General features: G+C 43.7%; 1 pseudogene; it reads right to left on the reverse strand.

The window, feature by feature from the left end:
- Positions 1-18,889: 18,889 nt before the first annotated feature.
- LOC741759 (keratin, type I cytoskeletal 18-like) lies at positions 18,890-50,175 on the reverse strand (annotated as a pseudogene).
- Positions 50,176-72,089: the final 21,914 nt, after the last annotated feature.

Here is a 72,089-nt window from a genome sequence, read left to right on the forward strand (position 1 = left end):
TTTTTACAGTTTTGGGTTTTACATTTAGGTTGTTATTTCATCTTGAGTTAATTTTTGTATAAGGTGTAATGAAAAGGTCCAAGTTCAATTTTCTGCATATGTTTAGCCAGTTTTCCCAGCACCATTTATTAAATAGGGAATTCTTTCTCCATTGCTTATTTTTGTCAGGTCTGTCAAAGATCAGATTGTTGTAGATGTGTAGTTTTATTTATGAGTTTTCTATTCTGCTCCATTGGTTTATGTGTCAGTTTTTGTACCAGTACAATGTTGTTTTGGTTACTGTAGCTTTGTAGTATAGTTTGAAATCTGGTAGTGTGATGCCTCCAGCTTTGTTCTTTTTGCTTAGGATTGTCTTGTCTATACAAGCTCTTCTTTGATTCCATAGGAATTTTAAAATAGTTTCTTCTAATTCTGTGAAGAATGTTAATGGTAGTTTGATGGGAATAGCATTGAATTTATACATTTCCTTGGGGAGTATGGCCATTTTTATGATATTGATTCTTCCTATCCATGAGCATGGAATATTTTTCTATTCTTTCATATTTTCTCTGATTTCTGTGAGCAATGATTTGGTTCTCCTTGAAGAAGTCCTTCACTTCCCTTGTTAGCTGTATTCCTAGGCATTTTATTCTCTTGGTAGCAATTGTGAATGGGAGTTCATTCATGATGTGGCTGTCTGCTTGCGTGTTGTTGGTGTATAGGCATGCTTGTGACTTTTGCACATTGATTTTGTATCCTTAGAGTTTGCTGACGTTGCTTATCAACTTAAGAAGCTTTTGGGCTGAGACAATGGGGTTTTCTAGATATTGGATGATGTCATTTGCAAACAAACACAATTTGGCTTCATCTCTTCCTATTTGAATACACTTTATTTCTTTCTGTTGCCTGATTGCCCTAACCAGAACTTCCAATACTATGTTGAATAGGAGTGTTGAGAGAGGGCATCCTTGTCTTGTGCCAGTTTTCAAGAGGAATGAAAGCCACAGCCTTTTTACAACCTACACTAGAAAGTGATGCCCTACCACTTCTGCCATATTCTGTTCATTCAAAGGAAGTGACTAGATCCAACACCCACTCACGGGAAGGAAATTACCTAGGGATGAGAATATCAGGAGGCAGACATCAGCAAGTGCCATTTTAGAGGCTACCTGCCACAATGACCATTTGTTTATTTTCCCAACACAGTCTCAATCTATGCCTTTAAATATTTGTCCCAGTTAGGTTTCTTCTTTCCGTGTTTCTCTTTTCTTCCTTTCCCTCTAATTTCTACACAATTAAAACTATAAGCTATAAGGTGGGGCCAAACACGCTTGAAAAAATAAAGAATATTTACATAGTCAAAAAATACACCCCTTAGTATACATATTTATTACAAAGGGGAAAAAGGTAGCTTTACAGTGGAGACATCAGCTTTACAATTCAGACATCACCTGAATTTGACGACAAAACCTAACTCACCAGCCACAGGACAAGTCGAAAGCATGTACAACTTGATAGGATGGAATAAGAAGAACACAGCATCGTGTATGTGATATTCCTGCTGGAGATGCATATCCTGCATTTAATCATGAGAGAACATTAGACTAATAAAATTAAGGGACATGCTATAGTCTGTACTCTTCAAAATGTTGGAGTCATGAAAGTCAAGGGGAGACCAAGGGACTCTTCCAGATTGTAGGCAATTAAAAACACATGTTGAATAAATGCAACCTGTGATTCTGAGCTGCATCATTCTTCTACAAAAAAATTACTGAAGTAATTGATAAAACCTGAATGAAATCTCAGGACTAGATGGGGTAATGCATCAGTGTTAATTTCCTGATTATGATGGTTCTATTTTGGTTATGTAGGAGAATGACCTTGTTTGTAGGAAATATATATTATCATAATCAGAAGTGATGGGACATTGCCTTAGCAACTTACTCTTAAATGGCTTCAAGGAAAAAAAAGTTCTGTACTTGTAAATTTTTATAACTTGTAGAAGTACTTACAGCTTTTCTGCAAGTTTAAAGTTGCTTCAAAATATAATTTTAAAATACCACAATTAGAGTAATAAGTTATATGATTACCTCACTTGTGGATATAGAGGCTCCCCTAAAAATTCTCTCTCCATACTTATTACTGCCCAAAATACTAATTCATTCTCATAGTTATGTCCTTTTCTCTAGAGAAAAATCTTGTGCAAAGCAATGTGGAGGACAAAACAAAGTTCTGTGGCAGAACTTTGGAATGTCAAATCTTATTAAACTCTCCTATGCAAAGGAATTAGAAGAACAAAAATAAATCCCAGGTTTGGAAACTAAATGTATATGAAGGAGAAGTTGAAAGATATTTCATTACCCAGCAAATTCTTAAAATGTCATTTCAGTCCAAAAGTGAAACTCTTGATCCACTATGAGGCCTTTACAAATTAAATTAGCCTCACTTATTTCCATATTTAGTCTATAAAATAGAAACAAAAAGGCATTTGTACATTCTACCAAACTATATGTCAATGATCGTAGCCCAAACTCTTTCTTTACATAGGTTGTCAAGGTTGTTACCACAAAAGCAGGTATCGTACACTCCCCAAGGTTCACAGGGCCTGGGTAAGAGAAGAGGAAAGGCAATGAAAGTATGAAGATCCTTGAAATAAAGATGATCTCCAATGGTAGTAACACCAGAATCCAGATACACAGAAACAGACTGAAGAAATGAGAGGAATAAAAGGGAATAAGTAGAAGTTGGAGTTTATAAGAAACTCCTGTAGAAACTATTCAATACCTGAATAACTGCAAATACTTTAGGCAAATGATTATGCGGAACTTAGAAGATATAAGTAGCTTTTGTAGTTTTTGCTTTGTGGAAGGAAGGAAGGCTGTGACTACTCCACTTGCCTTGGCTGGAGGCCATGTGCAGGTGGGTCCTTCAGCGGGCACTGTGTGGTTCCTGGCTTCCACCCCACCACATCATCACTGTGGCCTCTGACTGCTTGCTTCTCTTCCTCATTCTGCACTCTCCTCCAGCTGAGTTTCACTTAACAAAACAGACGATGTTCAGTCTTCACAGGTGGGAGTCATGAAGGTCAAACATTACATTCCCCAATTTGATCTAATCGAAGACATACCCTCCCCAAATCTAAAATATGTAACACACTCAACGGCCTCTGCTTTGTTGATTCTGGAAACTACACCAAACACAGTTTTGAGACACTTGCTCCTTTCCATCTAGAGCCACTCTTCACTCTCCTCATATTTTCCCCTGAAGCTGTTGGACTTATTTCTAAGCTCTGGAACCTTGAGTGGGATGATTCATATTCCAAGTATTTTTTCCTTTTTTATACATTTCTTAAGTTATATTTTTTCAAGGAATTTGTCCATATCATCTAAGCTGTGCAATTTATTGGCATCAAGCTGACCATAATGTACTCTGACCATTCTTTTGATGTCTCCAAAATCTACACTGTTTCTTCCTTTTCCACTCCTGATATTAGAAATAAGAGTTGTCTCCTTTTTCCTTGATCAGTTCAGCTAAAGTTTCATTATCTACATTTGAAATCCAGACTCTGTCCCTTTTCCTTGTCCTCAAATGCAATTCGGTCAGAAGCTGGAGGATTTACAGGACTGGGTGAAGTCAGCATTGGTTGAGGAGGGGAGGGTGCAGATGGGGTCAGGAGCAGAATTCTGAAGGTCAGGAGGCTGATAAGGAGGGAATTCAGTGACTCAGAACTGGGTGGATGCAGCGCTGAAGTGTAGAATAGCCATGGTTACACACCCTTCCGCAGCTGTTATAGGGATATTTCCTGGTAATGTATTGTAAAAGGACAATTTCCCAGTATATTTTGCTCAAGTCTGGAGAACTGAACATTTACGCTCTACAGCTATGTATTAAACTCACAGGCACTTCAGACAAGTTGAGATGTATAGTGTAGATCTCTCTCTCTAATATGGGGAAGAAGCGACACAGGACTTAAGACTCCAGAAAGGGCAGAAGAGCTGCTTCTTCAAAGCTCTGTCTGTGTAAACCATAGTTACCTCTGAGATGTTGGAATGATGGTGATTCTTAGTTTCCAGTGTTTTACCATGGCATGCGTTATTATTTCATAAGAAAACCAAATATTTTATTATTATGCATGCTACAATTTTGTGTACTAGAAAGTGTGCTAAACAGAAAGAAAAATACCAATAAAATGAGTTGTAAATGAGCTGTAAATAATATAAATGAATAAAATCAAATATATAAAATAAAATAATACAAATGTGAGGCCACGATGAAAAACAATGTATGTATATAAAGACTAAGCTTCTTTTTATAAGATACCAAGGCCTTCCCTTTGGTCTCAGATCAGACCAGAATAGAGCCCTCAGTCTGAACCTCGGGGCATTAATTTTTAAGACTTGGTTCTTTGTTTCAATGATGACATGCTTGCTTGGGTTACGCAGTAGACACTGCACCCGTGTAATCTGGAGTTGCTAGCTGACCTTCCCCTGAGATGCACAGTGGAACAAGGACAGTTCGTTCAACCTTCTGCAGAATCCTGAGTAGATGAGAGAGCCAAGTGGAATGATCTGCTGAATGTGAATCTTTAAAATTGCAAGCTCCTCCAGGTTGGCCACATGCGCGTGAAGGGTAGACCACCCTCTCTCTCTCTATGTGTTCTCGATTTAGCCACTTGCTTTTCAAGATTCCTTTGTGCCTGGATTTAAAATGGGAATTTTGTCTGTCTTATAATTTGTGAGGTAAGATCTTTAAAGTGAGAGACAACACTGAAAGATAAATGTATGAAGAGATGATATTATGCATTCAAATTTAACACTCATCAAGAACACATTAGACTGTCCCTTAGAAAAACCCACCAAGTGCAGTTGTTTTGGCTTCTTTCAGGGTCCGGGATCCCTTTGTGAGCCTCATGATGCAAGGACCCTTGCTTCATAAAGAAGGCACGAAATGTGACTTTAGAAAGCTCATGATTTCCAGAACCCAGAGTGGATCCTGGTTCAGAACAACTGCTCCAAGGGCCACACTTCTGGGCAGGTTTCCCCAAGAGTACATTTGGAGGAGGACTTGAGGGATGCTCCCTGGTGCTCCTCTGTCAATGCTTTCTTTGTTTTATTCTGCTTTACTCTAGGTCTTCTCAGAGCTCTCAATATGGTTACATGCATGGGGAATCTTGTTTCTCAAACTTGCTCTTGGAGCAGAGTTGCAGTGGGGGAAGTGTGGTCTATGGGCACAGCTCCCACTAGGGCCTGCAGCTTCCTGGTTCAAGCAGAAGCCTTGCAAACATATTCATCTGGAAAAAGCATAGCACAGAGGCCCCAGTTGCAGAGATGCTCCGGAAGCCTGGGATATGCACAGGGCTAGTGAGCTAAGAATATTCCTCTGTCGCCTTTTCAAGGACAAGGGAAGCCAGGGTGGAGACTGTGCTGAGCTAAGGTAAATATAAAACAATCCCAGGGCGGTCCCTCAGAGGAAGGCTTAGCTCCCCGGAGCCTTGGGTAGAGACGCTTCCTGCCTGCCTCAGGGAGTCCTCCTGCCAGGAAGAGGCCTCAGACTCTGCTATGTCTGGCCCTGTGGGGTGATCCCACGTGCTGGGAAGGAGGGAAAAGCAGGGTGGGGTGGGGCGCCCTGACATTGTTTCAGATCTCCTGCAGTACACCTCACTACATGATAAAGCAAAACCAGACTTTGTTTTAAAATAAAATTTTTATTTTAGATATTTTTTTCTCTTATGGCCTTCCCCAAAGACAGATTTAAAAGAAATTATTTTATTATGGAAAATTTCCTGCAAATGCATGCATCAACTTCCATGCACTCGTTGCTAAGGTACTCCTGACCCGTGTCCTCTGTAACATCCAGCCCTCCTGCAAGGCCCCACTGGACTATTTTGAGGCAAAGCCAAGTATCATATAATTGCATCCTTCAGCATGTATTCTAACAGATCAGGGAATATAAATGCATACTGTGATACCATAAGCATACAAAAATATCATCACTTCATGTTATATAGTAAGTTTCAATTGAGACTTGCCATTTACTCATTGTTTCATGAATGCTTTTTAACGGGATTTTGTACAAACAGAATCCAAACAAGTTCTGCATGTTATATTTAACTGATATGCCCTAAGTTTCTCTCTCTCTCCTTTTTAAAAAAACAACAACAACAACAACAACTGAGGCTTAAAATGCCTGTCATACTGTCCAATGATTTAATTGTGTAGCTTCATGAATGTTTAATACTCCTATCTAGAGTCACGTTGCACTGCTCAGATCAAGATGTGGACATTCCCAACTCCCCACTCCTCTGGCTCCTTCCGGTCATCACCCACCCCCTAGAGGGAATCTGTGTTCTGGCTTCCCCCAACACAAACCCTTTAGCCTGTTCTTTTTTAAAAAAACAACAACAACAACAAAAAAACCAAAAAAAAACTTTAATGTTAGTTTCAGGGGTACATGTGCAGGTTTGTCGTATAGGTAAATTACATGTCTTGGGGTTTTGGTGTACAGCTTATGTTGTCACCCGGCAGATAAGCATGGTACTCAGCAGGTAGTTTTTCAATCCTCACTCTCCTCCCACCCTCCACCCTCAAGGGGTCCCAGGTGTCTATCGTTTCCTTCTTTGTGTCCATGTGTACTCAATGTTTAGCTCCCACTTATAAGTGACAACATGTGGTATTTGGTTTTCTCTTCCTGTGTTAGTTCACTTAGGATAATGACCTCCAGCTCCATTCTTGTTGCTGCAAAGATCATGATCTTGTTCTTTTTTTCTGGCTGTGAAGTAGTCCACCTCTAGCCTGTTCTTAAAATTCATAGAATCTTACATACAGTGTGTGATCTTTCCTGTCTGATTTCTTTTGCTCAGATTCCTGCCTGTAGACTCTGCCATGATTTTGCAAATGTTGCAGTTGTCATTTTTTTTTTTTTGTAGTACTTCATTGGTGAATGTGGATTTATTTTGCTGTCTGTATTGATATGGATTTCTTCTATGCTTTGGCTAGTACTAATAATGCTGTTATGAACATTTCTGCCCATGTTTTCTGGTAACATAGCACTCCCCTATGAAATGTTTCGACCTCAGGGTAGGTACACTTTAGCTTTTGGAAATGTCCCCAAGTAATTTTCCAAAGTGTATGAATTCCACTCATCACACATCCTTATGAACACTGTTATCTTTTTTTTTTAAGCCCATTTTGATATAGAGTAAAAAGATTATCCCCTTGATTAAATTTAAGGTAGGCTCCTCTGAGTTCTCCTTTTTTTAAAATTTTTAATTATATTTTAAGTTCTAGGGTACATGTGCACAACGTGCAGGTTTGTTACATATGTATACATGTGCCATGTTGGTGTGCTGCACCCATTAACTCGTCATTTACATTAGGTATATCTCCTAATGCTATTGGGAAAACTGGCTAGCCATATGTAGAAAGCTGAAACTGGATCCCTTCCTTATGCCTTATACAAAAGTTAATTCAAGATGGATTAAAGACTTAAATGTTAGACCTAAAACCATAAAAACCCTAGAAGAAAACCTAGGCAATACCATTCAGGACATAGGCATGGGCAAGGACTTCATGTCTAAGACACCAAAAGCAATGGCAACAAAAGCCAAAATTGACAAATGGGATCTAATTAAACTAAAGAGCTTCTGCGCAGCAAAAGAAACTACCATCAGAGTGAACAGGCAACCTACAGAATGGGAGTTCTCCTTTTAATAGACCTCAATTTTGGTCAATAAATCCTTGAACAAGCACAAACAGAGTTTCTAACAGCACAAGACCACATCCCCAAGAGGATGCTAGCCCTCATTTAAATTGCCTGCCTGGGAAAACTTAAGGCTGTTAAAATAATTTACAGTTTGTTTCAGCCAATACCTGAGGATAGGGCTTCTGTCTTCCAGCCCCAGTCTCAGGAGGATGAGACCCTAACACTGAGGATTGTCAGCCTGGTCTCGTTTACACGGGCTGACGTTTCGTGAATTTTAACTTTTCTGTACGGCCTGCCCACTTCCTACTTCTTCATTCTCCCTTTAAAATGCCAGTTTACCTGCGTACAAATGGAAGTTGAGTTCCCTTCATGCAGGACTCTTTTCCCTATTTCACTAGCTATTACTAAAATCGGTCCTTACCCCTTTACCTAGTGTCGGGCTGTTTATCTTTGACAGTAACAATAGCTCATCATGGCTTCACTTTCCATTTTCCTGATGGCTGATTAGGTGGAACATCTTTTCACATGTATTTGGGTATCTTCTTCTGTGAAGTATCTATTCAGTTTCCTTTGCTCATTTTTTTTAAGTCGTCTGTTTCTTAAGTGTTTTTATATAACAGTTTTTTTTCCCTCCTAAAATGGCATGTGAAGAACAAATTATCCACAGAGGTTTAGAATAGAATAGATTAGACGTGGACAGTTTAAAGATGAAAGAATAGAGCCTAAGCACAATGAAAATGATAAAAGTGTTGGTCTCTTTCGAGGATTTAGAAAGAATGGGATTATGCAATGGATCTTTTGTTATCTTCCAAAAGAAATCCATTTCTTGGGAACAAGATGAGCATAAAAGTAATGAAACACAAATGACTTTGTGACTTATATGAATGATGGAAAATGATGATTATTGGAAAGACATTATACTAATGTATAATAATAGAAAGCAAATAAAAAGAGTAAAAGTTTGGAGAAGGAAGGTTATGAGTTCTATGTAAAACTCTTCATAGAATATTCTATTCTTTCTACACTATGATAAGGCTCACAAAAATACATGACATAAAAATAGTCATATTTTATCCAGTGGGTTTTAAATATTTATGGAAGTCCTCATGATTCTCTTTAATAATGACATTTTTGTATATAAAATATCAAGTGATCACTTCCTTAAGCTTATGTCTTCTTGGGCTGACATGGCCCATTACCACATGTTCCTGCTGCAATCCATCCCTGTCTCCTTTTGAGGCTGACAGCAGGGTCAAGGGCTCCCTGAAGGGCTTGTTCCATTGGGTGTGGGACTTCCTGCCCAAGGGCCTTGCCTTTCCTGAAGGAAAAGTGAGGCTGTCCCAAGGGGAAGGAAGAGGAGCTCAGAGCTAGTAGAGAGGCCCACTCCCAGGGACATCCATGCAGGGGATGAGGCACTGCTGGGATGGCTTCTGATGGGGACAGTCCAGCCACCATGCCATTGCAGCCACAGCCATCCCAGGGCAGTGCCAGTTGCAAAACTCAGTCCCCCCAGCAGCTGAGTACAGACGTCACCAATTGGTGGTCCACCAGCAGAGAAGGGCTGCCAGGGGCTTGGCCGTGGAGCCTACAGGGCACCTGCTCAGCCAGCCTGCTCCAGTCCCCCACGCTGGGGTGGGTGCTTCAGAGCTTTCAGAGCAGATTGAAGGGTGTGGAAAGAACAGAAGTGAGATAAGAAAGTAGAAAGTGTTCAGGACCCGAAAGAAAAGTCATGTGAACACAAAGAGAGTCCACAGCAATGTGTCCCATCCAACAATCCTTGGACCATGGGGAAGCAGCCTTTCCTCTGGGGTCATGGCTGGTGTGCTGGGTCCAGGGCTGCCTTGCTGAGATCTGCTGAAGCAGAACACAGGTGCCAGCAGAGCACGGGCTTTGGGATCAGATAGGCTCTTTACTGGGCCATGTGACCCTAGGCAAGATTTTTTTGTTTAAATCTTTCTTTATTTCAATAGCTTTGGGGATACAAGTGGTTTTTGCTTACATGGATGAATTGTATAGTGAGGAAGTCTGAGGGTGATGAGGCACCCATCACCCGAGTAGTATATATTGTACCCAATATATAGTATTTATCCCTCACTCCCTCCCACCTTTTCTCTTCTGAGTCTTCAAAGTCCATTACACCACTGTATACTTCTGTGTACTCAAAGCTTAGCTCCCACTGGTGGTGAGAACATGCGGTATTTGGTTTTCCATTCCAGAGTTACTTCACTTAGAGTAATGAAGGCAAGATGTTTAATGTGTCTGCAGATCAGCTTCCGTTTGTGCTGTGCTCATGAGCTGAATCATTGCAGGCTGAATCCCAGCTGCCCAGCTATAAATGTTTTCCTCAAAGAAGGTGCTCAGACCAGGTGCGGTGGCTCAAGCCTGTAATCCCAGCACTTTGGGAGGCTGAGGTGGGTGGATCATGAGGTCAGGAGATTGAGACCATCCTGGACAACATGGTGAAACCCCGTCTCTACTAAAAATACAAAAATTAGCTGGGGGTGGTGGTGCATGCCTGTAATCCCAGCTACTTGGGAGGCTGAGGCAGGAAAATCACTTGAACCTGGGAGTCGGAGGTTGCAGTAAGGCAAGATCATGCCACTGCACTCCAGCCTGGGCAACAGAGAGAGACTCTGTCTCCAAAAAAAAAAAAATGAAATAAAATAAAAAAAGATGCTCGGTGAATAGGAGACTCCATTGAGCGCTCGGTATGTAGGTAGGGCAGCAGCTAAAGAATGATGCAGATGCCTTCTTTATGGAGGATTTTGTTTTGGGCAAGCCCCTCTCACCTGTCTGACTTCCCTGTGGCAGAGGTCAAGTCCAGTTCTGAGAGCTCACACCTCTGTCCAGTCAGCCTGGCGGCCCCTCCCAGAGACACATCAGGGCAGGAGGTGAGGGTCAGTCCCGGTAGATCTGGAACCAGTACTGGCCTCTCGAAAGCACCGGTAGACAGTGATACCTGCCTGGGGCTTCACATCAACAAAGATAAGTGGGTAAACAATACTGGATAAAATGGATGAGCCACTATCTTTTTTAAAATATGATTTTTTTTTTTGAGATGGAGTTTCACTCTTTGTTGCCCAAGCTGGAGTGCAGTGGCTCGATCTCTGCTAACTGCAACCTCTGCCTCCTGGGTTCAAGCGATTCTCCTGTCTCAGCCTCCATAGCAGCTGGGATTACAGGTGCCAACCACCACACCTAGCAAATTTCTGTATTTTTAGTAGAGATGGGGTTTCACCATGTTGGCCAGGCTGGTCTTGAATTCCTGACCTCAGGTGATCCTCCCGCCTCAGCCTTCCAAAATGCTGGGATTACAGGCATGAGTCATTGCACCAGGTCATTTTAAATTTGATTTTTAAAACATCTGTGTCATCACTAAATTCATTTGGCAATCCAGCTGGTGGGGCTATTTGGTAATTTTTCCTCTATGATGTGTTAGAGCTATACTCGTAAGTTTACCATCTTTTCTTGTATCTTTTATCTTACTCTTTTTCCTGTTCCAGGGACTATGTAAATAAGAAAATAGCATTCACACCTTTTTATTGCTTACCTGAATTAGTTTAATGACCATTCCTTTATTTCATTGCTCATCATTGTTTTATCCCACAATCCTTACCGAATACTCCCATGGCCCACGTGCTGGGCTTAGAACTGTGGACTCACAACATGCAGGTCCCTAAAATCAAGGAGCCTGTGTTCATGTGAAGGAGATCATCAAACCAAGCATCGTATTAGGATTGGGGCGTGCTCTAGGGCATTCCCTGTAGCAGTTACAGTGAAGCTAGGAGCACTCAATGCTCAGCAATAGAAGAGCTGAATCAGTTGTGGGCTAGTTGTACTCTACCCTACTAAGAAGCAGTTAAAATGAGTGGAGAGGATTTAGATATAGTGACAGAGGAAGACTGAGACACACAGCATAATATACTCTTCAGTAAGAATATATCCTGTTCATGTGTGTATGTGCATTTCACATGTATGTCTTTGTTTGTGCTGCTATAACAGAATACCACCAACTAGGTAACTTATACCCAGAAATTTATTGGCTCACAGTTCTGGAGGCTGGGCAGTCCAACATAAAGGTGCTGGTTGGTTTGGCCATTTGGATTCCAAGATGGCACCTTGAACGCTGAGTTCTGCAGTGGGGAGGAAGTCTTTGTCTTCACTTGGCAAATGGTAAAAGGAGTCAAAACTTGCCCTTTAATAATAGCATTAATCCCATCGATAAGGGCAGTGCCTTCATGACCTAATCATCTCTTAAAGGTCACATCTCTAATACTATGATAAGAGCAATTTAATTTCAACATGAGTTTTGGAGAAGGCAAACATTCAAACATAGCAATGTATATAAGCATCTTGCAAAAATGTTTATTTTTAATGCTGTATATATTGTTTGGAAACACTTTTTATGTAGAAATAGATACAGATGCAGGTATAGGTGTAGGTAAGCACAGTGAAAAGTTCTGGAAGGGAAGGCTTGTTTGGGTTAAAGGAAGAGGATTGGGATTAGGTTTGTTTTCAGTGGGGAATTTAGCTGTGGCAAATGTTTAAATATTTGCAGGGAGAATGCATGCTTGTAATAATAATAATAATAATAATAATATTATTATTATTATTTTGAGGTGGAATTTCACTCTTGTCCCCCAGACTGGAGTGCATTGGCACAATCTCGGCTCACTGCAACCTCCGTCTCTTGGGTTCAAGCGGTTCTCCTGCCTCAGACTCCTGAGTAGCCAGGATTACAGCCATGCGCCACCACGGCCGACTAATTTTTGTTTTTTTAGTAGAGATGGGGTTTCACCATATTGGCCAGGCTGGTCACAACGTTTTGATCTTAGGTGATCCACCCACCTCGGCCTCCCAAAGCACTGGGATTATAGGCGTGAGCCACTGTGCCCGGCCTCATGCTTGTATTATTTATGTAACTAAAAATAAATTTTAATTATATATTTCCATTTTGGGAAAACAAAAAAGAATTAAAGAGACAGACTATTTTAAGAACATCAATGTCACTAACTGAATAAGGAAATTGTATAGATTTTGAAGATTTTGTGTGATTTCTTGGTTGTTTTGTAACTTCCCATTGACACACTCATTCATTCATTCATTCATTCAGTTTTATCAATCTCCCTTCTGCAAAATATTTGAAGTTGCTTACAAAATCATATACATATAGAACTTCATAATGTACCATCAAAATAAAACTATATTAAAATTATATCTATGTTATACCTGTATATGTGTGTGTGTGTGTGTGTATGTGTATATACGTTATACACATACATAGAAGGCAGATGTCATTGGACGCTGACTGAATCCTGAGTCTGGGTTTCCTGATAGTTAGAAGACAACCTTCTTACTGATACTACCAGAATGAACACATACACAATATGGTGTGCTTTTTCCAAAACACTGAAAACCTGTTGTTCATTCCCTGAAAGGAAACAATACCTTCTCCTCTCACTGCACAAAACTGGATATCCTAGAAAATTCAGTGCCAATCAAAACCATGACAAACACTTTGTTTTTCTTATGGAGTCAGATTTAGATTCTTAGGTGAAATAATTATCATTAATTTTTTACCTACAAAAACATGCAGTGGGCACCTCAAAAGTGTGTGGAGCAGGCGGGCATCTTTGTTGACATGGGAGCACCTTGTGCATTGAAGTGCATGTGACATTCCGTGTGATTCACTCTCTAAAGCCAGTATCACCCCAATCACTTTACAACCAAAAACACATCTAGAAATTTCCAAAACACCCCCTGGAGAGGCGTTTTCACCCCCTGATTTCACCAAGAACCATTGATTAGGGCATGCAGTAGCATTAACTCAGTGCCTTAGATTGAAGTTTCCCAGAAGCTGATGGGAGCATGGAGCTGTGTGCAGAGGTTTATATAGAGCGTGATTCCAGGAAGCAGGGGTGGAGGGAGAATGTCTTTTCATGATCACCACTGTGAGCCACTGGGGCTTGATTTCACTGGGATCTCCCAAGAGTAATGCAGAAAGTCGCCAGAATCTGATGGGAGGCAGGAGCATTTACCTACTAACTCCTGGCCCCAAGCGATTGAGAGTTACCTTAGGATAAGTTTGTCACAATTTTGAGCTCACCTGTGCACAGAGCCTGGCGCATTGAGACACTGTCAGCATGAAGTGAGTCCAAGTCCAAACATAATTGTGCACTCTGGCAGCAGGGGGCTGAGAGTATGTGGCTCCAGGAACAAGGCTCAGTGGCACCACTTCTAGGGAGAGGCATGATGATTATCTAAGAAGGCCTCAGATGTACTGGCCAACCAGCTTAAAACCAGCTCAGGGAGTCTTTGGAGAGACCATGTAGTTGGGCAAATGTGAAAACCCAGAACATTTTAGATCTGAATCAATACAAGGCCAAGACTGTAGCCACTGGGGTAAATCCTAGCCATGTCAGTCCATTTAATGAATCACCTTTCTACTCTCCACCTTCACGGTAAGCAGGCCTTTGTTTCCTGTCCCCTTGTCCATCCTTTGTTCCTGGAGAGAAATTCATTCCCCAAAATATTCCCAGGGCAACATCAACACTTGTACCAGAATACTACTTCTAACCTCCCAGTTCTGGGAGGATTCAGCTGGTCTGTGGTTGTAAAAGTCAAGGTGTGGCTTGATCTTTTCTCTCAACTCAATTGAAGTCTGAGATGCAGAAGCCAGGCTGCTCACATTTACAGTAGAAACTGTTCTTGTACCCACAGCACAGCCTCAAGCCCTGGCCATCACAGCAAGTTCCTGATTCTCCTGCCATGAAGCTGCTGTGAGAGTGAAAAGGCTGTGGGGCATCTCCAGGCTGAGTGTGAGACGATGCTCCCACAGACTTACTTCCTGCCAGCCACACCTTGGGGAGAAACAAAAGGATGCAATGCCAAGGCAAGGGAGGCTTCATGGGTGGTGATCTTTTAGTTTGCTCTGGGTTTGTGCTCAGTGCTCAGCAGATGAGGAAGTTGATGGCTGTCTCCAGGCCCCATCTGTCCAAATTGTGCGCATCCTCAGAGCAGGGAGCTGGCACTCACTTACCTCTAGACTCCCAAATCTCCCAGTTAAACTCAGTACACTTCTAATGGGCACCATCTTAGCTCCAGTCCCCTTGAAGCAGACCCTGGGAGTATTCTGGAAAGTGATGCTAGGGCTCTGGAGAGATGGAGGACTGGAAAGAGGAGGGGAAGAGGCCAGGAGCCCATGTAAGGAAGCCTTATGATCTCACACACTGTAGGAAGCTGGGCTCAGATCCCCAGGGACCCACCAAAAACTGGAGAGAACCTCCCACTGGAGACAGGCAGGAGGAGACTATTCATCCACTGGTCCCTTGGCCATGGGCCAAGGGTTGCCTGGTGGTGGTGAGGTGGGTATTAGTTCCCTCACAGGGCAGCCACCGGGATGGCAGGTGGCTCCACAGTCATGCAGTTGGTTCTTAGCAGAGCCGATGTGCACCGGAATTCTCCTGCATAGCCACAAAGTTGTAGCTGTGCATTTGCTCTTTAATGAGTGCATGGCTCATGCTAGGTTTATAGGACATGTGATTCTCATCACATCAATTTCTACAGAAAAGAAGATGCAGGTGGCCTGCCTTTTCAGCTGTATCCTCTGTAATGCAACAAGGAGGGTGACAGGGAGGTGCTGGAGACACTCTGAAGTTCCCTATAGTCTCCTGCTGCCAGAAGCCACAGCAGCCTTAGTCACAGGAAGAGTCAAAGGTCAGGGTGTGTGGTCCATGGGCACTTCCTGCTGCTCAGTCGTCTGCTCCTCTCAGGGCTGTCCCATGCCTGGGAAGTCCCCTCACATTAACCCTGAGGCAAGCAGGAACTTCCTTGATTCTCAGCATCCTTTCAACCAGAAAAGGGGCTCAGGTTCTTCTTCCACCCCCATCTCCCATATGCCAAAATTTAACTTGTCCTGAGACCCATTCCACATTTTCTTTGCGAGAAACACAGCCAGAGTAGATCATAATTAAAGAGCGTGGCCTGGTGTGGCAGTATTAGCCATAATTTCTGGCCTGGAAACAGACACTACAGGGAAGCAAGTCATGAAGGAGGGTTTAATGAAGGGGTATGGAGAGCTGTGGGTGGGGTGTGGGGAGTCATGGAGAAGAGTGTAATGAAGAGGTATAGAGAGCTGTGGGCAGGGTGCAGGAAGTCAAGGAGGGGAGTGTAATGAGGAGGTATAGAGAGCTGTGGGCAGGGTGCAGGAAGTCATAGAGAAGAGTGTAATGAGGAGGTGTAGAGAGCTGTGGGCGGGGTGTGGGGATTCATGGAGGAGAGTGTAATTAAGAGGCATAGAGAGCTGTGGGCAGGGTGTGGAAAGTCATGGAGGAGGGTCTACTGAAGAGATATAGAGAGTTGTGGGCGGGGTGTGGGGAGTCATGGAGGAGACTCTAATGAAGAGGTATTGAGATGGGCGGGGTGTGGGGAAGTCACTGAGGTGCAGTACCCTAGCGGCCAGCAGCAGTGGGGAGCTGCTACTGCCCGCAGCAGAACAGGGGGACTCCCAATCTCTGAGAGAGAAACCAGTATTAGGAAGAGGGACTTTCTGATGGGAGCTGCAGCCTTCAGTGGAGGAACAGATACATGGGCAAAGGGAGGGAGCCTGGGGAGTCCCTCCAGTCGTATAACATTTATTACTGTTTGTCTGCTCCTTCCTGGGCTTCCTTAAGGTCTGCCTTACCCTTTACCGAACCCCCATCTGTTTTCATTAGCTAGAGTGGATTTTTGTTGTCTGCTTCTGGAAATTCTGATGGAGATACTGTGTTTACATGTTTACATACATTATTCAATTTAATTCATGCAACAAACCCAGTGAAGTGAAAACCCCCTAAACGCTCACATGCACTCTGCCAATGAAGATGTGGGAGCTCAGAAAGGGTAAGTGCAGCAGACACTGTCAGTGGCGGGGCTAAATCCCCTCCATTATCAGTTCCACAGGCTAATCAATAGCTGCTTAGGGAGAACACCTCTGCCTGAGGGCATTACTGTTCTGGCTGCAGGATGATGGTGGACCTGAGTTCAGGGCAGGCCAGAGGTGCTGGAAACGCAGTGTCCAGGAAGCAGCCTTCAACCAATGGCAGCTGGGAGCTGGTAGATAAATGTCCTAGTTTCCTAGCTGCTGTGAAGAGAATCTCTCTGGGGTGTAGTCTGCAGTTGTTTCCAGAATTTCCCTGTGAGTTGAGTCCTGATTGCTCCCAGTGGTAAAGAGCTCAATGATACCTCCCATCTTAACTTTCTACCCTTTCCCGTCTCTCCCCAACTCCCCACTCCACTGAGTTTTCTTAGGATCACTTCTCAAAGAACGACTTGTACTTAATCCTTACCTAGGGGAGGTGGGAAACCAAATCTGAGACATCAAGTTTCTTACCCAAGATTGCCTATCAAGTGTTGGGGAGTTTCAAGCTCTCCAACACTTGATAAAATACAACTAAATGATACTGAGTACATGTGTGTAATGCATGGTACAAGGGCAGAAATTCATAGTTCTAGAGTGTTGGATTTCACGTGGAAATACAGTTTGTGGAATTTTGTATCTCAGAGTGCCAGTGGGAGACTTGTGCTTGTGGATTCCCTAAGCAGGCAAAGGCAGAGAGGAATTAACGAGAGAGATGATGGATGAGAGGGGAGTGATGATGAGAGCAAGCCTCAAGGTGGAGGAGGAAGATGGCATCACACTGGGAAAACTGTGGTAGAGTAGGGTATCTAGACAACAAATGGCCAGTCCTCTGGGCACTGGGTTAAGCGTTTGAAAAAAGAAAAAGAAACAGAGAAAAAGGGAAACACACAAAAAAGCCTATACACCTTCTGTTAATATTATGCGTGACTATTTATACACATGTTCTGGGTTCCTCTGAAAGTATGAAAACATCACGTATGGGTGGCAACTTCACAACAGCAGTTACCCAACAGGAAGAAAGAAAGGAAAAGAGAACAGATAGTTTGGAGCGACTCTGCATGGATGGGATCTGGGTTAATCGTCAATTTGTGTTGCTGCTGTTTTGTATCATTAAACTTTATATCTTTTAGTAGCTGAATCTTTATTAGAAACCATTGGGATTTTTGAGTGAATGCTGAACATGTTGAGAACAGGTGAATTCTATAGGGAAAAAACAAACAAACACAAAATACCAGCAACACAATCCTGCAATCTTGTTTTGTCTGTAGGGTGGAGCAAGGGCTTTAAATCCTGCCAGCAACAAAATCAATTACCAATCTTTTTTTAAAAATTATTGCAAAATAGAAATAATGTAAAATTTGTCATTTAACTATTTTTAAGTGTACGGTTCAGTGACATTAGGTACATTTACAATGTTGTGTAACCATCACCACGATCCATCTCTGGAACTTTCTCATCTTCTAAGACAGAGTACTCTGTACCTATTAAACAACTCCCCATTCTCCCTTCCTTCAGTTCCTGGAATCCACCGTTCTACTTTCTGTCTCTATGAAGTTGACTACCCTCAGTATCTCATATACATGGAATCATACAATATTTGTCTTCACCTATTATTTTTGACTTATGTAAAATTTCAGTATTTTACAGACTTTTTTGGTTTTATTTGTGAACTACAAGTAATCCTTTATTAGGATGTATTCATAACACGTTGGTGTTGTAATAAACCTTAAAAATAGCAGTTTGGAAATAAAAGGTATATAGATTAGGATGGAAGAAATAAAACTGTCTTTTTCTGCAGATGATATAATTGCCTATATAGAAAATATGAAAGAATCAACAGAATAACTGAAACTTTATAATAATTTTATAGCAAGCATGCAGGATACAAGGTTAGTATACAAAAGTCAATCACTTTCATATATGCCAGCAACCTATGAATGAGTGGAATTTAAAACGAAAACACATTACCATTTGCATTAGCAGCCCCAAATTGAAATATTTAGATACAGATCTAACAAAGTATGTAGAAGGTTTATATGAGGAAAATGACAAAACTTTGATAAAAAGGAATCAAAAGACTAGAAAAATAAAAAGTTATTCAATGTTTATAGACAGGACAACTCAATATTTTCAAAATGTCAGTTCTTTACCACTTGACTGGTAGATTCAGTGCAATCCCAATCAAAATCCCAGCAAGTTATTTTTGTTACATAAACTAATTGATTCTAAGTTGTTTTTTTTTTTTGACCTCTGAACTTTTTATTGGCCTCCTTCTCCCCAAAAGTCCCCTGCTTCTGCTGTCTTTATGTCTCAGAACTTGGTGTCATTGGTCTCAGACACCACTTTGCCATCCACTATTTGGTGGGTGGTGGTCTTTTGGATGGTTTACATGGAGCTGCTGCTGTCCAGGGCATCATCAATATTGAAGTCCTAGCCATCTTCCAGCAGGCGGCAGTAGGTGGAGATCTCAGCCTCCAGCTTGACCTTGATGTTCAGCAGGGCCTCCTACTCCTGGGCCTGGCGCTGTCCCTCTGCCTGGGTCTGTACCAGCTCCGACTTCAGGTGCAGCAGGATCCCATTGAGCTGCTCCATCTAAAGGGTGTAGGGGGCCTCCATCTCCCTCAGGCTGTTCTCCAAGCTAGCCTTCAGATTTCTTATGGAATCCAGGTTGATCTCCAATGACTGGACTGTATGTCTCAGCTCTGTGAGCATCATCTCAGCAGCTCCAACCTCGGTGGACTGTGTGGTGACCACTGTGGTGCTCTCCTTAATCTGCTGAGACCAGTACTTGTCCAGCTCATCTCGGTTCTTCTGAGCCAGCTCGTCATATTGGGCCTGGATGTCTGCCATGATCTAGTTGAGGTCCTGAGATTTGGGGGCATCTACCTCCATGGTCAACCCAGAGCTGGTAATCTGGGCTTGTAGGCCTTTTATTTCCTCTTTGTGGTTCTTCTTCATGAAGAGCAGCTCCTCCTTGAGAGCCTTGATCTGTCTCCAGCTGCAGCCGAGTGACATTCGTGTCATCAATGACCTTGCAGAGCCCATGGAGGTCGCTCTCTACAGATTGGAGCATGGCCAGCTCTGTCTCATACTTGACTCTAAAGTCATCAGCAGCAAGATGGGCATTGTCAATCTGCAGAACGATGTGGGCATTGTCCACAGTATTTGCAAAGATCTGAGCCCTCAGGTCCTCTATGGTCTTGAAGTAATGCCCCCAGTCTCTGACCTGGGGTCCCTTCTACTCCAATTGCTCACAGATTTTGCTCTCCAGCCTCTGGTTATTGGTCTCCAGGCTCCTCACTCTGTCCAGGTAGGAGATCAGGTGGTCATTCAGGCTTTGCCTGGTCTCCTTCTTGTTCTGGATGCCTTCCATTCCTGCCAGACTCCCAGCCATTCCCACAGCCAGGGCTCTGGACACCATGCCGCCCCCAAAGCTGGTGGAGTGGGACATGGAGATCAGGGAACCAGAGGCCCCAGCACCTTCATAGACGCTGGCCTAGCTGCTGATCAGCCGGGCACCATAGCTTGGCGTCTGGACAGAGCCCAGGGACCAGTAGTTGGTGGAGAAGGTGGAGCGAGTGGTGAAGCTCATGCTGTCCGAGGAGGAGAGCGAGAGGACAGGACTCAGGCTTTGCTGACGATCTTGATTTTACGTTTATATGGAAAAGCAAAAGACCGAGAATAGCCAACTCAACATTGAAAGAGAAGAAAGTCAGAATACTTACACTAACCAACTTCAGGGCTTACTGAAAGCTACAGTAATCAAGACGGTGAGGTATTGATGAAAGAATAAACAAATAGTTCAAAGTAATAGAACAGAGAGCTAAGGTATAGACCCACATTAATATGGTCAATTACTCTTTGATATAGGAGCAAAGGGGATGCAATGGAGAAATGTTGTCTTTTCCATAAATGGTGCTGAAACAACTGGACATTTCTGTGTAAAAAAAATGAATCTAGATCAAACCTTACATCCTTCACAAAAATTAATCCAATAGAGCATAGACCTAAATATAAAATGCAGAACTATTAACCTCCCAGCAAATAACAGGAGAAAATCAATGACTTGGATATGGCAATATAACGCCAGAGGCAAAACCCATAAAAATAATAAGCTTGATTAATTAAAATTAAAAATTTCTGCTTGGTAAAACACACAGTTAAGAAAATGGGGGGGCAGTTCCAAGATGGCCGAATAGGAACAGCTCCAGTCTACATCTCCCAGCATGAGTGATGCAGAAGACGGGTGATTTCTGCATTTTCAGCTGAGGTACTGGGTTCATCTCACTGGGGTTCGTCGGACAGTGGGGGCAGGAGAGTGGGTGCAGCCCACTGAATGTGAACTGAAGCAGAATAAGGCATCACCTCACCCCAGAAGCACAAGGGGTCAGGGAATTCCTTTTCCTAACAAAGGGAAGGGGTGACAGATGGCACCTGGAAAATAGGGTCACTCCCACCCTAATACTGTGCTTTTCCAATGGTCTTAGCAAATGGCACACCAGGAAATTATATCCCATGCCTGGCTCAGAGGGTCCCATGCTCACAGAGCCTCGCTTATTGCTAGTACAGCAGTCTGAGATTGAACTGCAAGGTGGCAGCGAGGCTGGGCGAGGGGCACCTGCAATTGCTGAGGCTTGAGTAGGTAAACAAAGCTCGAACTGGGTGGAGCCTACCACTGCTCAAGGAGGCCTGCCTGCCTCTGTAGACTCACCACTAGGGGCAGGGCATAGCCAAACAAAAGGCAGCAGAAACCTCTGCAGACTTAAACATCCCTGTCTGACAGCTTTGAAGAGAGTAGTGGTTCTCCCAGCACAGAGTTTGATATCTGAGAATGAACAGGCTGCCGCAAGTGGGTCCCTGACCCCCGAGTAGCCTAACTGGGAGGGACCCCCCAGTAGGGGCAGACTGATACCTCACATGGCTGGGTACCCCTCTGAGATGAAGCTTCCAGAGGAACAATCAGGCAGGAACATTTGCTGCTCAGCAATATTCGCTGTTCTGCAGCCTCCACTGCTGATACCCAGGCAAACAAGGTCTGGAGTGGACCTCCAGCAAACTCCAACAGACCTGCAGCTGAGGATTCTGACTGTTAGAAGGAAAACTAACAAACAGAAAGGACATCCACACCAAAACCCCATCTGTATGTCACCATCATCAAAGACCAAAGGTAGATAAAACCACAAAGATGGGGAAAAAACAGCAGAAAAGCTGAAAATTCTAAAAATCAGAGCACCTCTCCCCTTCAAAAGGAATGCAGCTCCTCGCCAGCAATGGGACAAAGCCGGATGGAGAATGACTTTGACGAGTTGAGAGAAGAAGGCTTCAGATGATCAAACTCCTCTGAGCTAAAGGAGGAAGTTTGAACCCAATGCAAAGAAGCTAAAAACCTTGAAAAAAGATTAGACAAATGGCTAACTAGAATTAGTGTAGAGAAGTCCTTAAATGACCTGATGGAGCTGAAAACCATGGCATGAGACTACATGAAGAATGCACAAGCTTCAGTAGCCAATTACATCAAATGGAAGAAAGGGTATCAGAGATGGAAGATCAAATGAATGAAATGAAGTGAGAAGAGAAGTTTAGAGAAAAAGGGTAAAAAGAAATGAACAAAGCCTCCAAGAAATATGAGACTATGTGAAAAGACCAAATCTATGTCTGATTGGTGTACCTGAAAGTGATAGGGAGAATGGAACCAAGTTGGAAAACACTCTGCAGGATATTATCCAGGAGAACTTCCCCAACCTAGCAAGGCAGGCCAACATTCAAATTCCAGAAATACAGAGAACACCACAAAGATACTCCTCGAGAAGAGCACCTCCAAGACACATAATTCTCAGATTCACCAAAGTTGAAATGAAGGAAAAAATGTTAAGGGCAGCCAGAGAGAAAGGTCGGGTTACTCACAAAGGGAAACCCATCAGACTAACAGCGAATCTCTCTGCAGAAACTCTGCAAGCCAGAAGGAAGTGGGGGCCAATATTCAACATTCTTAAAGAAAAGAATTTTCAACCCAGAATTTCATGTCCAACCAAACTAAGCTTCATAAGTGAAGGAGAAATAAAATCCTTTACAGACAAGCAAATGCTGAGAGATTTTGTCATCATCAGGCCTGCCCTAAAAGAGCCCCCGAAGGAAGCACTAAACATGGAAAGGAACAACCAGTACCAGTCACTGCAAAAACATGCCAAATTGTAAAGACCATCGATGCTCAGAAGAAACTGCATCAACTATCGAGCAAAATAAACAGCTAACATCATAAAGACAAGCTCAAATTCACACATAACAATATTAACCTTAAATGTAAATGGGATAAATGCTCCAATTGAAAGACACAGACTGGCAAATTGGATAAAGAGTCAAGACCCATCAGTGTGATGTATTCAGGAGACCCATCTCATGTGCAGAGACACACATGGACTCAAAATAAAGGGATGGAGGAATATCTACCAAGCAAATAAAAAAAAAGCAGGGGTTTCAATCCTAGTCTCTGATAAAACTGACTTTAAACCAACAAAGATCAAAAGAGACAAAGAAGGCCATTACATAATGGTAAAGGGATCAATTCAACAAGAAGAGCTAACTATCTTAAATATATATGCACCCAATACAAGAGCACCCAGATTCATAAAGCAAGTCCTTAGAGATCTACAAAGAGACTTAGACTCCCACACAATAATAATGGGAGACTTTAACACCCCACTGTCAACATTAGACAGATCAATGAGACACAAAGTTAACAAGGATATCCAGGAATTGAACTCAGCTCTGCACCCAGTGGACCTAATAGACATCTATAGAACTCTCCACCCCAAATCAACAGCATATACATTCTTCTCAGCACCACATCACACTTATTCCAAAATTGACCACATAGTTGGAAGTAAAGCACTCCTCAGCAAAAGTAAAAGAATACAAATTACAACAAACTGTCTCTCAGACCACAATGCAATTAAACTAGAACTCAGGATTAAGAAACTCACTCAAAACTGCTCAACTACATGGAAACTGAACAACCTGCTCCTGAATGACTACTGGGTACATAACGAAATGAAGGCAGAAATAAAGATGTTCTTTGAAACCCATGAGAACAAAGGCACCACATACCAGAATCTCTGGGACACATTTAAGGCAGTGTGTAGAGGGAAATTTATAGCACTAAATGCCCACAAGAGAAAGCAGGAAAGATCTAAAATTGACACCCTAACATCAAAATTAAAAGAATTACAGAAGCAAGAGCAAACAAATTCAAAAGCTAGCAGAAGGCAAGAAATAACTAAGATCAGAGCAGAAATGAAGGAGATGGAGACACAAAAAACCCTTCAAAAAATTAATGAATCCAGGAGCTGGTTTTTTGAAAAGATCAACAAAACTGATAGACCACTAGCAAGACTAATAAAGAATAAAAGAGAGAAGAATCAAATAGACACAATAAAAAATGATAAAGGGGATATCATCACCAATCCCACAGAAATACAAACTACCATCAGAGAATACTATAAACACCTCCACGCAAATAAACTAGAAAATCTAGAAGAAATGGATAAATTCCTGGACACATACACTCTCCCAAGACTAAATCAGGAAGAAGTTGAGTCTCTGAATAGACCAGTAACAGGTTCTGAAATTGAGACAATAATTAATAGCTTACCAACCAAAAAAAGTCCAGGACCAGATGGATTCACAGCCGAATTCTACCAGAGGTACAAGGAGGAGCTGGTACCATTCCTTCTGACTATTCCAATCAATAGAAAAAGAGGGAATCCTCCTAACTCATTTTATGAGGCCAGCATCATCCTGATACCAAAGCCTGGCACAGACACAGCCAAAAAAGGGAATTTTAGACCAATATCCCTGATGAACATTGATGCAAAAATCCTCAATAAAATACTGGCAAACAGAATCCAGCAGCACATCAAAAAGCTTATCCACCATGATCAAGTGGGCTTCATCCCTGGGATGCAAGGTTGGCTCAACATATGCAAATCAATAATCGTAATTCAGCATATAAACAGAACCACAGACAAAACCCACATGATTATCTCAATAGACGAGAAAAGGCCTTTGACAAAATTCAACAGCCCTTCATGTTAAAAACTCTCAATAAATTAGGTATTGATGGGACGTATCTCAAAATAATAAGAGCTATTTATGCTAAACCCACAGCCAATATCGTACTGAATGGGCAAAAACTAGAAGCATTCCCTTTGAAAACTGGCACAAGACTGGGATGCCCTCTCTCACCACTCCTATTCAACATAGTGTTGGAAATTCTCTCCAGGGCAATCAGGCAGGAGAAGGAAACAAAGGGTATTCCACTAGGAAAAGAGGAAGTCAAATTGTCCCTGTTTGCAGATGACATGATTGTATATTTAGAAAACCCCATCATCTCAGCCCAAAATCTCCTTAAGCTCATAAGCTACTTCAGCAAAGTCTCAGGATACACAATCAATGTGCAAAAATCACAAGCATTCTTATACACAAATAACAGACAGAGAGCCAAATCATGAGTGAACTCCCATTCACAATTGCTTCAAAGAGAATAAAATACCTAGGAATCCAACTTCCAAGGGATGTGAAGGGCCTCTTCAAGGAGAACTACAAACCACTGCTCAACGAAATAAAAGAGGACACAAACAAATGGAAGAATATTCCATGCTCATGGATAGGAAGAATCAGTGTTGTGAAAATGGCCATACTGCCCAAGGTAATTTATAGATTCAATGCCATCACTATCAAGCTATCAATGACTTTATTCACAGAATTGGAAAAAACTACTTTAAAGTTCATATGGAACCAAAAAAGAGCCCACATAGCCAAGACAATCCAAAGCAAAAAGAACAAAGCTGGAGGCATCACGCTACCTGACTTCAAACTATACTACAAGGCTATGGTAACCGAAACAGCATGGTACTGGTACCAAAATAGAGATATAGACCAATGGAACAGAACAGAGCCCTCAGAAACAATAGCACACATCTACAAACATCTGATCTTTGACAAACCTGACAAAAACAAGAAATGGGGAAAGGATTCTCTATTTAAAAAATGGTGCTGGGAAAACTGGCTAGCCATATGTAGAGAGCTGAAACTAGATTCCTTCCTTACACCTTATACAAAAATTAATTCAAGATGGATTAAAGACTTAAATGTTAGACCTAAAACCATAAAAACCCTAGAAGAAAACCTCGGCATTACCATTCAGGACATAGGCATGGGCAAAGACTTCATGACTAAAACACCAAAAGCAATGGCAACAAAAGCCAAAATTGACAAATGGGATCTAATTAAACTAAAGAGCTTCTGCACAGCAAAAGAAACTACCATCAGAGTGAACAAGCAACCTATAGAATGGGAGAACATTTTTGCAATCTACTCATCTGACAAAGGGCTAATATCCAGCATCTACAATGAACTCAAGCAAATTTACAAGAAAAGAACAAACAACCCCATCACAAAGTGGGCCAAGGATATGAACAAACACTTCTCAAAAGAAGACATTTATGTAGCCAAGAGACCCATGAAAAAATGCTCATCATCACTGGCCATCAGAGATATGCAATTCAAAACCACAATGAGATACCATCTCACACCAGTTAGAATGGCAATCATTAAAAGTCAGGAAACAACAGGGGCTGGAGAGGATGTGGAGAAATAGGAACACTTTTACACTGTTGGTGGGACTGTAAACTAGTTCAACCATTGTGGAAGACAGTGTGGCGATTCCTCAAGGATCTAGAACTAGAAATACCACTTGACCCAGCCATCCCATTACTGGGTATATACCCAAAGGATTATAAATCATGCTGCTATAAAGGCACATGCACACGTATGTTTATTGCGGCACTATTCACAATAGCAAAGACTTGGAACCAACCCAAATGACCATCAATGATAGACTGGATTAAGAAAATGTGGCACATATACACCACGGAATACTATGAAGCCATAACAAAAGGATGAGTTCATGTGCTTTGTAGGGACATGGATGAAGCTGGAAACCAACATTCTCAGCAAACTATCGCAAGAACAAAAAACCAAACACCACATGTTCTCACTCATAGGTGGGAATTGAACAATGAGAACACTTGGACACAGGAAGGGGAACATCATACACCAGGGCCTGCCATGGGGTGGGGGGAGGGGGGAGGGAAAGCATTAGAAGATATACCCAATGTAAATGAAGAGTTAATGGGTGCAGCACACCAATGTGGCACATGTATACATATGTAACAAACCTGTACGTTGTGCACATGTACCCCAGAACTTAAGGTATAATAATAAAAAAAAAAGAAAATGAAGACAAGCTGCAGATTGAGAGAGAATATATGCAAAGGATACATGTGATAAAGGATTGTTATCCAAAACATACAAATAAGTCTTAAACTCAACAGTAAGGAAACAAACAACTCATTTAAAAAATATGCCAAAGACTGAAACAGACACTTTGACAAAGATATGCAGATGATAAACAAGGATATGAAAAGATACTGCACATCATATGTCATTAGGGAATTGTAAATAAGACAATAATGAGACATCACTATTCATTAGAATAAAAATCCAAAACACTGACACCACCAAATATGGCGAGGATGTTGAGCAACAGAAACTCTCATTCATTGCTGCTGAGAATGCAGAATGGTACAACTACTTTGCAAGATGGTTTGGTGATTACTTACAAAACTAAACATACTCAACATGGAATTCAGCAGTTGTGATCCTAGGTATTCGCCCAAATGAGTTGAAAACTTATGTCTACACTAAAACCTTCACACAGATGTTTATGGAAGCTTTATTCATAATGGCCAAAACTTTGAAGGAACCAAGATGTCCTTCAGCAAGTGAATGGATAGATTGTGAAACATTCAGACAATGGAATAATATTTAGCACTTAAAAAATGAGCTATTGAGCTGTGAAAAGACATGAAGGAACCTTAAGTGTATATAGCTAAGTGAAAGAAGCCAATCTGAAAGGGCTACATAGTGAATGATTCCAACTACATGACATTCTGAAAAAGGTAAAACTATGTGGATAATGAAAAGATCAATGATTGCCAGGGGTTGAGGAGAGGGAGGGATGAATAGATGGAGCACAGATAATTTTTAGGGCAGTGAAAACTGATCTGTAGAATACTACAATGTTGGATATATGTCTTTTGAATACAAATCTATTGAATATACAGCACCAAGAGTGAACCCCAATGTAAACTATGGACTTTGGGTGATAATGGTGTATCAGTGTAGGTTCCTGGATTGTAACAAATGTACTGCTCTGGTGGGGGATGTTGATAGTGGAAGAGACTGCGCAGATGTGGGAGTGAGGGGTGTATAGGAACTCTGTACTTGTCTATTCATTTTTCAGTGAATCTTAAACTTCTCTAAAAATAAAGTTTGTTAAAAAAATAATGTCTCAGCCCTCTCATTTTAAGTATAGGGCAACTGCTGGCTAATAACTCAGCCTCATACTGTACTGAGAAGCTGAAAGCAACTCCTCAGTTGGTAATAGCCTCAAGGTACCACCCATATATCGGCTGGCAGCTGGGCCAAGCCTTTTTTTCTTCTTCCGTTCCTGGGATAGTTTCATTTAAGCCAGCCCCTTCTGACATGGCCTGAACCACATCTATTCTCATAGCCTCAGGACCCCCCTCCTTTAGTTGTTCCCTTTCTCCTGAAACAATGCCCTCTTTTCTTTACTAGACCATTCCCATCAGCAGGTAAACATATTCTAGTATCTTCCATGCAGAAAAGATTTTTCCTGGTCTCATATTTCTCCCGAGCCAGCGCTGGTTCTTCACTCCCTATGTTATAGCTTCTCAAGGGTTCCATCTGTTCATACTCACCTCTTATTCTCTTATCAGCTCACTCCATCACTCCATTAAGACTCTACATGGAGGCCGGGTGCAGTGGCTCACACCTGTAATCCTGGCACTTTGGGAGGCTGAGGCAGTTGGACCACCTAAGGCCAGGAGTTCAAGACCAGCCTGACCAACATGGTGAAACCATGTCTCTACTAAAAAAATACAAATAAAATAAAATAAAAATTAGTCGGACAAAGCAGTGGCACTTGCCTGTAATCCCCGCTACTCAGGAGGCGGAGGCAGGAGAATTGGTTGAACCCGTGAGGCAGAGGTTGTGGTGAGCCAAGATCGCACCACTGCACTACAGCATGGGCAACAGAGCCAGATTCCATCTCGAATAAAAAAAAAAAAAGACTCTTCATAGACACCAAGATCTTTGTGTTTCTAAATTCAACGGCCACTTTCTATTATTCCACATAATCTTAGCAACAGTTGAGCAACCACTCAGCAACTACTGCCCTCTTCCTGTAATACTTTCTTTCCTAGGTAGATCCCCTACCTCCTTGAGTACTTTTTCCTTATACTCTCCTCTGCTCATCCTCCAAGTGCTGAAGTGCTCTTTCCTGGGCACCCTTTCCTTCTTCATCTGCAAACTCTCTCTGAGTGACAACATTTAGGCCTCAGACTTCAAATCCTCTACATGAAAAGACTCCAAAATTTCCACCCGCTCCTCTCACCTAAACCCATAAACCCAAATCTTCATGGATGTCTATAGGGAACATGTCTGTAATGGCCCAAACAGAACTCCAGGTGTATTCCCCCAATCTACCTAGAATATTTATCATTTCATTTCTGCAAACAATATCCAAAATTGATTCATTTTTTGCTAAAGCCAAAAGTCTATGCAACCTCTCTGAATTCTCTTCTTCTCTCACACCAGTAAGTCTTCCTTTCCTTACATATATAGATATCCTGAATCCTTCACTTCTGTGAATTCTCACTACCTTAGTCCAAGCTTCTAGAACACTGGAAGGGTCTGTAGTCTCCTAAGGCATATACTGATTCAGTCATTGCTCTGTATGTTTTAATCCCACAGAGACACAAGGAGATTTTTTAAAAGCATGGATCACATTGCTTTCCTACTTCAGACTTTCCAACAACCATGTCCCATTGCTTAGAATACAGTCCAAGCACTTATCTGGGTTCACTTACTCTACTTGGTCTCACCCTTGTCCTCCCTTCTGATCTTGTCTCCAAGTTGCAGCTTCAGCAGCCTACACCACCACAAGCCCGTGCTTGTTTCTAGGCTTAGCACTAGTTATTTCCTCACCAAGGAATGCCATTGAACTTGATCTTTGCAGAGTAGGCTTCTTCTTGTTGCTCAGATCTTAGATTAAATGTAAAGTCACCCAAGAGGTAATCTGTTCAGAGTTGCTGCCCAAGCATGGCCATTTTGCTCCATCTAAAGTTTCTGGATAGTCTTTTTCATCCCCTCATTCTCTCTCTCTCTCTCTCTCTCTCTCACACACACACACACACACATACACTTTTTCCATTACTGTTGGCCTTCCTCACTGCTGTATTTTTGATGCTGAGAAACCTGTCTGGCACACAGTGTGTGCTCAATAAATGTTTCTGACTGAATAGATAGAAGACACAGTGGAATGACTTGCCCCAAATTGCTCAGTGAGTGGCAGGAAAAATGAAAGAGTCTACAACCCTTGACTTTTTGCACATTATGCCATCCCCAAAACAGGAAGATTGTTAGTACCATCGCTTTTTCTGAAATATTATTTGGCCTTTAAAAAGAGGGAAATTCAGTCATTTGTGACAATGTAGATGAAGCTGGAGGACATTGTGCTAAGTGGAATAAGCCAGGCACAGAAAGACAAAGTCTACATGATCTCACTTACATGCAGAATCTAAAAATGTCGAACTCAAAGCAATAGAGAGTAGAATGGTGGCTACCAGAGGTTGGGGGAAGGAATGAGGAGATATTGATCAAAGGGTGCAAAGTTTCCATTAGAAATGATTTTGGAGTCTATTGCACAGCATGGTAACAATAGTTAATAATAAAGTATATTTTTAAATAATGAAAAGAATACATTTCCAGTGCCATAACTCTTAAAACTCACTGACAAACTCAATTTCAAGTGGTAACTTAGATTTTGATGTTAAAAGAAGTGCAAGACCATATCACAAACCTAGCAAGTCTAGACTTGCATTTGCAGGTGACTAAGATTTCAGATGATTCCCCCACGTTAGAGATCAAATAAATCTTGATAACATGCCTGTTTGTCCATAAAAACTTAGTTTTACATACTAACACTGCCTTTTGTGTATATTTAAACAGAACAAATGGTAATTTATTATGTTCTCCAGAAACTGATTTTGCAACATTGCTAAACTAGCAGACTGGAGAGATGCTCACAATTCTCAGATGGTATGAGTGTTTCTCTGCATGGGCATCAGAGCTGCCACTGCTTGGCATTCCAAGAACTTCCCAGCTACAGGTTCATCACCTTCTCCTCCCAGGAAAGGCATGTGAGATTCTGCACAGAGACAGGAATGTCGTAAGTATAACTTGCTCTGTGCTTTTCCTTTATTTGAGGCAGGAATTCATTCCCTGGCTGAATGCCATGGGTTACTTATTCTGGGTATTACATTGCACTTTATTAGATACAAATAAAACTTTTATGAAAGTGTTTATAGGAGTGAATGCTGGAAGACCTACTTATATCTCACAGGTGCCAAAGAGCCTGAAGTCATGCCAGTGGTGGAGTGCTGATTGGAACGGACTGGGTTTGGACGACATCTCTACTCATCTGTAATGGAAGCTGTGTCAAAGGAAACCTTCCTCAGGCACCTGTAGTCTGCCTTGGTTGCTTAGATTTGTTTGTAATTGTTTTTATCCTTTCACAAATTGTGCAATACTGCTTATCAAGCAATGATTAGTAAATGAACCTGTCATTATTTTATCTCACTGAGTAATATCGGGAGTTATAAAAAGAAAATGTTTCCCAAGCCTTACCCCCATGACTCTAGTATCTACAATGCATTGGCCTTAACACCAGCCTACAGTCCTAAAATGGTATCTGATACTTGTTCATCAGCTTCTTCTTTTATTTTTTTTTTCAGATAGGAAAAATTTTGAAAAACTCTGGTGGCCTTTGGGTGATGAAGTTAATGATAATTGCCACCTTTTTTCGTGAAGTTTCTTGAACTTTGACAACTTTAGGAACAATAATACTGATACTGATAATATGTCATCTTGTTCTCATGTTCTGTGATTCCGAAGGTGAATATATATATTATTTTCATTTGACCAGTGAGGAAAATAAGGATGAGGACATAATTTAAACCTGGTCAATTCACAGGCAGGGAAAAGGTGGGACTCACAGTCAATTCTCTGACTTCCAGTCAGAAATCTTGACCCTAAGCGTTTTTCGTACGTGAATAGGTTAGATCTATTAATGAGTAGGTAAGGTGAGATGTGGGGTCTATCCTGGCCTTTTAGGTGCAGGTTGAGTTATCAAATCTATGAGAAAAACCACATCCACTGGAAGTCAGAGAATCTGAATGTGAGTTCCACCCCTGTCCATCTTATTTACCAGGTATAAATCATGTTCTCATTCTTATTTTCCCTCAGAAGCAAGAACTGACCACCATGTACATCAGCTGGAACCTTTCTGGAATCCACACAGAGTAATAATCCTTAGGAAAAGCTACCTGGGATTCAGCTGTTACAATCAGAAGGCCACGAACACTCAACTGGAACCTTTCATAATCCCAGTAAAAGGAAAGATTCAGCTCTTGTCCTGATTGCAGACTTTGTGTTGGTATTTTAAAATCTGTATCGGTGAATAATTTCAAATTTTAAATCTACCTACATAGTTGACAAAGACTTTGGACTGTGATGATTTTAATGTGTATCTATGAATTATTTAATACTCTTTCCTTCAAAGGGTAGAATACATTTTCACTTTTCTTAAGTGTGGGGTAAACTTAATGACTCATTTGTAAAAAATAAATTAAAGTATGCATAGAGGTGTCACTTCTAATGCTAGGTCATAAAAGACGTTTTGTTTTCTGCCCTGTTCTGCCTTTCTCTTTGATCATTCAGGCTGGGGGATGCCAGCTGCCATATTGTGAAGACCCTCAGGCATCCCTGTGGAGAGGTCCCCATGGCACAGAAATGAACTCTCAGCCCAAAAGCCAACAAAGAACCAAGGCCTCAAGCCAGCAGCCATGGGAATGGGAATGTGCCATCTTGGAAGCCAATCCTGCAGCCCCAGTCAAGCCTTCAGATGACAGTAGCCCCAGCCAATATCTTCACTGGATCTTACTGAGAGACTATGTGCCAGCATGACCCTACTAAACCACTCTCAAATTTCTGACCCTCAGAAATTGTGTGAGATAGTAATTGTTTTTTGTTTTAATATGCTAAGCTTTAGGTTTGTTTGTTACTCCAAATTAGACAACTAATTCAGAATGCAATATATACACTCAGCCAGGTCAACTCCTCTGCTTCTTGATGCCTGGGGAGAGTGGAGAGAGTGATGGATCCCCATTATTATTGCACCCAGGGTACACTGGTATGGGTTTAGAATGTCTTGTGCTTTTTCAACCTTCTGTTCTCACATTTCTCAGTAGTATGTATATTAAACTCTCTTCAGTAACCCACTTTGAGTCTGCCATTTTTTCCTGTTAGGTTCCCACCTGAAGTGGCTGCCATGTAACATCTACACAAACTCCAGCAAGTGGTGGTGGTATCACCTGTGCTGTGAATACCTCCCAGTGCAACCATGCCTATCACATTGGATGATGCCATTCAGAGCTGCTAGTGTCAGCAAAGCCAGGCTCCAGTGTCACCAGGGTGGTTTGCCTGCATCACAGGTTCTTCACCGACATCACCAATGGCTGTGCTGCCCAGGCTTTGCTCTCTCCAGTGCTCCTTTGATATTTGCGCACCCCCCACCTCCTCCTAGGACTCAGAAGTAAGTCATGTGAGATGCGCGGGAAAGGAGCCAAGAGAAGGGCAATTAGAATCACCCTGAAGCAAATTTGTCTTTCCAGGATGTCCTGCCCAGGGCTTTACTGGGGTCTCACATGAATAGCTCTTGGCAGTGCCCCAGGGCACTAGAAATGCTTATAAATTCCTGAATCCCAATGTGAACAGAGTTTGGGTCAGTCTGGACCCTTGCTTCATACACTTAGAAGTCAGCTGAAGTGAAAGATTTAATTTGACTATATTTTGTGATTCATAAGTCATTGCTTCTGTAAAGATTTTGAATCTGATACTCAGAGGCTAAAATACAAAGAATTTGACACCATCCTGGGATCTTGAGTAGGATGTACATAGAAGACATGATAACAGGCTGGGCACTGTGGCTCACGCCTGTAATCCCAGCACTTTGGGAAGCCGAGGCAGGTGGATCACGAGGTCAGGAGATCCAGACCATCCTGGCTAACACGGTGAAACCCTGTTTCTACTAAAAATACAAAAAGTTAGCCGGGCGTGGTGGTGGGCACCTGTAGTCCCAGCTACTGAGACTACAGTCTCAGGCTGAGGCAGGAGAATGGTATGAACCCGGGAGGCGGAGTTTGCAGTGAGCCGAGATTGTGCCACTGCACTCCAGCCTGGGGGACAGAGCAAGACTCTGTCTCAAAAAAATAAAAAATAGACATGATAACCAGAAATGCCATTTGATTCTGGAATCCAAGACCCCACCAGGAGCTGTGATGCGGCCCGGGAGGCTGCTGAGAGTGCCCCTTCTGAAGTCAGGTGCCACCATAGCCTGTCTCGCCCTGAGCGTCCCTCAACTCCACTTGTCTCCTCCAGCCCTCCACCTCTTGAAGCAAGTGGAAAACCCTTTTCTATTTTTGGAAATGCTCACACAAATGTGTGAAAGAGTAAAGGATTTTGTCTCAATCCTGGCAAGTCTTCGTCTTTCCGATGCCTATGAGGATGATAAAAAGGTTTCGGGAATAGATGAATTTGTTTACAGAGAAAGCCCTAAAGACCGGGGTGGTTTTAGATAACATTTCCTAGGGCTATTCAAAGACCCCAGGAGCTTCTCTCCCTTTATTTTTCTTGGTTTCATTTCTGAAAAATGAAGGCTGTCTTTAAATCCCCCAATACTGTCAGAGACACTAAATCCAAAGAACATTGCTGCATTCTTTGCTTTGCTGTAAGGCTGAGAGATTTTTTGTCTCAAGATCTTTTGTTGCTTCTTTATTAAACTGGTTAAAGTATAAAACGAGAGAGAGGGGAGAGATTCCTTGAACTTCAGTAGCTGTGGCTTCAATTGTAGCTCATGTTGCTTGTTTTTAGTTATTGACAGAAAGCCTTAGTTAGAATATACCAAATCTATTCTTTGAATGTATTATGCTGATGTAGGTCACTGATTATCTCCATGCCAGGCCCCATGAGAATTTTTTCTTCTCATCTGGCTCCTCGACCTTCCTGAGCCTTCAGCTGGTTGCCCGCCTGCCCCTCCAGACCTGAGCTTCACCGCCTTGTCCCCTCTCCTTTTTTGGGGGTTGAGGTGTCTGCTGAGCATTCCTTCTTGGTTCTATTGACTGAATCTCACGCATCTTGCATGTCAGCGCCTTTCAAGCTCTATGGATGCTGTGCTTCCTATTGCATTGCCTTTCTCTTCTTGACCATAGCCCACATCATCATTGCTACACCTGCATTCCTAATGGGTAACCCACAAAACAGCTTCCCCATGCACTATGGGATACTCTAGGCCCATGAGATAGCTCCTAGAGCCCCCTGGTTGGTCAGAGCTGACCTCATTATCCTGCTCAATAAACTGATTGTGTGGAGGTGAGTTTTAGGACTCAAGGGCCTCAGCTACACCTTCCATCCTAGTCCTTGACCACTTGCTCAGTGGAGACCACTCCTTTACCCCAACCAACCACATCTGCTATTGTCTTATCTCCTAAGCTGACTGCTCTCTTGGGCTCCCCTGGACTGGGTTTTTGTATAGATTCTGTTGCATGCACCATGAAGAATTACAGTTCCCCTGTCACCCAAGCTCAATCCACTCAGATACCCTGCAGTTCTTCTTCAACCCCTGGACTCAGATGGAGCTAAGGGGCTCAGACTGCACCACGTGATACAGGGTTTGACTTCCCAGTGGCTTCCTGAAGGAACCAGGTAGCATAACTTGGAGGAGTGAGGCAGTTAATACCCGTGGAAAGGAACTAGAACAGTGAGAGAAAGGTGGAAGGAAGGAGTCATGAAATGAACTTCTCCCACTTTCTGCCCTCAAAGGCCATCTTGAGATGCCCCATACAATAGCTGGAATATAATGAATACCAGAAATGATTTATTGTGTATCTGACATTTAAATTTAACTGGGCACTCTGTATTTTTATTTGCTAAATCTGGCAGCTCTGACTAGGGATCAATATCTGCGAAGGGTAGAGGGAGGAAGCAGAATTCGGCCAAGGAAGAACCTGGTCATAATGCAGGGCTGGCAAAGTCCTGGCCACCCCATAGGGAGCTCTGGATCCACAGTCCCCCATCAGGGTTGTCAGAATTAGGTCAAAAAAGTCTGCCCTTATGCCCCTGCCTTGCTCCATCACCCTGGGAATGGTGTGCAAAGCACACCAGGGATGGTGTACAAACCACACCAGGAATGGCCTGACTGGGCCAGGCAGCTCTCAGCAGCTCATGCCAACTTAGAAGAGCCAGTGGCATCTGATGGCCACACTCTGCAGCTGGGAGCAAGTCCTAACTTGAAGGGGGGTCTTGGCAGCAGATCTATGCACCCACCATGGCTAGTCTCTACTTTGTTTTCTCCTCAAATTTCTTTCCTATTCAGTCATTTAAATAAAGGAGAGCCCTTGCTCTGATTCTGTGCCTTGCACACCATGAGTCCCCCCCTTCTGTGCTCCCTATGGACATGCTTCGAGTGCTCCCCTTCTTTCTCCAAGTTATTCGTTTGCCTGTGACATCTTCCCTGCCAGAGGCTTAAGCTCTTCCACAGGCTGTACTGTGTCTTTTTCATTTAGAAAAAAAAAAATATGTTGAACACTAATCATGAATCAGGCACTGGGGCACTACTGTGAACAACAGCAACTCATTCAGGCCCACCTTGAGCTTAGAATTAACGGCAAGGTGCACTCAGTTTAGACAGGTAGATGTGGTATTATGATGGGTGTCTTAGCCTGGTTTCCTCCAGAAGCAGACCCTGAAACAAGAATTTGTTGCATTAAGTTTGTTTAGAAGATGATTAAGGAAACCCTGGTAAGTGAATGAGGAGGTGAAAGGAAAGGGAAGGCAGCCAGCACAGGTGTGTTATCCAGCAGTGACCACTGAGGGAGGGCACCTGGAGCCCCAGATACCATAAGTCATGAGAGTAATCACACCAAGGAACAACGGAGCTGAGAAACTTGTCCACCATGCCTGCCAGCTATTGAGGAGATCTGCTGTGTGTGTGTATGCGGGGCAGTTACTAATTTTCTAGCACTTCCAGTTTGGAGTACATGGGCTCTGGCCACAAGATAGTCTTCAGATTTATTAGCCATCAGGCTGCTGTGAACGGCACTCAGAAGGCCTGGAGAACTATGAGTGGACCATTAACCACTAACACTACAACTGAGAAGACCAGGACAGGGTGGAGGAGTGCCCAGGCATAACCCAACCTAACGCAGATTAACAGGAGGAGTAGAAGGAAAGGGAGTAGGTTCCAAGAGAAGATGCAACATGTGAGAAGGCTCAGAGGCAAGACATTGCTGGCCTGTCTAAGGGAAGGGAAGGAGTTCAAGCAACGGCAACATCGATTGCTGGGCAGCACTGTGGGTGGGGCCAGGGAGTTGAGGGAAACAGATTCTGGGAGGCTTTGAGAGCCGCTTCATGTGTCTCTGAGGCCAGGCTCTCACAGCCATCTGGAGTCCTTGGCTGACTCAGCTTAAGAGAACTCTGTTTGCTAAAGGGCCTCAGACAGTGTTGTTGTGTCATGGGATCTATAGCACTACTACCTCAAATTGAACATTCTGAATAGGGCTTACAAAAAAAAAGCATTTCTCCCTTAATATGAGCAACACCACTGTCATTATCACAGAGAAGCCCACTTTGCCCCAAACCCCTGCATTTAATTCAAAGGTAAAATTCAGGCCCAGGAGCACCCCTCCAAACTCCTCTGGGCATGTTGAAATGTGCCCTCCAGCATGCAGTTTCTCCCCTACAATGAGGCTCATGAGGTCAAATGAGTATCAGCACTGCATTGATCCTACACACCAAAGGCAAATATTTTAACATAGAGAAAAGGACATACGGAGTGAGAAAAACAGTCTGCAACAGTGCTGGGTTCTGGAGGGCAATGGGAACTGGGCCAGCTCTGACCCCAAAATCCTTACCACCCTAACTAGAATTCCAAAATCATTCCCAAGTAGCAATCAACATCATCGTCAACCTTAAAGAATTTAGACTGTAGCTCGGGGTCAATGGTAAAGAATCTACAGTGCTGAGAAAAATGTTCTGCTTGTTTATACTCAAGAAGTTTATTGAAGTCATTGGGCATGGTGATGATGATTTTTTAACGAAAACAACAGAAATTTCTCTGTGTCATATGCACCTATGTAAGGAGGGACTTGGATTCTTTTTTTGCTCAAGGGTTCATCTTGAAGTCCATGGATTGTCCTGCCTCTGCATTGTGTAGGTTTGTCTCAGCTCCCTGGTTTGTAAGCTTGCATGTTCTCTCCACCAAGGGAGCCTCTGTCCAGGCAGTTTGGTGTGGGTAGAAATACCTGCCCCGGAGCGAAAGTCAGAGGACCTGTGTTCAGGGTCTTACTTGGTTGGTTTCTTAGGCCTCAGACATTTATTTCACCCTGGGAAAGTCACTTGGCCTTTCTAAGGCCCAGTTTTCACATCTTTAAAAAAGGGCATGAAATAAGTCTTCTTTTGCTTTGCTGTTACATATTTGCTCTTGTATAGGTATGTATCTGGTATAGCGCTTGTAACAAGGCAGTGTGGGATGGGAAATAGCATGGACTTTGAAACCTGAGAGATTTCCTTCAAATCCCACTGCAACACTTTACATCTGCTGAGCTGTGGGTAAGTCACTGAGACTCTTTCAGGTTCAGTTTGTCCACCTGTCATGGAGAACTGTTGTGAAGATCAAATAAGATAACAGATGCGAAGTCATCAGGTCAAGTGCTCATAAACAGCCACATGAATCTATTTTGGGGTAAATGGTGATGCATGCTGTGGTTGCTCAGCAAGTGTGCATACATTTATTTGCCTAGACACTCATGGATGAACACCAGACACCTTCTCAGTCAGATTCTTAGTTGCAGACAGCAGTGTACCCTCTAGTAAATCTGAGTGGAAAGGGATTCAGTAAAAGGTATTGGGATGCTCAAAGACCTCTGGGAAGTCATGTATTTAGGTGTGGATGCAACTCAGCTGTGAACAGAGCAGCCAGAGATGCAAGGAAACCTCCGAACAACCTCAGCAGAAATGCCATCTCCTGCCACTCAGCACACATGATGTTAGGGCCTGGACAACTGAAGCTCCAGCACAGCTACCCCATCCCAGTGTACAGGGCCTCCACCTTCTGTTGCTATAGGCTGTAGCAGGTCACACAGGGAGACTTAGTGTCAGGGAATGCTGAGAAGTGAGGTGTTCATCTTTTGAGCCTCCATGGCACTGGAAGGTGCTAGAATGGGGTTGGAATGGGAGCCGCATGAGCTCATCTGCAGTGTAAGCCAGCAGTTCTGTCATCCTTCCACCCTGAATGAGTCCTGGAGAAGGGCAAACATCTAGGTTCACACACTTATGGTAGAATGTTCTACTCAAAATTGCCTGCAACATGGATCTTTATTAGTTTTTAAAAATAATGATACGCCTATAATCCCAGCACTTTGGGAGGCTGAGGCAGGCAGATCACTTGAGTTCAGGAGTTCAAAACCAGCCTGGCCAACATAATGAAAACCCCTCTCTACTAAAAATACAAAAATTAACCAGGCATGGTGGTGTACGCTGGTAGTACCAGCTACTCAGAAGGCTGAGGCAGGAGAATCACTTGAACCCGGAAAATGGAGTTTGCAGTGAGCACTCCAGCCTGGGCAACAGAGCAGGATTCCATCTCAACAACAACAACAACAAATAAAATAAATAGTGATAATGATTTCAGGTCTGAATGTGGACATAGAATAATTTTGCTTGAAATTACTTTTCCTCCTAGATACTCCTCCTAGATTCCTCTATTTATTTTCAAAATAGTAGGGAATTTTGTTTTGAGTATTAACCTAATTCTCTTGGGGAAAGTTGTGTACCTAGAGAAAGGAAAGGATTTCCAAATCACTGCCAGTTTGGGGAAATACCTAAAAAGGACAAGTGCCTTTGGTTCAGGCCAGTACTTTGGCCACAGAGCCAGCGGTCATTTTGAGAAAGATATTCTTCCCTCTCTGCCCCAGAAGGTCCCTCAGAAGCAGAGCTTCAAGAGGATTTCTGGAAATGTGTTTGGCTAGATGGCTTTGCCAGGAAATGTCAGCAGGACAAAAGCAAGTGGGACTGCAGAGAGAAGGAGGATAAGCAGGGGAAAGTCCCTGCAGGGAAGCAGCAGCTCCAACAGCAGGGAGCTTGCAAGTCGCACCCTAGAACTGTTCTCCAGCAGCCCGAGGATGGCCTCTGACTGGGGTACACAAGTGCTGGCCACTGGGTGTGCGAACACCCGAGAGCCGATGTGTATGAAGGTGACTAGGCATCCATGGGCATCTGACAGCATCAAAATAACCTGCATCCACATATAATGGGTGTGTCTGTGTGCATGGAGGAAAGGAGTAACCTTGGGAATAACTTCCACTCTAAAGGACCCACCATGTGCCAGGCACCATGGAAACAAGACAAATACACATGCTTCCTCTAATGGTTTCAATAGCCCCATGAACCAACGGCCAGTTTTACACATGGGGAAACTGAGGATGGGGAGGTAAAACAATTTGTCCACCACCAGCAGGAAACACTCCAACTCTAGTAAGTGCTGGAGTTTGAATTTGAACAGGAGTCTATCTGAAAACATATATTCTCTCTTAACTATTAAAATCTCCTAATAGATGATAGACAGGTAGACAGATAGACAGACACATATAATACTTCCTTTGTATATGTGTTGATATCTATATCTACATGTGCATAAACAGATGAACATTGATTTTGAGCCTTAGCACCTGTGTTGACATTGATTAAGTAAAAACCATAGGGAAATAAACACCATCCCTTCTTGCCTTCAAGTTTATTTTATTATTTATTTATTTATTTATTTATTTATTTATTTATTTATTTATTTTTGAGACAGAGTCTCGCTCTGTGGCCCAGGCAGGAGTGCAGTGGCACGATCTCAGCTCACTGCAAACTCCGCCTCCCAGGTTCACGCCATTCTCCTGCCTCAGCCTCCCAAGTAGCTGGGACTACAGGCGCCCGCCACCATGCCTGGCTAATTTTTTGTATTTTTAGTAGAGATGGGGTTTCACCGTGTTAGCCAGGATGGTCTCGATCTCCTGACCTCGTGATCCGCCCGCCCTGGCCTCCCAAAATGCTGGGATTACAGGCGTGAGCCACTGCGCCCGGCTGCCTTCAAATTTATTGAGATCATTTTCTCCTCTGTTCCACATTAGCAAGCATTGCGAAGGCTTTTAGTCACACAAAGGCAGATAAAGCAAGCCCCAGAATCCTGCTCCACGCTCTGAGCCCCACGGTGGTGGGAAATCCTGCAGGCTCCTGGAATGTGCCTGGAGGAGTGGGCTGAGGTCCAATCAGGCAGTGCTCAGCCTCCACACCCATGACAGAGTAGAGGTCCTGCGGTCACAGGCCAAGGCCATCAGGGTGCTGGGGTGGTGGTCCACTCTGATTGCCCATCTGAGCGCCTCACCCTTCATGGTGCCGCGTAGGGGCGTCACAGCACAGCAAGGCTTGGAGCACAATGGAAAAGCTTTGCTCCTGTGGTCCCCCTTGGGAAGACCATCTCAAAAGTCAGTGGTGGATTCCCTCTGCGTCCCCTTGCCCAGCCACAGAACAGAAGCAAGGTGGCTCTCGACAAGCCGGAAAATTGAGTAATGCCCCTTTCCCTGGCTTCAGGGGTTTGCTTGTGTACATGCGTGTGCATGTACATGTATATGAGGGCTTCTGTGTGTGCCTGTGTGCGTATGTTGTGTGGTGGATTGACATGTACTTAGCTGCGGGTGTTCAGGTATGCCCTCACATATAAATAGGATGCCTAAGCAAGTGCCACAACCCAGCCTGGTATTTCCCTGTACCTGGTGCACTGGCACTTAGAATATTTCTTGACTGATAGATTGAGCTTGCCAATAATCCGCTTGGGGTGATTTATGCTGGCATTTCCCTGTGATCTCAAGGTGAGTAGACATAAAATCTGAGTGGCTTATACAAGTAAACATGGCCTTCAGAGGAGATGGGCTGACAGGTAGCTGGAGGGCCTGAAAAATCACACCAGCTCAGGCCAGATGAAGGAGAAGTCCAATCTCCCCAGGTCCTTTATGCTTTTGTCAAATGGGGATCCATCTTCAAGTGATGTTGGGGCAGGGTTCTCCAAAGAAGGGCAGTGAGGGAAGGAAGAGGGACAGGAAGGAGCTGAACAGGGGCAGGTTCGAGCTGCAGTCTGGCTTTACCCTGATCCCTGGGGGAGCTTTGGAACAAACTGCACCACAGTCTCACCTTGCGAGGGGCTGGCCTTTGTACCCTGAGCCAGTCAATGTTTATTGGGGGTGGGTGGATGGGCTGTAATCTCCTGAGAAAGATGCTTCCATGATCCAATGACAATTTTCCAAAATGGGGGTAGCTCAAAGCTGAGACAGCTGACTTCCCTGGCAGCTGAAGGCTGTGCACACTGGCCAATAAGGGATCTGAGTGGGGTCTGACCAGTATCAGAGTGATTTGCAGGTAAGGATTAAGCCAAGGGTAGTCATTAAAACTGATGACAATTGTTTTGGTGTAACTTTATGTCATCTCCAAATAACCTAGTAATTTTTATTAATTGCAAAAGCTAAGAACTTCCTGAGTAAATTATCTCCTGCTCCATCCACTGTCACCAACAATATAGAAGCAGTTTTGACAGTATCTGTCTATCAACTTCCAGTTTACTGACAGGAGAAGCATGATTAATTAAGACATCTGAATTCCATCATTAAAAAAATGAGGTTTCTTATTTTAAGAAGGCATTCAGGGCAAGAGGTGAGTTAAGACTACGTGCAGCATTAGCATTCTAAATTCTCCTTTTACATTATAAGTTTTGCACTTCTTTTGTGAAATTTATTCCAAAATATTTTATTCATTTTGATACTAGTATAAATGCAATTATTTTTTAAATTTGATTTTTGGATTGTCCATTGCAAGTTTCTAGAAATACAACTGAGTTTTATGTATTGATGGTGAAGCCTGTGCCGTTGCTGAATAGAATTAAATCTTGAAGCTAGTCATCTGAGTTCTTCTGGGCCTCTCTATCTGATGCCATAATGAGAGGCATAGGGAAAAGGTGTTGGAAGGCAGGGCAGTGGGAGGGGCAGGGGCTGCCTAATGACAATGTCCAAATGCTAAAAGAAAGTACATACTCAGCTAGACATCACACTGGAGGTTACTTTTCTCATTGAAAGACCATCAGCATTAACTATGCCACAAGACATGCAGACAATGAGAAAAAACTCAGAGCCTGCTGGCCAGGGAAAGCAATGCTTTCAGAAAACAGAAAGCCAGATGATGGATACCAAAGTGCCCTGGAAGTGGAGATACCAGTGTCAGGGGTGAGGGTGGTGGAGAAATCCTCTCTGAGCTTATGGGAGGAAAGGAAAATCTCCTTAGAAATCACTAGTTGAAGACTCTGTCATTCGAGTAACTAACAGACAGAAAACTCACAGATAGTAACAAAAAGTGTTCAGAACTAGGGAAGTTAGTATTCAATTCACATCATTCTGGGCCACAAAATTTATGCCCATAGCATAGAATAAGACTGGGTTTGAATGGAGGCAGTTCCACGGCTGCACTCGGATGGTGTTGGTTCCTCACTTGTTCCCCAGGAGGCCAGACATGATGAGAAGGACCCACAGTATTGTACTTGGTATTTTGTTGTTGTTTCAGGGAAGACAAGAGAGGCCATGCTGTGAAGACCACCTCAAGATTTCAGGGCTTCAAACAACAAAGGCTGTTTCTTGCTCACAATGTATGTCCACCACAGGTCAGCATGAGGTGGGGTGTTTCTGCCCATCATAAGGTACTCAAGGATCTAAGCTGATAGAGGTTTCATCTCTTAGAAGGACAGAGGCTTCATCTCAACAGATGTTTCTGAGGAGATAGGGAAGAGGCACAGTTAGTCATGTGCTAGTCCTTAAAGCTGCCAACCAGGAGAGACATGTGATGTTCTGCTCACATTTCAATCAGTAAAGGAAGCCACGTGGTCTTCTCTAATGCAAAAAGGGCGTTCAAGTTCTACCTCCCTATGTGCCCAGAAGGAAATCCAGAGTATTTGTGACTAGCTCCAATGACTATCAGTATCCACTCTCCTGCTCACTAAATATTTGATTCCATTTCTTTCTATATTTGTTTTCCAAACGAAACAACTTAGACATTCCATGGATATATTGAAGGTGACACAAGAGAACCAAGAATTCCAAAGGGGAGCAGTGGCCAGGGCAGACCTATTTGTTCTATGTCCTGGTTTTCACTTTGCTGCCATTCACAGGGACGATCAGGCACTCCGGTACCATTCACAGCCAGAGGAGCCAGAGCCCACAGCTGTCAATCACTTGTGGTTAAGGCCCTGCAGGGGTTTGGTCTCTAGAAATTCCTTGTAGTCGGATTTTCAGTTTGAAAAATTGTGCAGAACATCTTCCAACTCTTCTTAAAGCCGCTAAACAAAATTAGCCCAGTCTCACGGTGCAAAGAGAGATGGGAAGCCCTGGAGGAAGAGCAATCCCGCCCATCTGTAAACCTCTGGAGTTTATGGGTTTAAAGGGTTGAGCCCAGGGATCTGGGACCCACCCAGGCAACAGAGCCAGGTTGGCTCTGGGTGTGAACTGAGCTTCGCAGAGGGAGCTGGCTGCTCCTGCTTCTCGGTTCCCTCCACCTCTCTCTCTGCCCCTTGGGGGTCAGGATGGGTGGAGAAGGCCATGCCAAAGATTGAGAGCTCTGCCTTTCCCATCTCAAGTGGTCCTGGGCTCACTGCTCACATGCCAACGGACTCCTGCCTCAGGCAAGCAGCTCTGATGACTCTAATATTGTTTTCCAGCTTTTCCAACTCACCTTTCTGCTGAAGGACACAAGGCTGCTCCTCCAAAGCCCTCTGGCAGAACAGTCTTCTGGGTTAGGTCTCAGGTTTGCTGGATGGCTTTGGTTGGTATAACCAGATTCATGAATGGACAGGCCCAGATGCCTGCCCTGTGTGACCAGGTTATGATCCACAAGCAGAAAAAACAAAGATCCTTTTAACCTCCTGAAATCCCTTGAATGTGAAAACACAGTCATCACTCTGGGCAATCAGAGAGGCCAGAGCCCTGTTTTTTGTGTGGCTGCTACATGGGATTTCAGAGGGGTGCGAAGCCTTTATTTCCAGGCTCAATTTGATCTGCTGCTTGAAGAGCTCAACAAAATGAGTCCAAGTGTTAGAAAAATTCAAACCCAGTTGAAGGATGAGGGTGGTTTCTCATAAAGCAGTGAGTTGTCCTGGCTCCTTAAATTGGCTGAGAACAAGGAAGGGCTGTTCAGCCAAATTTTTCTTTCGCAGTTCATAAAAACTTGACCATGCATAATAAAAGCTTACATTTACATAGCATGCTTGAGTTTCCACAGTGCTCATGGGTTTATTATTTCAATGCTGTGGTTCCTAAAGACAGTTTTACAAATGAGGAAACTCAAGGTTGAGAAGGGTAAGTGATTTTCCCAAAGTTACAAAGCCAATGAGGGTCAGGCTGGGGTCCAGAGCCTCTGAGAATCCTCTCATCACACCACCATGGGGCTGGGTCATTTCCCTGGGGAAGGATTTAAAATATATATATATATATATATATATATATACACACATATTTTAACTTTAAGTTCTGAGATACATGTGCAGAATGTACAGGTTTGTTACATAGGTATACATGTGCCATGGTAGTTTGCTGAACCTATCAACCTGTGTATGATGTTCCCCTCCCTGTGTTCATGTGTTGTAATTGCTCAACTCCAACTTATGAGTAAGAATATGTGGTGTTTGGTTTTTTGTTCCTGTGTTAATTTGATAAGAATGATGGCTTCCAGCTTCATCTATGTCCCTGCAAAGGACATGAGCTCATTCTTTTTTTTTTTTTTTAATTTGAAGATGCTTGAAGCTTGTTTTCATCCATACCTGCCTGGCATTTTGAGTTTACAGAGCTTTTCTGCAGACACTTGAGGGTTTCCATTTTTGTTTTTAGATTCAGGGGGTGCATGTGCAGGTGTGTTACATGGGTGTATTGTATAATGCTGGAATTTGGGCTTCCATTGAACCCATCACCCAAATAGTGAACATGGTGCCCAATAGGCAGTTGTGGTAGGATATTAGGTGGAGACCCATGAGTGTCCAAATATGGGAAGAGCTGACCCCCATCCTCCATGCTATAAGGAAAGTGGTAAACTTTCCATGAAGGACAAGTTAGGAAGGTCCACAAACTTTCTCTGCAACTGACGGCTACCTTCAACCTTTACATATAGGAAACATGGTGAGAGGGGATGGGACAAGGGGATTCAGCTCATCAGTGTCAGCTCCACTACATGGTTCCGTTGTAAGGATTAAATGAGGTGATGCTATGCAAAAGCTGAAGAAATACTGGTATCTTCCACATACCTCTTGGGGTCAAAGAGGAGAGATGGACACCAAGCAACCACCAGGGCTGTTGGCTCCATTCATAGGACTGATTTTGCTTTAGCCACTCCTCTTAAATCCCTACCAATGGCTTTCCTATGTACCCCTGTCACTGCTAGGCCTGCAGCTCTGCAGTGAACTTCTGCTGCAAGAACGAGGTCTCGGATGGGTCTTTCCTGAGAAACCCTTTCCTGAGAAATATTTTCTCTGGGAATAGGACTCCCAGAGGGACTGGGTTGGCTGGAATCAAAGCAAGTGAAAGTAGTTCATTCTCCCCCTTGGTGCCACACCACACTCTCCTCCTTCTGCCCTGGCAAGCCGTTCTTTCCCATCTGGGAAGCCCTGGCTTGGTGGGAAGCAGGAGCATTAATAAGCCTCAGTCAATAACCAGTCCCATGGTTTCAGCTGGTTGTGCAGAGCTCCCAGGCCTGTCAGTGACAGAGCAGCTGAAAGAGAGGCCCACACAGGCCACAGTCAGCAGTGGGGATCCAGGGGCAGCCCACTGCCAAAGGCTGGTGGCCTCCTTCATGGTTTCCACCCATAGGGGTGAGCCGAAGGGAGGCTGTACTCTAGAACCTTCTAGAAAGCCAAGGTCACAGTTGCCCTGGCCAGCCAGCCTCAACTTCAAAGAATTCACGAGCAGGGGGCATTCGCTCTGGGACGCAGCATCATCCAAAGAAAATGCAGCTTTCCTCTCATGCAGTGTCTGTGAAGATGTCGTGTTGTCAGAGCATTGTTCACCAGGTCCTCTGACCCTAACACACGCTGGAATGCCAGCCTCTCTCCCCTCCCCAGATGCTTAGCCAAAGAAGCCACTTTGCATGGAGGCAGGAAAGAAAGAAGGCAAAGGACATAGCTGGTTTCACTCTGTGGTCTCAAGTTCAAAACAGTTACCCTAGCGCAGGGCCACCTGGTAAAAATATGACCCCAGCCACATGTACCATTTTAAAATATCTAATAGCCACATTTAACAAAGGGAAAATGGTAAAATTTACTTCATTGATAGATTTTACTTAACCTGTTGTATCAAAAGTATTATCATTTCAGCTCTTAATTATAAAACAAATGTTAGTGAAATATTTTGCATTCTTTTCTCATATTGTGTCTTGAAGCTGCCTTGGAGCACTGTTTCCTTTTACCTCAAAGGTGATCGCCAACCCCCTGTAATAATCAGGACTGAATATTAAAACATAATATAGGAAAATATATATTATGTTTGTATAAGGTTTACTATGCCTCAAAGAACCTTCACATTCTTTTTTTTTTTTTTTTTTTTTTTTTTTTAAGATGGAGTTTTGGAGTGCAATGGTGCGATCTCGGCTCACCCTAACCTCTGCCTGCCAGGTTGGTTCAAGTGATTCTCCTGCCTCAGCCTCCTGAGTAGCTAGGATTATAAGCATGCACCACCATGCCTGGCTAATTTTGTATTTTTAGTAGAGACGAGGTTTCTCCATTTTGTCTAGGCTGGTCTCGAACTCTCGACCTCAGGTGATCCGCCCGCCTCTGCCTCCCAAAGTGCTGGGATTACAGGCATGAGCCACTGTGCCTGGCCAGAATCTTCACATTCTTTAACCCATTTGATTTCATCGGAGCCAGTTTGACTCTTTTACACATTTGACAGTGCAAACTGCAGCACAAGAGAACTCAAGTGTCACCAGGCAGTTGCTAGTGGAGTTTGGTCTCCTGATTCCTGGTGTAGCAGATTTCCCACCGGAACCACAGGGCAAGACACAGTGCCAGGCCCCGAGTTCACCTGGATGGGGAAAGGGAAAGTGAGAAGTCAGGGTGGTCAGGAAAGCTGCAAGAGATGGGGCAGACCTATCTGCAAACATAAACAACCACAGGACTGTACATGTTGAGAGGGTGAATGGTATCTCAATAAAGTGGTTAAAGAGAGAGAGACAGAGACAAAGAAACAGAGACAGAGAGTCCGAGAGAAAGAGAGAGAGACACAGAGACAGAGAGAGACACAGAGAGAGGGAGACATAGGGAGAAACAGAGAGAGAGATATAGAGACAGAGAGACACACAGAGACAGAAAGAGAGAGACACAGAGACAGAGAGAAACATAGAGACAGAGACAGAGAGACATAGAGACAGAGAGAGACAGAGAGCGAGAGAGAGACACAGAGACAGAGAGAGACAGAGAGAGACAGAGAGAGAGACATAGAGACAGAGACAGAGAGACACAGAGACAGAGACATAGAGACAGAGACAGAGAGAGACATAGAGACAGAGACAGAGAGAGACAGAGAGACACAGAGACAGAGACATAGAGACAGAGACAGAGAGAGACATAGAGACAGAGACAGAGAGAGACATAGAGACAGAGACAGAGAGAGACATAGAGACAGAGAGAGACATAGAGACAGAGAGAGACACAGAGACAGAGACAGAGAGAGACATAGAGACAGAGGCAGAGAGAGACACAGAGACAGAGAGAGAGAGACGTAGAGGCAGAGAGAGACAGAGCACTGGGGCAAGATGAGCTCCCAACGCCACCCCAGGAAGGGGCAGTCTGTGTCAGCTTCATTTCCTGGGAAGTAGAAATGTTAACCAAGGGAAATGGATGTTTTCTGCAGGCAAAGAGAAGGTCCCAAAATCCTCAAATTAATCATGCCCAAAGTTTGCATTATATAAAAGCAACACCTAACATGTCAGTGGATGTACGAAGGCACCTGGAAGGCATAGACAGGCCCAGGCCTGTAGAGTGTGCCCCACAGGCTGAGAGAGACCACATGGCCAGGGAAGGGTGGGGCAAGACAAGGCCTCATGAGGGCCTGGGCAGGTCTGCCTGGCTCACAGCTGTGTCCTGGGGTCACCCCCAGCTGGGCACTTATGACACACTCAGAATGTGGAGTGTGTATCAAGGGGACAGCGTTCCATGTGGAAAGGGTTTGATCCCACAGGGGCAGGGAGCAGAAATATCTTCAAGTTGGACCACCATACTTTAATGTTAACAGACATCAGTGCCAGAGAGTCCTGTTCTAATTCTCTGACTTTCCCTGTCCTCCCTAATCAGGGGAAGTGGAGAGATGGCAGACTCCAGATTCCGGGAGCCCTGCATTCCTCTGTGCTCAGGACCCAGCACTCAAGCTGGCACCACTGTCTATTTGTGTCTGTCTCTCTGTCTGTCTGGCTTTTGTTGTAGCGGTTCTTTTGTTTTAGGTGAACTGGTTTCCCCAATGTGAGCAAGAAGAAATCCTACATGAAAAACATAAACGTCTTAGCGTGGCCAGATGAGACCCCTACACATCCCAAGGAGAGGCCGGGTGTGTCAGCTCAACTCACCAGGAAGTGCCTGGAGTGATCTCTGTGCCTTTATTCAAATGCCAGAGAGTTCACCAGCAAAGCATAACTTTGAGAGAATTTCTGAATCATTCCCAACAAGTGAGAAAGTGCAATTTAATAGAAAAAATTCCACAAATGGAGAGAATGCTGCTGAGCCCGTAACCTCAGACAATGTCATGCCCAGGCCCCCATCTCTGGCCCCACGCCCGTGTGCCCACAGCCTGCCTGCCATGGGAACCCCCCAAATACCTTTTTATCCTGTTACACCCTGGGTTGGGGAAGGGAGTGGTGGTGGACTCTCCTGGATAGACTCAGTACCAAACCCTCTTGACCCAATTCAAAGGGTGGGACGGGATCGGAAGCAGGAAAAGAGCCATGGGTCAGGCAGCCCCTGGATAGATAGGTAGGGAGGGCCTGAGTGCCTACTGCCCCATGCTGGGCGGTTCCAGGAAATTCCAGGCTGGCCAACCTAACTGGCTGCTATTTTAAGAGCTGTGCTGAGGCAAACCTAGAGAGAAACTCAGCTCAGTAAAAGCAAGACAATTGTATCAGAGAAGGCAAATCAGGCCACTCGAACTGTCCCACACCTTCTGGGATGAAGCCAGGGGCACAGGACTAGGCTGTGACTGTGATGCCCCTTTGACAACTGCCCAATAGTTCATGGTCCCCCTAGAGCCTGGGCCAAGCCCTCAGCTCCCTGAAGTACCCACTTAACAGAAGGAGGAGGCTGTATGTCCCTTGGGATGGACTGTAGACACCAGTGCCCCCTTTAGATGGTCAGCAGTGCCTCCCAACCCAACCCATCATATATATATATATATATATTTTTTTTTTTTTTTTTTTTTTTTTTAGATGGAATCTCACTCTGTCACCTGGGCTGGAGTGCAATGACGCCATCTCAGCTCACTGCAACCTCCGCCTCCCAGGTTCAAGTGATTCTCCTGCCTCAAGCGATTCTCCTGCCTCACCATCCCAAGTACCTGGGACTACAGGCACACACTACCACTCCCAGCTAATTTTTGTATTTTTAGTTGAGACAGGGTTTCACCATGTTGGCCAGGATGGTCTCGATCTCCTGACCTCATGATCTGCCCACCTCAGCCTCTCAAAGTGTTGGGATTAAAGGCATGAGCCACCGAGCCCAGCCCCAACCCATCATCTTAATACCATGACTCTGTAGAGCAGAAGTTCCCAAATGAGGTGGCCCCACTGGGGTTCACTTTCCTGACAAGTCCAGGATGATTGCTCTGATCTCAGGGCCATGGTCACCTGCTGTCCACTTGCAGACCTGGACGGCATGAGGCCTGGGTCTTCATCTGGTGATCTGGTGTCACTCAGCATCACTCATGCCTCCTGGTGGCTCCTCCCTTAACCAACAGATGAGGTGTGGGGGTGAGCAATGTCCTGTGACCTTGCAGTCTCTGGGTGCCCAGCTTGCCTGTGTGCCTGTGAAAGGCTGCAGGAAGCAGGGGCTGGAGGCTCAGAGGTACACGTTCTGGGCTCAGTTCCCCTTTGATTCACAGAGGTTTCAGGCCCTTCGCAGGACCAGGGATACCCAGATCCCTTTAGTACATGAGAGCTCGGTGTGTTGTGGAAGCTGAAGGAAGCTGCCCTGGGCTCTGTTTAGGGACTGGATCAGGCACCGTGTATGTTAGACCAAGAGGGCAACTTAACATGTGACTCAGGAAGCACAGCCGCTCCCTGTCCACCCCCGCCATCACAGGGCTGGTTAGGAGGAGGTGCTGAGATGCTGTCTTGGAGTTGGTATAGGACATGGGTGAAGATCTGGCTACAGCCACTTCCAGCCACTGTCCCTGGCGAAGCCACGCAGCCTTCCTGGGCTTTTGGGTTAGTATCTTTGAAATGGACGTGACTATATCAGGCGGGCGTGAGCGGGATGCCTCCTGTTTGACTGGTGCTCTCCTGACGCACAAGAGGGAAGCTCTCAGTGGGGCTCCCAGTCGTTGGCACTCCATGGGGTGGGCTTTGCCAGAGCATGAGAGGAAGACGCTACAGTTCAAAGTGGATTCTCGGTCCCAGTCCCAGGCTCCCACGATGTGGTCAGAGATAGGGATGAGGTCAGCAGAGAGGTCATGATTTTCAGAGTTGGTGAGGCAAGCACTGAGAAACTAAGTTCAATGAGAACAGTGATGGATTTTAAAAATAAAAGGAAAAAAAGAGAAAGAACAGCAAAAGAAAGGCCGGCTAATATCCTGAGAAGATTTGCCGTGATTAAGGAAAGGATTTAGGCTGTAGAAAAGTTGTTGACAGATGTTCTGCCCTCAGGACTATATTTGGAAAAAGATACAAGTGAAACAAAAGAACTGTTGGGTTCAATAATGTTGTAAGTTGCAGATCATTTTAAAAAGGAAAATGGATTTTGCATGTGCCTGGGGTGGGAGGAGGGGCGGCGGAAATGCAAGTAGTTATTGTGTTTCAGTAACGTTCATGTACTTTTCCTCTGACTTTCTTGGGGCGCTGGCTGTCCAGGGCCTCTGCCTTGATGGTGGACTTAATGATGTCCCAAAAAGGAGGCCTGGCCCCAGGCTGCCTAAATATGACATGTTTGTTTGGTCTCAGACAACTCACTGTTCTCAAACTTCAGTTACACTGAACATGAGACCCTTTAAGGGACATGGATGTGGCATGATGTGGTGGGAACAAGACTGATTGGAAAAGTTGGGGAGAGTTTGTTTCAAGTCCTGGTGAGGTGGGATAAATGAAGCCCTCTGTCTTCAATCTGGGAGAGAGCTGAGAAAATATAATATTTCTCTGGAACTGGGGCGCCCATTTTGGGTGGTTAAGAAATACATCCAGGTAATCTGGGGACCAAATTTCTAAGACAATAATGTCACAGTTCCTCTTCAAAAGAAGCAGAAAGAGCTGTTGCACCCAGAGAAAAAAATACTAGCATTGGAGGGGTGGCTTTCGTCTTGGGAAGCAACAGAAAACAGGCTGTGGCTCCAAAAGTCAGGAACTAAGTGAAGATTAGAGCACCCAGCCTCTTCTCTTCCTAAGGCCAGACACCACCCGTATCCCATGTGGACGGCAAAGCCTGAGCCAGGCATGTGCTATTGACCAGATGCCACCTGAAATCCAAGTAGATGGCAAAGCACCAGCGAGGGTGTGCTATTGGCCAGACACCACCCGAAACCCATATGAACAGCAAAGCCCCAGCCAAGCATGTGCTATTGACCAGACACCACCTGAAACCCATGTGAATGGCAACATCCAAGCGAGGCGTGTGCTAGTGACCAGATACCACCTGAAACCTATGGAGATGGCAAAGCCCCAGAGAGGGTGTGCTATTGACCAGGCACCTCCTGAAACCCATGTGGACAGCAAAACCCCAGAGACGGTGTGCTAACCAGATACCAACTGAAACCCGGGTGGGTGGCAAAGCCCTAGCTAGGCATGTGCTCTTGGCCCTGGCCAAATTTGAGGAGCATGCTTTGGAAGCCACAGGAAAAGACTGAGGAAGGAGTGACCCGGAGCTTCCCAATGGAAGCAGGTAGAATCCCAAATGAGCCAGCTTGAAATGGAAGGAGTGGGCACATTCAGGACAGGGAAAGAATGAAAGAGAATGACAGAAACTGAGGGGGAACGGGACAGGCAAAGAGGAAGAGAGCTCTGCCTTGTCCTGTCTCCTCTGCTTGTGACTTGGACAAGGCAGAGTGCTTTTCAGGAGGTTGCATGGTCCCATACCAGGTCCTGTTCGATGATAGCTCCTAACTTGTCAGGATGATGTGACTGACATAGGACTATGTGCCAGGTACTGGTCTGTAGGAAGCTTTATTTTATACATCATCTTATTTAACCCCATTTAATTTTCACAACAGACTGCAAGAATGGCATTATCCCTATTTTTACAGATGAGGAGACTGGGGGTCAGAGCAGTTAAAACACTCATTTGAGGCCACACAGAGAGTTAGTGGAAGAACTGCATGTTGAGCTTTCATCTTTGTGATCCAAACCTCCTCATTCCACCACGCCAAGCCCGTTCCTCCAGGAGGGCAGAGATACCTCCTCTCCCTGCTCTTGGAGGGGTCTTTCCCAGTACCTTGAATGGCCAACTCAAATTGGCTTCCACAGTGCAAACAGGTTGGAGTAAGGCACTGGTCATGCCATGGATGAGATGGTGCATATCTATGACATTCCTCCATGGAGAAGGGGGATCTGTGTCCCCTCCCCTCAAATCTGGTGGGCCTCATTGAGTCACTTGTAGTGTAAATGATGGTTAGCAGCTTACAAGGACAGGGGATACACTCTGAAGCTTCAGCCTTGGTTTCTGAGACCACTGACTATTTGGACATGCCTCTGGGACACTTCCATGTGGAAGCCACCTCCACGCTGCGAGGAGCCCAGCCCTTTGGAGAGGCACCTGCGGGTGTGCAGGGCTCTGGTCAGCAACCACAGCTGAGCTCCAGCCAACAACCAGCATCACCTGCCAGCCAGGTGAACCACCTCGGACATCCAGCCTCGAGGAGCCTCCAGGGGACTGAAGCCTGAGTACTTGAGAGATTCTAAGCGAGAACTTCCCAGTCAAACCCTTCCCAAATCCCTGACCTGCAAATTACAAGCAAAAGAAAATAGCTGTTTTAAGTTGCTAAGTTTGAGGATATTCCTTGCATAGCAATAAGTAACCATAATGGTGCTTCTGTGAATATGGGAAGCTCTCCTAGGGTCCCGATGAGCTGCGTGTAGGTCGCTGGGGGGTGATGTGCTGAAGGAACAGCAGAGGTATCCAGACTTGCCTGCTCTGGATAGGCTAAGGAATCTATGACAGACCAGGAATCCCAGATAGACTAAGGAATTTATGACAATGGGACCCCGTGTGCCGTCTCCAACTATATTAATCAGTAAACTTCAAATAAGAGAATCTGTGAGCAAACTTTTCATTTGTGAGTGGCAAAGCTATCTCAGACAGAACAAAAAAGGGCAGTGGGAGCAGGAGCAGAGATGAGCTCTGAAGCTGTCCAGATGGATTTCCAAAGCACAGGAAGACCCCAGACGGCAGGGGGAATGGAGGACAGAAAAGCAAATACTGTTCGTGCTGGCATGAATGGCGCCATGACATTTTGCTGCTATTGCCGACTCTGCTTCTCATTTTCTTGGCCATCTTGCTTCAGTATTTGAGCTCCCCTGGGACAGGGTTCATGTTAGTCATTGTCCGCGAGGTGGACAAATGAGTCTCTACCTTCTGAAAATAAGCTTACAATTTATGGAGCTGCCTTGAAGCTAGAGTTCTTGCTTCCAGCCACTGTAAGTATGCAGAGATTGGGGTGTGCAAATCAATATGCTATGTCTGGTACCCAAACACGGTTTAGCATAAATCTCATTTAAAACTCAACATAAGCTGTGTTTTGAAGATCACATTCCTAAAACCTCGTAATTCATAACTTCAGATTAAAGGCTTAAAATACAACTTGCCTGTCCTCCAGCTGCTGGAAAAAAAACAAAAAAACAGTGATGTCCTTCTGTGCAGGTACAACCTCAGTAGAATTTTTTTTGGCTCCAAGTTGCGTAAGAATCCAAACTGTGAAAACAAACTCAGGCCCCTAGGCCTCAGCTAGAGAAGAGAGGAATCCCAGGTATGCAAAAGTCTGTATGGGATGCCCCTCTTAGTAGGTCAGGGAAAGCTGTTCGTTCCCAGAAAGAAGCTTGGGGAAGGAAGACAAGAGACAAGGGGAAGAGGGAAAGAGGTTTTTGCTTTTCAGCTTGTAGATTCCATCAGGCCCCCATCCAGCTCGGGACAGAGCCCAGTAATGCTGAGTAAACAGCCTGACTCAGGGCCCACTTTTTAGTCAGTTCCGTGTTTATTTGCTTGTTTTTTATTTGTACAGAGAAGAGAATGGTTTGATAAAAGGGAGGAGAGCAAAGATAAAGACTTGTGACATTTGTAGATAAACAACCAATAAAGGAAAGGTGAAAAATGATGATTCCATAGGTTAAGGGAAAGAGAGAAATTGATTATATTTGAAATAATATTTGAAGATAAAGTCCATCTGTGTGTGAAGAAGCGTGGGAAATACAAATATGAACTTGCATTTTGCCAGATTATGCTATTTTAGGATGCTAGTGGGACCTGAATGGGACTTTCTTTTCAAGAACTAGAGCTTAGGTGTTCAGATCCTGAAGGTGGTTTCTTTTAGGGGAAAACTTTGATGGAGAAGGGCTGGGTTGGGGAGGTAATTAAGAACAGAATGAATGCATAGATCATACTCTAGACCATGGTCAGCAAATCCATTAGCAGTCACAGGCAACGTACAAACCCACGGGCTGCTTTCTCACTGCAACAGCAGAGGAGAGAGGTTACCACAAGGACTACATGGCATGTAAAGCCTAAAATATTTACTATCTGGCCTTTTAGAGGAAAAATTTGACAACTCTTCGTCTAGAAAGTCATGAACACACTCACCTGGGTGCCACTTACCCTGTGATTGTCCAATAATTTTGCTTGGTTGAGTTTTACAAGATTACTATGGTGTTAGTCCTTTTTGCATTGCTATAAAGGAATACCTAAGTCTGGGTAATTTATAAAGAAAAGAGGTTTATTTGGCTCACAGTTCTGCCTGCTGTACACAAAGCATGGAACCTGCATCTGCCTCTGGTCAGGACTTCAAGAAGGCTTTACTCATGGTGGGAGGTGAATGAGGAGCAGGCATGTCCCATGGCAAGAGACGGAGAAAGGGGGAAGGGAGGAAGGTGCCAGGCTCTTTAAACAACTAACTCCCACATGAACTAATAGGGAACTTGCTCATTACTGCAGGGAGGGCACCAAGCCATTCATGAAGGATCCACCCCCATGACTTAAACACCTCCCACTAGGCCCCACCTCCAACAATGGGGATCATATTTTAGCATGAGATTTGAAGGGGCCAATCATCCAAACCATATCAACTAGCGTGACAACAAATGTAAATATATGTATACACACATTCAGACAGACACACACATACAGACAGACACCAACAGACACAGATTCACACACTTACATAAATACAGACACACACACATACACAAACATATACACATGTACACCTGCATACTTACCTACATACAACATAATAAAGAACAAGAAAAAATAAAAATGGCTACATCAGGGAGTATAGAGAGTAGGAATGAGTCAGGGTTCCTCAAGCCCATGCTGACACACCCTCCTGTGTCCCCTGAGCACTCACTGCCCCATGCACTCTACAGACATTTTTACTGCATGTGGGTGAAATCCCCCATTCAAGGGTTGCCTCTGGGCACAGGAATGTGCTTGGTTCTCATGTGGGAAAGCAAAGACATCCCTAGAATATGCACTTAATCAATGGTAATGGGAGTTAGTGGACCTCTGGCCCAGCTTCCTCACTCCTGGGGTGGGGCAGCACTGTGGACAGGGAAGTCCCAGAGGGACTAAGCTTCAGTAGCCCACAGATGCCTGAACATGTGTCATTTATGGCCTTCCTCCTCTGTCTCACCCCATTCCCCATTGTTACTCTCTGGGGTCACCCCCAAAATAAGCTGCTGCACTCACAGTCTTGCTCCACACTGCACTCGCAGCCTGTCACAGCTCCAGCATACTCTGACCTTGGCAGTGGGATATTTTGCTCCCTGTCTCCCTTTGCTTGATAAAATGTCCTGTATTTTTTCATATGAGAATAGTAATAGGATGAATTTAATAAAGAGTTGTTGATAATATCTGATTTTCTTACTCGTTACCCAAAACCAAGGAACACATACAAAAAAAAAAAAAAGTAAATCAAGAGTGAGGACTGAGCCTAATCTCCTATGCCATACAAAAAGATTCTAAGTCAAGTCAGGCTTTGGGCATTAGAGGCTCTTTGTTTAAGTGAGCAAATGAAGAGGAACTGACATTCTGCACTTTCATCTCCTCAACTGGGAGCCATTGGTATATGTCCTACAGCTAGGGAGTCACTTGCTCTACCAGCTGCAAACTTCACACGTGCCTATACCAAGCATTTTTTTAAGGAGTGTACATAGGGACACAGCTTGGGATGAGGAGGGAGCATGAGTGGCTCTGAGGGAGGAGTCTATGGGAGGAGGTCACTAAACACACTGATGAACAGTGGTTTTTTTCCCCAGCCCTTAAGTTACCAAGAAGAAGGGTAACATTTGCAAAAGAGAGGAGCTGGAGGAATAAAGTGAGAACAACCTTCAGAAAAGAAGGTGCTCAGGGGAAGCAGGTGCTTTGAATAGAGTATGAAAGAAGAATGAAGACATTGCGGATTTCCCCTCATCTATAAGATGGGGGAGGCTTGTTGCATGAGATACCCAGGAGTGGGGGAGGTGGAGAAAGATGCCTTGAAGACGTGGCATCAGGTTTCCTCATTGGACATTTCTTCTTGCCTTTTTTGGAGATAGAATACTGGCTTGAATGAACTGAATGGACCCGTTATTTCACTTAATATGCTATTTTGTATGTTTGTAATAAGGATCTCTGTTGCAGAAAATTGAGTCTATTGTGCAAAGTAGGTCATCCTCTCCCTGTTGTAGTTTTGGATCTGCTAGTGGCATCTGTGGTCACCTGTGAGTCTCATGTTTCACTAAATAAAGAGTTGTGAATCACAGCAACTCGGGAGGCTGAGCACTGCAGGAGCTAGGCTGTAAGACCAGAACCTTCAGTCAGCCCTCTGAGGATGGGGGTAGACTCACATATGTTCCACTTGGATGCCAGGGATCTGGAAAGACTGGAGAGGAAGCAGTTCACCCAGGCAGAGCAAACAATCATGCTGGCATTCTCTACTTGGAGGGAGAGTTAATAGAGGCCACCAGTGCTGCATACAGACATGGGTGTCTTGCCAGTTCATTTCCAGGTCTAGCTTCCGGGTCTAGCCCAGGGTCCAGCTGCTCCACAAGAAGCTATCACCCAAACAGGTTGTGACTGCAATGGGTGATGTAACTTGGTGTGGTGGGGGTAGAGGAGAATGAGATGAACAATGTCCAAAGACAAAGGATTTCAAAGAGTAAGATTTCTTCCCAGGAAGCAGGTCCAAGGAGAAAAATCTGAATCCATGGTGTCCAATGCCAAAGGCCCTAAGTCCTCCTGTCCCCAAAGGGACAAGAAGATGTTAGACACAGTACGGAAGGGAAGACTTTGCTCCGAGTTAGATGTTGAGAGAACCTCATCATTAATCTGAAAAAGGAACACCACCAACAACAAAACAATTAACACCAAATTGGAGTTGGGGGAGAAAAAAAACACACCAAATTAAAAAAACAGTGGGAAGGGCAAATGATTCCTGATCTCTGCAGAGGCATTTCTTATGGATTGAGAAATGGCCAGCTTCCTGGAAAATTAAGTATATCTCCTGCAGATGCTGTCAGGGATGACAGGAGCAAGAAGACTGCACTCAACAATAGTCAGTGGACACACAGCAATAGAGGGCGGCTGGCAAGAGCTGGCAGACTTGTGAGAAATCCGACCTTCTGGCTAGGCCCCTAAAGAGTTCTAGAATGCTGCTCTTTCAGATATCTATGGAGACAAAACATATAGTTTGTTAATATCAGAAAGAACGCAATTCACTGATATTTACTGAACACGTACATGAAAAGCACAGTGACCACCTCTTTGTCAGTAGCAGGGACTTAAACACGCAGAGTTCAGTCACACCGGCTCCTGGCCCGCTGCTCGCTGTGTGCTGAGCTCTCCTGGGCTCATAAACCTGTGCTGAAGGTTGTTCTGTGCTGCATTTTCCTCATCAGGATCTCAGCCTTAGAGGGTTTGTGTGTTAAGTTCAAGGTCCCACGTTACTGAGCTTGTTTTTGTGATTCCCTTAGTCTTCCTTTCTTGGTGATGCCACACAACCTCCCAGAAACTAGGGAAGCCATGTCTGATTGCAGACCTGAGGGAGAGCTACAGGTTGTTATTTTAGCATTAGATTTTCTAGCATAAAATATTAAATCCTATCTTAATAAAATGTAGCTTGAGATAAGCTTCCACAAATAACATGGAAGACAAAAAAATGTTTCCTGATAATCATCCGTGGGGCTAGAACTTCTCTCTAAGAATAGAGATACGGATGTCTGCACTAGGAAAGGATGAAGGCTCTTCATTAAGAGGTGGCAAAGTCAGCGTTTGAATGGTTTTAGCCTAGTCTTCTCCTTATGAGGATCAGAAAACTCAAAGCCAGCACTGAGGGAATGGTTTGATCTCCTTTCTTGAAGGAAGATTGCAGAAGGGCTTGGAAAAGTGAATGATTAACTTGACCACATTTCTCCTAGGGCCGGGAAGTGAGTGCACTCAAAGCAGGATTTCCTGGCAACTGCTCCAGTAATGTCTTACTGAGAATGGAGAAATCTGGAGGATAAGAGGAAAGAGGAAAAATGGTAAATTACAGACTGTTTCAACAGCAAAACAAAGGACTCCAGAGAAAATCGCGAAACTCCAGTCCTTTGGGGAGGGTAGAAACAATGCACTATTGTTTTCTAGAAGTCTTCATGGAAGATATTTTATCCATGGAACTGCACACTGTGGAAGCCTTGCAGAACCCGTGTCACATCTTAGGGACACACGTCCCAGCCTGCTGGAAATCTGAAGAACCCCAGTATGGGGGAGAGGAAGCAGTGTGCAGACCATCTAGTGACATCCACTAATTCATGGAGGAGGGAATTGAGGTCCACAGTCTGCTTCTACACCCCAAAGGAAAAGGGGAGTGTTTTACAACTTATTTGAAATGTGAAGGACAGGCCTGGCACTTAGTGTACTCTTGGTTAATGACATGTGGATTGTTTTAATGATGCCCAAACACTCTTGTAAAGTGGAAAATATAGGCAGCCTGGGGTGCACATCAGGGTCAGCATCAGGGACTATAAGCTCATTAGTAGGTTAACACATACCTCCTTTTCCTGCTGAAAACCATGGCTGGCCTCCAACCAGAAACGCCCCTTCATGCTTTTGAAGCAGGTCTTTAGTCTCCCTACACATCTTGCCTTATGTGATCACATTCCTTCCCTCCTGCAGCTGCCCTGGACTGAGAGAAATATAGGAGGCCAGGGAGGAGATTGGGTCTCTTCCCTCTGATCCTGCAGGCTGATGTCCTTCTCCTCTGAGCCACTGCCTTCCTGGGGGCTGCCTCTTGTGTCATTTAAGCAGGCAGACATTTCCAGGTTTTGAACCCATCATTCATTCCAGGCCCACTGAGCACAGACTGCATACAGAACAGTGGGGCCTTGCACCTGAGGAGAAAGTGCACCTGCAATTCTGGAAACACGCTGTGGAGGCACAAAACCTCTCTGGGGGCACAAGACTAAGTGGAGGCCTCTGAGAATGGGGCATGGGAGTGAACCATAAGAGGAGAGGGAGGAGTGTGCGAGCCAGAGTTCCAGGACTGAAGTCCCCAGGAAGAGCAGGTGGGAAAATCTGGAAGGGAATTTTCATTCCCTTGCGAACTAAAGAGATGGAGTAAAGAGGCCAGTAATAGATTTGGGACTGGACCACAGGGGGCCTCTGGGACCATGGTGAGGACTGGAGCTTTCATGGAGCAGAGGGAGGGCGGTGAGGCTTTATGCAGAGGGGAGGCTTAACTTAGCTTACACCCACTCTGAAAAGTTCATTTCGGTTGTTGTATATAGAACGATGGAGAGGGGAGTGGGCACAAGGAGGCTAATTAGGGAGCAGCTTCAGTAGCAGGAGGTGGTGCTGGGTTGCTCTAGGATGGAGACATCAGCAGAAGGGACCCGGGCCTGTGTGAGACACCTGTTGAAGGAAGGATCCACCGGACTTGCTGCTGGACTTATGTGGGGCTGAGGGAGAAGGGGGACCTGCCAGCCCAGCTTGGGGTGGGAGCAACTGGGTAAATATGGTAAACAGGAAACATCAAGAAATAAGATACTGGGTTGGGGAAAGTTATGGTGAGCTCAGCTTTGTACTTGAATTTTAAGTGTCCAGAAGACAAGCAGTAGGGTTTGCTACTTGACTTCAGTGCACTGAAACTTGTTTGCTTTGCACACAAAAGTGGAGGCATTGATACCTCTCCCACAGGGCCATTTTGGATTGAGGAGCTAATCTGCACCAAGTTTTCAGAAGTGGTAAGCAGTATGGCAGTGTGAGATAGAATATCCATTGGAAGAGGAATGTATCAGTTAGCAGGCAGAAATGCTGCTTCCCAAAGAGCAGGGTCAGTGGGGTCATTGTGGAAAGCGGCTGCTAGCTTGAGCAAGCAGCCCACACTCCCCAACAACACATGCATTCCACACTCAATTCTGCATGTGTGTCTATGTGTGTCTGCATTACTGTGAGAGTGTCACATGTGTGTGTGTGCCTGTGTGTTTGTGTATTTGTGTGCATGCTTATGTATTCAATTCATAGGAGCTATGAAGAAATAAGAAACAAATGGGAGGGAAGTTTCTAAAATGAAAGCTAAAGAGATAATCCCAGGCTTTGGTGAACATGTTTGAAATTCTTTGCTCTTCTGACCCACGTCAGCAGGGTGACTGGGCAGGAGAAGGTAATACTTCAAAGAGGAAGAGTTTCCTTGTGGACATCCAAGAAACACTGACCAAAGCACTATGGGAATAAAGGAAAATGATAAATGGATAGAAAGTCCTGAAAGGCACACAGAGATGTAGAGATGTGCACTTTTCCAAGTGGAGAGGAATGCCGATTGCATAAATACCTGATAAGATAGTTCCTGGACAGTCTCATCCTGTTCCAGAACATAGGGCAACTCATGAATTCCAAAGAAGCCACTCACCCATGAGTCAGGGGCACAGACACCTGACAATAGATGTCTGCTTTTCTTGCCAAGCTTCTCTCCACCCTGGCTTATTCTTCTCTGGAGAGCTTACTCCCTGACCTCAGGGACAGGAATATAAAACCAGGGGAGTCAAACGCAGCATCCTGTTGCCCTGGCCTAGAAAATAGACCTTGATGTACTTGTCGCCCTAGCACGAGTGATCAGAAGTCTTCCCCAGGATTTTTCTACCAGTGTACAGACAAGAGTGTCCAAGGCTGACAAGAAGATCTGCCAGCCACCATGCCTCCAGACTCCCAGTAAGCCCACCTGGAAGGAACAAAGCTAATACTCAGTCAGCTATTGCTGTGTAACAAGTCACCCCAACATCTAGTGTCTTACAACAACGGCATGCTCATCTTTCCTTCTTCTTTATTCTGTGGTGGAGGGGCAGCTCTTCTGCTGGTCTTCCTTTGGCTCATCATGAGGCTACTAAGCACCCAGGCCCTAAGCACATGAGCTTATTGAGCCTCTGCTTGCATCATGTCACTGATGTGTGATTGGCCAGAGCAAGTCATATGGCCAAGCCCAGAGCCAGACTAAAAGTGGACACCACGAGTCATGATGAATCAGGATCCATCATTGTGACCATTGACCGCAGCAAAGTTCAGATGCTCCTGGTGGCATCAAAGTTCGTGGTTCTGGGGTCTCTTTCTTGTGTCACTACCATGTGAAGATCCTTGATTGATGAAGACCAGCAGACATCAGAGATTACTCTCATTCCATAATGCAGGGAAATATTTCTAGCCAGGAAGATAGGGAAGAGAGAATACCTTGTTTATTCAATCTGCAGGAAGTGTTTACTGAGAAGATATCAAAACCCTATCTAGAATAAAAAGAAGGATTACACACCTTACCAGAATTCAAGTAGCTCACAATCTAAGAAAATAAGCCATTCACATACAGAAAATTAAAGTACAACGCATCGATGGAGACGCCATGAGGCGTCTTACTGAGCATGTACTAGGTGCTTCAACATCCTTTCACAGCATTTGTGATTTTATCCCACACTCAGAGACAGAACAAGAAAGCTTGGAGAACTCATGCAACTTGCCTGAGGCAGAGCTGGCAAGAGAAGCCATCATAGAGGAGGCAGAACTTTCTACTATGGAAAGTCCCCAGCAGCAGACACTACCCCAGTGCTGTGGGAGGTTCAGTTGTGACGGGTAGGGTGGTGTGAAGCTGCGAAGGAACAGACTGCAGTGCTGCAGGGTCAATATGGTGAAGCAGGGGCTGGGGTTCCTGAGGCCGTGTAAGAAGGGCAGTATTATATTAACCCTGATGGGTCCTACTGTAATCCATGCCCCTAGACTTCCCATTTTACCCATAGTACAGCTCTTCATAATTATATTGTATTATTGATAAATAAAATTATAAAGAGCCACTTTTTAGAAAATGCAGCCAGTGATTTTCCTGGTCCTCCTTCCAATCCTCCTTGGAAAAGTGCCATAAGCAGCCAATGTCAATGGAACATCTTCAACTTACATATTCGAATAACTCATTGGGCAGGCTGAACCTGTGTATTTCATGGATAACAATGAGTTGCCTTTTGATGGCTGGCCTTCTCCAATGCCTCTGAGATGGCAGCTGGCCTGGGCATGGCTATGGTCCAGACATATATCAGATCAGAGGAAAGGATATGTTTTACCAGTGACCCATAGGTAGATGCTCTCTCCTTTAGAAGATCACTGTTTTAGTCCATTCCTACTGCTCTAACAAAATACCTTAGACTGGGTAATTTATAAATAATGTAAATTTATTTCTCATAGTTCTAGAGACTGGGAAGTCCAAGATTAAAGGCACCAGCAGATTTAGTGTCTGTTGAGGGCTGCTATCTACTTCCAAGATGGCATCTTCTCCCATTCAAGTACTAACCAGGCCTGATCCTGCTTAGCTTCCAAGATCAGATGACATTGGGAGCATTCAGGGTGGTACAGCCATAGGCCAAGATGGCATCTTCTTGCTGTGTCCTTGCATGGTGGAAGAGCAAAAGGGTAAAACAGACTCCCCCAAGCCATTTTATAAGGGGACTGATCCCACCACCTCCTAATCATGTTGTAACGGACCCATCATTTAATACAATTGCATTGGTGTTTCAACATGAATTTTGGAGGGACACAAATATTCAATCATAGCAACCACAATATACCAGTGCCAGCATGATTTTAATATGTCGTTAGCACCCATTCCTGTAGAAGAACATGTGAGGGTCTCAGATGTTCATGGTAGATGCTTGCTTCCCTGTGACTCTGATTCCAGAGGCAGATCTAAGATCTACACTGCTGACACAAACTGAATAATCCCAGAGAACCCTCCAACAATTCTTCTCCCTAGCAGTCTTTGGGCCACTATAATCAGAGCCAAGATTTTAACCTTGGCTGCGTAGACAGACTCTTTGGGAGAAGACACAGCTAATTTTCAAAATGTTTCATTAGAAAGCCTCATTATATCATCAATTTAAACCTATCCTGACCATGATCCTGTAAAGATTTCCTTCCTCCATCAATCTAGTTCTTAGCCTTAGAATTACCTCTACCAAACAAATTGGAAAGAAAAGACCTTCAGATGGGGCAGTAGCAAAGACTGATCAAATCCAGTGAGTTGCTTTGTATTTTCCTGAACCTTGGTTCCCAGGTATGAGAATGATGTGCATGATTAGGAATTAAGAAGAGTCTGGGATCCTGTCACCCATCAAGGCAAAGATTTATCTTAAACTGTCATGCAAAACAAATGTGGCATAGAATAACCAGAGTGTCATGGAAATATTAGTGTGGTTGAAAGTACGTGTGTTTAAAATTTTGATAATACTGCCAAATTGTCCTAATGAGGGCCACACCAACTTCCTCTGTCTAGAGCATCTCTTTCTTCATCGTCACACAGTATTATCAGACTTCTGTCAAGCTGAACAACAAAAAATGGTGTTTCACTACTGCTATCATTTGCTTTCCTTCAACCATGAGATGGAGCATCTTTTAATTTTTTATAATCCATAAGTACTTCTTTTCTTGTAGCTATTTTTTATATCCACTCTCCATTTTTCTTTAGGGGTTATATGATTTTTCTTATTGAGTTGTATGAGCTTTCCATAAATTCAGAAAATAACATTTTTATGCATTATGATTGTTTTCAATTTTTTTGTCTTCTGCATTTGTTAGTGATTTTATTTTTAAGTTGTCATATTCACCAATTCTGTCTTCAAAGCCTTCATAGATTTTCAAAATTTTCTTAGAAAGGCCTATTTCACTCCAAGGTGATACACATTCATCCATAATTTTATACTGTATTTTTATTATGGTAAAACCTTTGATTATGTGGAATCTGTATCAGAGGAAGGAGTGAGTTGGGGATCTGGGGATATACACATATCTTCTCAAACTTTTACCAATTGTTTTTCTTGGCTCTTTCCTATGGTGCTTTATATTAAGAGGTTTTTCTGATATTGGGCTACTTATTACAACACTTGTCCAAGGTGCATTATTTCCTTAAATAGCCAGTGATTCAAATGTCCTATTATTTAATGTATGTTTTCTGCATCTACATTTGTAATCACTCTTGGTCTTTTCAGTTTCTATTTCTGTGCGACAGTGTTTGCTTCCTGCTTTTTGCTCTTTAGATTGCTTATTTTTCATGTGATATATTTTAATATTTTGTTTCTTGATTTATCAACTTTAGATAGTATCTATTGACTCCATCTCATAAAAGAAAACACAGGCATCACACTGGTTTCCACAGCCCTGTACTTCCTTCTAGTTTTGGTCACTTGCACATCTATTTTAGGCCTTTGTAACTTTAAGCAATGTATCTAAATTTGCTTAAAACAATTTGCTCTATTATCTTTTGCTACATAATAAATTACCCTAAAACTAATGGCTTAAAATGCCAATACTTATTTATGATTTCTGCTGGTTTCTGCGTTGCAGGAATTCAGACAGGGCACAGTGGGGACAGTTTGTCTCTGCTCCATGAGACTGGAGGCCTCTACTGGAAGACTCGAAGGCTGGAGCCTAAAGCCATCTGCAGGCTCATTCACTCATATCTGGTGGTTGATGCTTGTGTTGGCTGAAGACCTAACCGGGGCTCTTAGCTAAGATACCTGCATGGAGTGTCTCCCTGCAGCCCAGGCTTCCTCACAACATAGTGGCCAGCTTCCAAGGGTGAGTACAGAGAGGAACAGAGAGAGAGAGAGACAAAGAGAGGAGAGCAGCCAGGTAAAGGTGGTATCCTTTCATGACCTAGCCTGGGAAGTCACACAGCGTCATTTCTGCCACTTGTATTCATTAGAAATGAGTCACTAAGTCCAATCCAAATTAAAGGGGAGGGGATCTAGTCTGCTCCATGATGGGAGGATTGCAAAGAATCAGCAGATGTTTCTTAAAGTCACCACAGTGGACGATATCCTTAGAATAAGGATCACGATGTATGATATATGCTGTGTCCTGCAAGGCTTTGCATCCAAAGAATTTTTAGGAGTGCCCATCTTCCAGCACATCCTTGACCATGCTGCTTCTCTCTCCCCACAGTGGATCTTACCAGCCTTTTAGTTCTCAGAGCTACCACTGCCCTTGCATATCACGATACGCGCTTCTGCCTAGAACCCTCTTCCCCACACTTTGCAGAGTAATTCACAGAGAATTACTCTGCAAATAATTCACAGATATCAGCTTGGTTGTCACTTCCTCAAGGAAACATTCCCTGACCTCCCTAGCAGGGTTGATCCCCCCGGCTATTCACTGTCACACTGTGGTGTCTCTCTCCTTCATGGCACTTGGTGACAATCTGCATCTCTTTCTAGACAGTAAGGTCCTCGGAGCAGAGACTGCTGCTGTCCACCAGCATCACTTAGCACCTAGCTCACACTCAAAAGTTAGTACACACTTAATAATTACTTGTTGAGTTAATCTGTCTCTTGATTTATTAGACATAAGGAATATCTATCACAAGGAAAAACGTGAAAATTGATACACTCATACTTCCTCTCATTCCTCATCTTCTACCTCTAATTATTTGTTGGTAAAATGCATTAATTTTTCATTGCCACATTCATCATATTTTTCTGGCTATTGCCATACTTTATTTAAAATAGGATTCTTTACTTAAAATAGAAATGTGTTTGAGTTTATCACTTGTGCTTTTGTGATAATGCTTCATTTCATCTTCTAGTTGTTTTTATTTTATTTTCAAGAAGTTTATTTAAAATGTGCCATGGATTCCATAATCATGTCTTCCTTTATGTTTGATAATATCTGTCTGTTGCTTCTATACCTAAAAGAGAACTTGCTGCATAGGATATTTTTGGGTTACACTTTCTTTGCCTATGCATTCTGTATTGTGAGGCAGTTTTCTTGGCTCAGAGCTCAAACTCTGGGTGTGACTACTTGGTTTGACAGCTTTCTCCTATACTAACTGTATAATCTTTCTTTTATTTTGCTGAGACAGGGTCTTTCTCTGTTACCCAAACTGGAGTGCAGAGGTACCATCTTGGCTTACTGCAACCTCTACCTCCTGGGCTCAAGTGAACATCCTATCTCAGCTGCCTGCCCCACCCCCACCCCAACCACCATACAAGTCTAATTTTTCTTTTCTTTTTTTTTTTTTTTTTTTTTGTAGAGATGGGGTTTCACCATATTGGTCAGGCTGGTCTCGAACTCATGGGCTCAAGCAATCTACCCACCTTCGTCTCCCAAAGTGCTGGGACTACAGGCATGAGCTACTAAGCCCAGCCTAACTGTACAATCCTTAGCAAGCTAATTAATCTCTTCATTCCTCGGTTTTCTCATCTGTAAAATGAAACAATAATGATGTTCTAGACAGGATCATAGCAAGGAAGAAAAGGCATAGTTAAACTGGTAATTTGAAGACAGTTTAATAAGGGAATATTTGCAAAGTGTCAGCTACTGACAGCAGAGTGACTTTCTCTACACCTCTCTCACCCCAGGCCTGAGTGAAAAACAGGAAGGAGCAGTTTCTAAACCCAGGGACAAGGAGGGACATATGAATAGGGCCTCTTGACAGGAGCTAAAATATATTGTCAAAGGATAAAACCAGAAGCGGGGGAGCTGGAGAAACACATAACTCATCTTTCCTCCTTATCTTTGGGTCATGGTCTCGAATGGACAAACCCAAATGGAACCTTGAGAACAGGAAAACTAAAAGACTATTTAACACCACCCTGGTAGCTTGAAACTGGGCATAATGGAAGTCTGTCTACCACAGGCATCAAAGGCATCAACAAATACTGCAAACATGGGCCTCTTTGTTGGAGAGCCTGTTGTTTAACATTTACTAGCACACCACTTTTTCTGAGACAGAAATGAGGGTGGAGGTGGGTGGAGAGGGTCTCTGGAAGGACAAAAGTAAAAACGTTTCTGCCACCAATGCCCGTGAGTATTAAGTGAGAGAACAAAGACATACCTTGTTTTCTTGTGCTTCCCTTTGTTGCATGTCTTTGATAATGCAGTTTTTACAAATTGGAGTGTGTGACAGCCTTGAATCCACACCATTTTTCCAACAGCATGTGCTCACTTCTTTCTCTGTGTCAAATTTTGTTAGCTCTCATAATATTTCAAACTTTTCTTTATTATTATATTCGTTGTGATGATCTTTAATCAGTGATATTTGATTCTAATATTGTAATTGTTTTAGAGCACCATGAACCATGCCCATATAAGATGGCAAATTTAATCTAGAAATAGTTTGTGTGGCTTTTGTTTTTCAAACAGTCTCGCTCTGTCACCCAGGCTGGCATGCAGTGGCATGATCTCGGCTCACTGCAACTTCTTCCTCCTGGGTTCAAGTGATCTCCTGCCTCAGCCTACCGCGTAGCTGGGATTCCAAGGGCACACCATGACACCTGGCTAATTTTTGTATTTTTAGTAGAGATGGAATTTTGCCAGGTTGGTCAGGCTGGACTTGAACTCCTGCCCTCAGGTGATCCACCCGCCTTGGCCTCTCAAACTGTTGGGATTATAGGCATGACCTACCGCACCCAGCCGTTTATCTGTTTTGACTGCCCCACTGACCAGCGTTTTCCCTTCTCCTTCTCTCTACCTCTCCTAGGGCCTCCCTATTCTCTGAGACATAGTAACATGGAAATTAGGCTAATTAATAACTGTACAATGGATTCTAAGTGTTCAAGTGAAATGAAGAGTCACATGTCTCTCATTTTAAATCAAAAGCTAGAAATAATTCAGCTTAGTGAGGAAGGTATGTTGAAAGCCAAGATAGATGGAAAGCTAAGCCCCTTGCACCAAGTTAGGCAATCTGTGAATGCAAAGAAAAAGTTCTTGATGGAAATTAAAAGTCAGAGAACACACAAATGATAGGAAAGTAAAACATCATTATTGCTGATAGGAAGAAAATTTTAGTGGTCCAAATAGAAGATCAAACCAAAAGAAAATCAAACAAAAACCTAATTCAGAGTAAGCTCTGAACTCTCTTAAATTCTATGAAGGCTGAGAGGTGCAAGAAAGCTGCAGAGGAAAAGTTGGGAGTTAGCAGATGTTCGTTCTTGAGGTTGGAGGAAAATCAAAAAGCCATCTTCATAACATACAAGTGCAAAGTGAAGCAGCAAGTGCTGATGTAGAAGTTGCAGCAAGTCATCCAGAAGATCTAGCTAAGCTATTGATGAAGTTGACTACCCTAGACAACAGATTTTCAGTGCAGATGAAACAGCCTTATCTTGGAAGAAGATGCCATCTGGGACTTTCATAGCTAAGCAGAAGTCAAAGACTGGCTTCAGAGTTTCAAAGGACAGACTGACATTTTAGGGGCCAATGATGCCAAATCTACTCTGCCTGTGCAGAGTAGATAAATATGGAACAGCTAAGCTTGGTTGACAGAACATCTGTTTCCAGCAAGGTTTACTGAACATTTGAAGCCCACTGTTGAGACCTAATGCTCAGAAAGAAAGATTCCTTTCAAATTATTACTGCTCATTGACAATGCACTTTGTCACCCAAGAACTCTGATGGACATGTATGAGGACAGTGTTTCTTCATGCCTGCTAACAAAACATCCATTCTTCAATTCATGGATCAAGGACTAATTTCAACGTTCAAATCTTATTATTTAAGAAATACATTTTGTAAGGCTGTAGCTGCCATAATTAGATAAATTACTATCTAATTTATCTGATGGATAAATTAAGTTGGGCAAAGTAAGTTGAAAACCTCTGGAAATAAATTGAAAACCTCTGTAAAGGCTTCATCATTCTAGATGTCATTAAACTATTTGTGATTAATGGGGTAAGGTCAAAATATCAACATTCACAGAAGTTTGGAAGAAGTTTATTCCAACCCAGTGATGCCTTTAAGAGGTTAAAGATTTCAATGGAGGAAGTAAAAAAAAAAAAGAGAACTAGAATTAGAAGTGGAGCCTGAAGATGTGACTAAATTGCTGGAATTTCATTACAAAAAAGCCTCAAACTCGGGATCATACAATATACCCTTGTAACAAACCTGCATGTGTAGTCCCTGGATCTAAAATTAAAATTAAAATTAAAAAATTCCTGAACAGATGAGGAGTTGCTTCTTATGAATAAACAAACTTAATGGTTTCTTGAGATAGCATCAACTCCTGGTGAAGATGCTGTGAACACTGTTGAAGTGACAGCAAAGGATTTAGAATATTCCATAAACTTCATAAAACAGCTGCAGCGTTTGAGAAGTTTGACTCTAATTTTGAAAGAAGTTCTACTGTGGATAAAACACTGTCAAACAGCATCGCATGCTACAGAGAACTCTTTCCTGAAAGGAAGAGTCAATCAACTGTGGCAAACATCATTGTTGTCATCTTTTAAGGAATTGCCATACCACCTCAACCTTCAGCAATCACCACTCTGACCAGTCAATGGCCATCAACATTGAGGCAAAACCCTCCACCAGCAAGAGATTACAAATCACTAAATAAAGGCTCACATGATCAATAGCATTTTTCAGCTGTATTTTTAAATTAAAGGATGTAGGTTGTTTTTTCTTATATAATGCTATTTTACACTTAATAGACTACAATATAGTATAAACAGCTTTATATGCACTGGGAAACCAAAAACCTTGTTTCACTACTTTATTGCAATATTAGCCAATTTGCTGTATTGTGCTGGACTGGAGCCAAACCTGCAATATCTCCCAGATGTGCCTGTACATGCTCAGTATTCAGACAAGATTGGGGGCGCTCAGGGTGGTATGGCTGTAGACGATATCCAGTGTTCAACACAGTGCCCCACACTCTGTAAGCAGGCAATGGAGTGTTCTGGCACCAAGTGTTCAAGTGGGGAAGTTGAATGGAAGCCAGATTTTCCTTATAATTCAATAACTCTGCCTGGATGCCATAGATGTCTTTCTTCCTCCTTGATTTTCAAGAACTTAGCCAGGCTGGGACGATTTTTCATATCAGATTTTCCAGGAGTATGTTGTGTCCCGTGCTCTGCAAATTTGTTTTTCTTGTATTATAGGTTTGGATACTTGCTGTATCCCATTTATTGAGTTCTCTGCTTACATTCCACCGCCGTCGTATCCTGTGGCTATTGTTATGTGATTATTTTTACCTCTTGGCCTCTTGGTGACTTCTCCATATTCACTATGCTTATCTCAAGCGGTCCTTTTTTTTTTTTTTTTTTTTTTTTTTGAGACGGAATCTTGCTCTGTAGTCCAGGCTGGAGTGCAGTGGCACGATCTCTGCTCACTGCAAGCTCCACCTCCCAGGTTCACACCATTCTCCTGCCTCAGATCCCGAGTAACTGGAACCACAGGTGCCCGCCACCATGTCTGGCTAATTTTTTTGTATTTTCAGTAGAGACGGGGTCTCACTCTGTTAGCCAGGATGGTCTGGATGTCCTG

The sequence above is a fragment of the Pan troglodytes genome, chromosome 21 (genome assembly GCF_028858775.2).
Source record: "Pan troglodytes isolate AG18354 chromosome 21, NHGRI_mPanTro3-v2.0_pri, whole genome shotgun sequence".
NCBI lineage: Eukaryota > Metazoa > Chordata > Mammalia > Primates > Hominidae > Pan > Pan troglodytes.